Source organism: Manihot esculenta, chromosome 5 (genome assembly GCF_001659605.2).
Source record: "Manihot esculenta cultivar AM560-2 chromosome 5, M.esculenta_v8, whole genome shotgun sequence".
Taxonomy (NCBI): domain Eukaryota; kingdom Viridiplantae; phylum Streptophyta; class Magnoliopsida; order Malpighiales; family Euphorbiaceae; genus Manihot; species Manihot esculenta.
The window spans coordinates 14,417,371-14,488,423 of NC_035165.2; the positions used below are offsets into that span (position 1 = coordinate 14,417,371).

The following is a 71,053-nucleotide window of genomic DNA, read 5'->3' on the forward strand; positions in this document are numbered from 1 at the left end:
CCTTAGACTTTGTATCGACTACAGGCAGTTGAACAAAGTCACTACCAAGAACAAGTACCCTTTGCCAAGGATCGACGATCTATTCGACCAGCTAGCAGGAGCGGGTTATTTCTCCAAAATAGATCTGAGATCTGGGTACCATCAGCTGAGGATCAGAGATGAGGATCGGCTTTCAGGACCAGATATGGGCATTTTGAGTTCCTTGTAATGCCGTTCGGGTTAACTAACGCCCCTGCAGCATTCATGGACCTCATGAACAGAGTGTTTAGTCAGTACCTGGATCACTTTGTTATTGTCTTCATAGATGATATCTTGGTGTATTCCAGGAATGCAGAAGAGCATGCCCATCATCTGCGGTTAATTTTGCAGACCTTGAGGGAACATGGCTTGTATGCCAAGTTCTCTAAGTGTGAGTTCTGGCTGAGGAGCATTTCGTTCTTGGGGCATGTAGTGTCAGAGAATGGGATAGAGGTGGATCCCAAGAAGACAGAAACTATGGCTAACTGGCCTAGACCCACTTCAGTGACGGAGATCAGGAGTTTCTTGGGTTTGGCAGGTTACTACAGGAGGTTCGTTCAGGACTTCTCGACAATAGCAGCTCCTCTGACCAGACTAACTAGGAAGAATCAGAAGTTTCTGTGGACCGACCAGTGCGAAGAGAGTTTCGAAGAGCTTAAGAAGAGGTTGACTTCAGCACCAGTTTTAGCTCTGTCATCTAGTGATGAGGACTTTACAGTCTTTTGTGATGCGTCCCGTGTGGGACTGGGTTGTGTACTGATTCAGAATGAGAGGGTGATTGCTTATGCTTCTAGGCAGCTAAAGAAGCATGAGTTGAATTACCCCACACATGACCTTGAGATGGTAGCAGTAATCTTTGCACTCAAGATGTGGAGGCACTACCTCTATGGGGTAAAATGTGAGATCTTCATAGATCATAAAAGCCTGCAGTACATCCTAAGTCAAAGAGATTTGAACTTGAGACAGAGGAGATGGGTAGAGTTGCTGAGTGACTATGATTGCAAGATTCAGTATCATCCGGGTAAGGCGAATGTCGTGGCAGACGCCCTAAGCCGGAAGTCACTAGGCAGTCTATCCCACATCACGGCAGAGAGGAGACCAGTGGTGAAGGAGTTTTACAAGCTCATTGATGAAGGTCTACAGTTGGAGTTGTCTGGTACCGGTGCTTTAGTGGCCCAGATGAGAGTGACACCTGTGTTTCTGGAGCAAGTGGCTCAGAAACAGCATGAGGACCCAGAATTAGTGAAGATTGCCAGGACTGTTCAGTCAGGCAAGCACAATGAGTTCAGATTTGACAGTAAGGGGATCCTCCGCTATGGGAGTCGATTGTGTGTGTAATACCCGGCTAGACTCCGGTATCGGAATTCCTACCGTCCGGTGGAATTTCAGATGTCGGAGACCTCTAGAAGGGTAAAACCATGTTTACATGAAATGTTTTAATGTTTTTGATGATTTTAAGTAAAAGAGGAAATGAGTTTTAGAATAAAAACACCCTTGGAGGAAAACTCAGGTTCGGCCGCCGAAAACTCAAAGTTCGGCCGCCGAACATGCATGCACTTCGGGAGTGCTTTAGGCCCCCGAAGGCATAAGTGAGGAAAGTCCAGGTTCGGCCGCCGAACCTCAAGTTCGGCCGCCGAACATGGCATGCATGCGGAGGCACTTTCGGCCCCCGAACGTGGCCTGGCCAGCCACTATAAAAGGGTCCCCTAGCCGAAAACGGGAGAGCTTTTTCCCCATTTTCGGCCAAGGTGAGCCCTTCCGCCGTTCCTCACCATCCTTGAGTTCTTTCCTTTAAATCTTTCAAGATTTTCACAAGCTTTTACATTGTTTTGAAGATTTTCGAGTTTAAAGCAAGTTTTGGAGCTTTGAGGTTCAAGAACTCAAAATCTCCCACCTCCGAGTTTAGGACGTCTCTCTCTCGATCTTCAAGAGGTAAGAGCCGATCTTAAACTCATTTTATGTTTAAAGTAAGTTTTATGCAAGATCTATGGGGTAGAATGCATGTTTAGCTCATAGTTAGGTTTTTTTGAGTTAATGTTATGTTTTGAGCAATGTATGTTGGATTTGTGTTGTTGTTGTGTGTTGTAGTTGGGTTTAAGTTAGTTTGAAGCCCCTAGGAGCCAATGTATGTATATTTGCATGTTTTGGTTGAGCTAAATGCATGATTGGAAGTTTTGGAGGCAAATGTGCTTAAAGGAGCCAAGTTTCTGCCCTTTGGCAGAAACCAGGTTCGGCAGCCGAAGGAACTTTCGGCTGCCGAACATGGCTGGGGAGGCAGGCCTTTCGGCTGCCGAAGTTGCCCCCGAAAAGAGACTTTCGTCTCTGTCTAGGACTTTCGTCTCTGTCTGGGACTTTCGGCCGCCGAAGGTGCCGCCGAACCTGCCTGGGTTTCGGCTCTGGAGGGACTTTCGGCAGCCGAAGGTGCCGCCGAACCTGCCCTGTTCTGCCTTCCTTTGCATGTTTTTGCATGATTGTTTTGAGGTGTTTTAGGGGGTTTTTGGGGGATATTTTTAGAGTTATGTTCTAGTTGTTTGGTCCCTCATTTGAGTCCACCTGTGTAGGTTCGGACCCGAGGAACCGATGACCCCAGCAGTGAGTTCAGCTGCTTCTGAGTCAGTAGAGCTTCGGCCAGAGGTGAGTAGAATAAACCTTTATGTTTTTAAAGCAAATGAATTATATAGTTGAGCATGTTCATGCATCATGAATGCCATGTAATGAATTAGGTTGTTTGCATTAGAATTCACGAATATGTTGCATTGCATTTATGATGTTGATGTGGATTGGTTATTGGATGACCCTTTAGTCCTCATATGAGATGATGAGGTTATGGCATGATACGGTATGGAAGTCCAGGTTGTACCCATTCTACGTCCCTGGCACTATGTAAGAGAAAGTCCAGGTTGTACCCATTCTACGTCCCTGGCACATTGGTATGTTATGATATGTTATGTTAAGAGAAAGACCGGTTGTACCCATTCTACGTCCCGGCACTTTGGAATGTAGAGGACTATTGGTGACAATACCATCCGAGATGTGATTTGTTGTGATGTGTTGCATTACATGATGGCATGAGATTTAAATGTTTTTTTTCTATTATTCTGTTCACTGGGCTCTTGTAGCTCACCCCTTTTCCCTAATCCCCCAGGATTGCAGGTACGGGCTAGACAGAGAAGTCAGGAAGAGGAAAGTCTTATGTTTGTAATAGTTAGAAAGTGGACATGATAAATTGTAAGATAATGTAAAGTTTGAATAGTAATGTTATGTATAATGATATTGAGGATTAGAAGTTGTGCTTGACCCTATGGATGTTGTTATCCCTTGTTGATACATGATCTTAATGTCTATTGATGTTTATGTTTAACCAACTCAACTTATGATGTATCGCCCATTGGGGCATTGATGAGATCCCACTGAGGGGTCGAGTTTATGATTATGTATATGTTCAGTGCATGCACAGGTTGAGTTTGGTGTATGAGGAATGAATGAAAGAAAAGTTTTAATTTTTATGTATGATTGTTGATCATGTATGGGATTAAACAGGTTTACAGGTTTCATGTCAGGCTTGCTACGGGTCCCGGCGGCCTTAAGTCGACCCGGACCCTAGCGCCGGTAGCGGTCCGATTTTCGGGTCGTTACAGTGTGTACCAGATGACATAGGGCTAAAAGGAGACATTATGAGGGAGGCTCATAATGCAAGATACAGCGTTCACCCCGGAGCCACCAAGATGTATCAAGATTTGAAGAAAGCTTATTGGTGGCCAGCGATGAAGAAAGAAGTGGCACAGTTCGTGTCAGCCTGCGAGGTGTGTCAGAGGGTGAAGCTGGAACATCAGAAGCCGGCGGGAATGCTTAACCCGCTACCTATTCCAGAGTGGAAATGGGAGAATATAGCTATGGACTTCGTAGTGGGGTTACCGGCAGCGTCCAACAGATTGGACTCCATATGGGTGATTGTGGACAGACTCACCAAATCTGCTCACTTCATCCCTGTCAGGAGTGGCTACTATGTGGACAAGTTGGCACAGGTATATGTGGACGAGATCGTCAGGCTGCATGGGGTTCCTGTTTCGATAGTGTCGGATAGAGGGCCCCAGTTCACCTCCAGGTTTTGGCGGAGTCTGCAGAATGCCATGGGTACTAGATTGGATTTCAGTACTGCCTTCCACCCCTAGACGGACGGACAATCCGAAAGGACCATCCAGACTATCGAGGATATGCTTAGAATGTGTGTGCTGGACTTTGGCGGTTCTTGGAGGCAGCATCTACCTTTGGTGGAGTTTGCCTACAACAACAGCCATCATGCTAGCATCGGGATGGCTCCATATGAAGCTTTGTATGGAAGGAAGTGCAGGTCACCTGTTTGCTGGGAGGAAGTTGGAGAGAAGGCCTTGGCAGGGCCTGAGCTAGTAGAGATCACCAGCAGGGTGGTACCCATAATCAGAGAGAGAATCAAGACTGCTGCAAGCAGACAGAAGAGTTATGCAGACATCCGCAGAAGACAGGTAGAGTTTCAGGAGGGGGATCTGGTATTGCTCAAGGTGTCTCCAATGAAAGGAGTGGTTCGCTTTGGGAAGAAAGGTAAACTAGCCCCACGATACATCGGACCCTTTGAAATCTTGCAGAAGATTGGGAATGTGTCGTACAAGCTAGATTTGCCTGCTTCAATGGCAAGAATCCATCCGGTTTTCCATGTTTCAATGTTGAGGAAGTTTGTGTCAGATCCGGGTAAGGTTCTTAGTGAGCCTGATGTGGAGATCCAAGAGGATCTCACCTATGTTGAGCAGCCAGTGCGGATCATAGACACCCAGATCAGAAAGCTGAGAAACAAGGAAATACTGATGGTGAAAGTCCTATGGAACCACCACAATATGGAAGAGTGCACCTGGGAGACACGGGAGTCCATGCTCCAGCAATACCCTTATCTTTTCTGAGGTTAGTTCCCTGTGAGTTTTATGTGCTTTACATGTATGTTATGTGTATGCCATGCTATGTGTTAGTTGAGGAACATTCAGGGACGAATGTTCTTAAGGGGGGGGAGAATCTAATACCCGGCTAGACTCCGGTATCAGAATTCCTACCGTCCGGTGGAATCTCGGATGTCTGAGACCTCTAGAAGGGTAAAACTATGTTTTCATGAAATGTTTTAATGTTTTTGATGATTTTGAATGAAAAGAAAATGAGTTTTTGAATAAAAACAACCTTGGAGGAAAGCTCAGGTTCGGCCTCCGAACCTCAAGTTCGGCCGCCGAACATGCATGCGTTGCGGGTGTGCTTTAGGCCCCCGAAAGCATAAGTGAGGGAAGTCCAGGTTCGGCCGCCGAACCTCAAGTTCGGCTGCCGAACATGGCATGCATGCGGAGGCACATTCGGCCCTCGAACGTGGCCTAGACAGCCACTATAAAAGGGTCCTTTAGCCGAAAACGGGCGAGCTTTTCCCCATTTTCGGCCAAGGTGAGCTCTCCGCCGTCCCTCACCGATCTTTGATGTTTTTCCTCTAGATCTTTCAAGTTTTTCATTTGTTTTAACTTTGTTTTGAAGATTTGAGCTTGTGAGTAAAGTTTTGGAGCTTTGAGGTTCAAGAACTCAAATCTCTCCCAACTCCAAGTTTGGTCGCCTCTACTCTCGATCTTCAAGAGGTAAGAGTCGATCTCTAGCTTATATTATGTTTTAAGCAAGTTTTATGAAGTTCATGGGGGTAGAATGCATGTTTAGGTTTTAGTTATGTTTATGGGTATAAATGTATGTTCATGAACAATGTGGCTTGTAATGTGTGTTTGATGTGTTGTAGTTGGGGTTTAAGGTAGTTTGAGACCCCTAGGAGCTTGTATGCATGTTTTGGTTGAGCTAAATGCATGTTGGGTTGAGTTTGGAGGCATTTGTGCATGTTTGAACCAAGTTTCTGGCTTTGGGAGAAACCAGGTTCGGCAGCCGAAGGGACTTTCGGCCGCCGAACCCTCTTGTGGAGGCAGCCTTCGGCTGCCGAAGCTTGCCCCCGAAAGGAGACTTTCGTCTCTGTCTGGGAGTTTCGGCCGCCGAAAGTGCCACCGAACATGTATGAGTTTCGCCTCTGTCTGGAAGTTTCGGCCGCCGAAGGTGCCGCCGAACCTGCCTGACTTTCGGCTCTGGAGGGACTTTCGGCCGCCGAACCTGCCGCCGAAAGTGCCCTGTCCAGCCTTCCTTTGCATGTTCTTGCATGGATGTTTTGAGATGTTTTAGGGGGTTTTTGGGGGATGTTTTAGAGTTATGTTCTAGTATGTTGGTCCCTCATTTGAGTCCGCCTGTGTAGGTTCGGACCCGAGGAACCGAGGACCCCAGCAGTGAGTCAGCTGCTTCAGTCAGTGTCAGAGCTAGCCAGAGGTGAGTGGAATGACTCTTATGCTTTTAAATAAATAAATCAGTTTTGAGCATGTTCATGCATCACGGATGCCATGTGATATTCTAGGATGCTTGCATTAGAAATCACGAATATGTTGCATTGCATAATATATTGTTGATGTGGATGAATGTTGAATGATCCATTAGCCCTCATATGTTATGACATGATGATATGATATGGAAGTCCAGGTGTGGCCTGCACTACGCCCCTGGCACTATATAAGAGAAAGACCGGATGTGGCCTGTACTACGCCCCCAGCATCATGGATTATGTATGTTATGATATGTTATGTATAAGAGAAAGACCAGGTGTGGCCTGCACTACGCCCCTGGCATGATTGGATTATGTAGAGGGCTAAATGGTGACAAGTTCATCCTTGATATGATTAGTTGTGATGTGATGCATTTCATGTTATCATATGTTTTAAATGCTTTACTATTCTGCTCACTGGGCTCTAGTAGCTCACCCCTCTCCCAAACTCCCCAGGTTTGCAGGTACGGGTTAGACAGAGAAGTCAAGAAGAGTAATGAAGTCACATGTATGTAATAGTTAGAATGTGGACATGACAGATTGTATTATGATGTATAGATATATAATGTAACGATATTGAGGTTAGAAGTGTGCTTGACCATAGATTAATGTAATCCCTTTTTGAAACATGATCTTAATGTTATTGATGTCTATGTCTAGCCAACTCAACATGTATATCGCCCATTGGGGGTATTGATGAGATCCCACAGAGGGGTCAAGTTTATGATTATGTATATGTTCAGTGCATGCACAGGTTGAGTTTGGTGTATGATAGAATGTATGAAAGAAAAGTTTTAAATTTTTATGTATGTTGTTGATCATGTATGGGATTAAACAGGTTTACAGGTAACATGTTAGGCTTGCTACGGGTCCCGGCGGCCTTAAGCCGATCTGGATCCTAGCGCCGGTAGCGGTCCGATTTTCGGGTCGTTACAAAAGTCATATTTATGTAATAGCTAGTGGTGAACATGATGAATATTGAAATGTGTAATATTACACAGTTATGTAATGTAATGATGTTATTGCGGATTAGAGTTGTGCTTGACCCTAGTTTGTATGTTAATCCCTTTTGTTACATGATCTTTCAAATGTAACGGTTTAATGATGTTTTATGTAAACCAAACTTAATGTATGTATGTTACCCTATTGGAGCATTGATGAGGACTCCAGCGTGGGGTTGATGTTTATGATTATGAGTTGTGCATGCACAGGTTGAGTTTGGTGAATGAATGAGAAAGTTCAAAATTTTTATGTATATGTTGATCATGTATGGGATTAAACAGGTATACAGGATGTATGTTAAACTTGCTACGGGTCCCGACGGCCTTAAGCCGATCTGGATCCTAGCGCCGGTAGGGGTCCAATTTCCGGATCGTTACAATATATGCTAACAGTAATTTTATGTGAAAATCCGACATCTTCATAGGAGGGCAAATCTTGATGAAAGACCGGGCACCACAGTCGTTCGGGTCTTCCTTTTTATGAGTGGGACCGTGTATTGGTTTATCAGATCCTTACCATGTGGTCCTATCTTATGGTGACAATTCATTGCCTACTTTGAGCGACTGTTGTGTAACATCAGAAATCCATTTTAACAAAAATTCTCAGCCAATATTCACATGACTCTAAAGTATCATAAACTGAAAAATTTTAAAGTGGATCTAATCTATTATGGATTTAAGAGATATTAATGTGGATTCCATTTTCTTTTTCATGAAAAGACCCACTTATCCCTATTGAGGTTCAGGACATTCTCTAGTCCTGACGAGTTTACATGCATTTTCCAGCCCTATTGAGCTTTCAGGCATTCTCTAGCCCTGAAAAGCTTCTGGGTATTTTCAGCCCTATTGAGCTTCCGAGCACTCTCCAGCTCTGATGTGCTTCTGGACATTTTTTAATCCTATAAAGCTTCCTAGCATTCTCTAGCCCTGACCTGCTTTCAGGTATTTTTCAGTCTTGGTGTACTTCTAAGCATTTTCTTGCCCCGATTAGCCCTGACGAGTTTTTGGTCATTTTCCTCTTTGCGGACTTCACTCGCTCGCTTAGCAATCCATCCTGCCTTTGTTGATTGTCAAAAAGTTTTGCCCACCTATAATGGGCCTTCTTCCTTCTCAAAAAGTTTTTTATTTCCAAAAGTGATTATAAGAGAAGTGACAAATGCCTTGGAGACTTTATGTGAAATGGGACTAACACCTGGTTTGTCGGCCTAGCATATATCTGTCTTGTGTTCTGGCATCCAATTGCCTTAGAAACTTATTGTGAAATGGGGGTGACACCTGGTTGGTCGTCTTGGCCTATACTTGCCTTGTAGTTTGGCATAAGATGCCTTAGGAACTTTTTATGAAGCGGGGCTAGCACCCCATTGGTCGGCATAGCGTATTCCTGCCTTATGGCATAGGCATGAAATGCCTTACAAACATTTTGTGAAGCGAGGCTAACAATCAGTCGGTCGGCCTGTCATATTCTCGCCTTATGGCCTGGACATGAAATGCCTTGGAAACATCTTGTGAACCGGAGCTAATACCCGGCCGGTTGGCCTAGCATATTCTTGTCTTGTGGCCTGGCATGAGATGTTTTATTATACGGGACCGACATTCGGATGACCTTGTGGCCTTTTAGTAGAATCGACGCCCAGATGACCTGGTATGAGATTCCTTGTTATGCACAATCGATACCCGAATGGTCTTATGGCCTTTTAGTGAGACCAACGCTCGAATGGCCTGACATGAGATGCCTTGTTATGCGGGACCAACGCCCGGATGGCCTTGTAGCCTTTTAGTGGAATCGAAACCCAGATGGCTTAGCAGATTCCCACCTTGTTGCCTGGCATGAGATGCCTTATTATGTAGGACCAATGTCCAGATGGCCTTGTGGCCTTTTAATGGGATCGATGCTCTGATGGTCTGGCAGATTTTTGCTTTGTGGCCTTTATGAATGCTCTTTAATCTTTTTGAAGAAGGCAACTTCAATCGTTCCTTGTCATTGAAGAACATAACACATGAAAAATACATCGTTAACCGTTATTGATAAAATTTTCTTAAATATTCCCGGAGTGGGAAATGACTCAGCCATCTAATTTTGTCAGTTTATAAGACCCTAGACGACTAATCTTCAGGACCCTAAATAGTCTTTTTCAGTTTTCGCCCAACTTACCAGACTCGACATCTGTTATCTCCGTTCTTTTAAGGACTAAGTCTCCTACATTAAAGATACGTGACCTGGCTCTACTGTTGAATTGCATTTCTTCTGGACTTCTTAAGATCTCGGGGTGCTTCCATGCGCTTGACATTGATGACATCTTTAGACTAATTGTTCTGTATCGTGCATTATCATGAGCCAGTAGTATCCTTGTCTGAATGCTTTTCGGCCAATCGTCTGAGCTCTTTCGTGATTTCTACAATTACCTTTATGAATGTCAGATTTCTCGACCCTCATCTTTTATTACACATCGTAACTATGATTGAGTTGAGGATCTCCTGTACAACTGACTATTAATTAGTGCATATCTAGAGAATTTCTTTATTACATGTTTAGTCGACCATTTATCGGTCAGCAGATCATCATGTGTCAAAAACTTGTACACGGGTATCATCTATGATTCTTCTTCCTCTGTCGTCACCATTTTGGCCAAAAAATTGGCCTCTTCATTATCACCTTTAGACATCCGGAGAAGTTCACAGTTGCCCTTATTGGTAGTAACCTTAGCAGCAGCTCATGAATCGCCGATCATTTCGAGAGGGAGAAAAGAAAGTTTTCTTTTGCAGAGAAAAGGGATAAGAGACCAGTTTTAATCTAAATGCATGGAGAGATTCCGATGGAACTCCCGGCAGCATAACCAAATGATGCGACTGAAAAATATAGTTATGTTGTGATTAGTCCACCTACAAAAATGAGAATGTAAGATAGTTATCGCCTCCGGCAGTCACTCCGATACTCAAGTCAGTGAGTTGAAGAGAAGAGCGATCATAATGTAATTGCTTAGAACTTAAGAGTAGTTATATAAGAATTGCGTACTTTTATTTCCGTAATCACTAGTTTTATACTGTAAGAAAGAGTTAATAATAACATTTTCTGATAATCCGACAATGATATGGCCGGCTAATTGATAACAGATCTCACCAACTTCATTGGTCGAGAATCCTGTGATTACAGGCGTAATGGAGATTTACTGGATGATATATACTAACGGTAATTTTATGTGAAGATTCGACATCTTTATGGGAGGGCGAATCTTGATGAAAGATAGGGCACCACAGTCATCCGGGTCTTCCTTTTTACGGGTGGGACCGTGTATTGGTTTATCAGATCCTTATCATGTGGCCTTCTCTTATGGTGACAGCTTATTGCCTACTTTGAGCAATTGTTATGTAACATTATAAATCCATTTTAACGAAAATTCTCAGCCAATATTCACATGACTCTAAAGTATCATAAACTGAAAAATTTTAAAGTGGATCTAATTTATTATGGATTCAAGAGATATTAATGTGGATTCTATTTTTTTTTTTTCATTGAGAGACCCATTTATTTATGTTTTACAGATGCTTGATTCATGATCGACCGAGTCTAGACAAATATTTACCTCATACCTATGCTTGCACTTACATGTGCATTTCATTATATTCAATTTTAAAGAGAAAAAACTATGCTTGCACTTACATGTGCATTTCATTAAGTCTATGTTTATTTGATGAAAAATATTTTTCAATTTTTTTTAATGGAGTATTAAAAAAATTCTCAATAAAAAATATTTTTTTAATATAAAAAATTAAATTATTTTTAAGAAAATTAACTTTTTTTAATAAAAAATAAAGTTATTTTTTAAAACTTAAAAATCTTATTAATATTACTATATATAAGTTTATTGATATTAATTTTATTTTTTAAATAACAACTAAATCATAAAATATAAATTATTTTATTGATAAATGTTTTTCAAAGAAAATACTTTTCAAATAAAATGAATTTTCCACAAATAAATGAACCCCAAATAAAATATCTCAAAGGCTACTAGGTCATTATTTATAAGTAATCAAACAGCCAAATACCAAAGCACTCTAGAATCCGTTGATAACATTTTGGCTAATTTGCCCAACACCTTAGATATCTACTTATAATTAGTGATGTTAATAAAATGATGGATGAAAAATCTTTCATTGTCTTCGAGACTTTTCATTTTAGGATGGATTAATATTAAACAAATTAAATATATTTTAAATAATATATTAAAATATCGATAATAGATTCAAAAATATTAAGAACTAATTCTATTAGACTCTAAAATATAACAAAAGGTGATGTAAAATAGAGCAAGTATACCATCAAGACCTTACACTTTGACTCAGTGCATTAATTGCCTTCTTTATTATCAAGGAAATATGAAAGATGGATTTTGCAGAATAATCCTTATCTAAATTTAGTTCACAATAGACTCAAAATACAAATATATGAGTTTCATGTGAGTCCATTATTTACTGAAATCTTCAAATAAGTTAAGCGATTGTTTCATAATATAAAGTATTAGAATTTCTAAGTTTTTTTTTTAATTTAATATATCAAAAAGAAAATTCCAAATCAAACCAATGTGACATGACAGAACTATATATGCAAATATGAATTTTTGGGAAAATTTTTCTTTAAAAGCTTATTGCTGCCCTTTGTCCAAAATGATATTTATTTTTTTAGTAAAAACCAAAATAATTAATTATGGATTTTATGATTGAAATGCTCACAATTTTTTTTTTTTCTCACTAAACTTGTTTCAGCTATAGAAAATCTGCAATTTGTCCATGACGTCCAAGTGTTACTACATTTGATCAATTAATCAGGGATAATGAAATATTAAAGTATTGTTTATACATTTATATACAATAAATTTTAAATTATGTTGTCATTGTTTTGAAAATAGTGCAATTATTAATTCTAATCATTTTAATTTAATTTAAAAAAAGCTTAAGTATATAATTTAATTCTTCATCTTTACTTCAAAAGTCAGTTTGCACTATGGCATTTTCATCGTTAACTTTTTAATACCTGATTTTTATGAAAAAATAACTATTTAATTCCTGCAATTCGTATGTAATTTAGATTTACCTTAAAATTTTAAGAGTTAAATAATTATATTTTATGAAATTTAAAAATTGACTAGTTATAAAATTTAAATATTATATAATTAATAAAAACTAGGGTGTCAACTAAATTTTTATAAAAATTAAGAGTTAAATTATGTATTTGGCCTAAAAAACACTTAAGAGATTTCAATAGTTTGTATATTTTTAAATGATTTTACATTTTATTCACTATTATAAAATAAATTTGAGACAATAGTTGTACTTGTATATTATTATAGTATATATTTAAATTATAATTATAAATCAACGAATAATATTAGAAGTATTATATTTATTTCTATTATTATTGCATTATAAAATAACAATTTTACTTGTTATTTTTAGAACTTATGAAAATTATTAAAGTTATAATCTGATTGAATATTAAAAAATTTGATTTATTAAAATATATTATTATGTATAATAGTAATTAAATTTTATGTGCAATAATCTTAAATTGTCTGACTCATTAAGATAATAAGTTTTTTTTTTTTTTTTTTAAATGGTAAGATAATAAGTTTATAATCATTGTTAAATTATTATTCCCTAAACTCTAAAAATGTAAGAGTCACAAGTCTGTCCATTTTTACAGAAAATTTAATTGTTATAGTGATTATTTTAACATAACACAATAATCAAATTTAATGAATTTTTAAGGAAAAATAAAATTACAAGAATTTTCAAATATATTAGTATGTTAAATTTTAAAAAGTGTACTAAATAATTATTTCATTAATTTATCTGTTAAATATTATATAAAAATTTAAAATAATTTTAACATTAAAAAATTAAGTAATATAAATTTTTATAAAATTAAGAAATTAATTAATAAATCTTAAATAGCATTCAAACATTTAGTCTAGAAAGAGTTCAAGAGACCCAGAGGGAGAGAGAGAGATATAACCAATTCTACAAGATTTCCATTGTTTATATTTCTTTATTAGGAAGAACTAGACTTTTAAGGAAGTTCAATAGAAACTCCTTTCCGTTTACTTGTTTTCAAAACCTGCTACTCTCTTAACTATACTATTGCACCTCAACTCAACTCCTTTTCAACTTCACCCCTTATATATATATATATATATATATCATTTTGGACTTCATTTCTTTTTAAACCTCTAAGCAGCTCCATGAGAGCGGTGACTATGTCGTCTCTGTCATCATCTTCTTTATGCAAGAAGAAGAGCTTAAGCAGCTCTAGTGATTGTGATAATTCTGATCAGCTCAGGAGAGGCCCATGGACGCTCGAAGAAGACAATCTTCTCATTCATTACATTGCTTGTCATGGTGAAGGTCGTTGGAATTTGCTTGCAAAACGTGCAGGTAATTCAGAATAATTATTCAATTTTACCAGATAGTAACATTTACAAATATTTCTTAATCAAGTTATAAATTTCTTTTCCTTTTGGGGGGTTTAAAGGATTGAGAAGAACAGGCAAGAGTTGCAGACTCAGATGGCTGAATTATCTGAAACCAGATGTTAAGCGTGGAAATCTTTCTCCTCAAGAACAGCTCTTGATTCTTGATCTCCATTCTAAGTGGGGTAACAGGTAATTAATCACTTGTTTCTAAATCTTTTATAGTTGGAGCTCTGTGCACTGACAAATCAAGAACAGGTGGTCGAAAATTGCGCAGCATTTACCAGGAAGAACAGACAATGAGATCAAGAACTATTGGAGAACTCGAGTGCAAAAACAAGCAAGGCATCTGAAAGTAGATGCCAATAGCACAGCTTTTCAAGATATAATCAAACGGTTCTGGATACCAAGATTGCTTCAGAAAATAGAAGGATCAACTACTTCATCATCATCATCATCATCATCTACAATCTTATCTGAGAACCCAACAGTAGTTGCTCATCAGCCTGTGAATTATGCTGCTCAAAATTTTCAATACCCAATACCACCACCACCACCACAGGAAGTTCCCGGCAATCATCAGGGACGTCATGACCATAACTCAGACTCAGAGAATGGTTCAAATCCTTGCATATCTTCCACAGAATCAATAAACATCTCACAAATATCTCAAGTATCAGAATACCCAGCTAGTCTTTTTCATGGGATGGGCTCCTTTCCGAAAGATAGCTACTATGTTGATAACATGGAAGCCATGAGCCTGGCAAGTCTGTCAGTTCCTGCAGGAGTGGTTCAGAACTTGGGAGAAAGCAATTGGGGTGGCTATGATTTTGGAGATATGTGGAGCATGGATGAACTTATGGCAATTTAGGAGTTCACAGAAAATTGGGAGATTTTAGGATCTTTTTTTTTCTTTTAAAAAAAATTTGGGATGATCCAACAAAATTACTCAGTGGTTAAGTATCTGAAGTTGTTAATTTAGGGTTAATTTTGTGTTTGTGTGACAAGCAATTGTTCATATTTCTACCCAGAAATATACAGTAACTGTGAATTGCAGGTTTCAATATAAGTTTGTTGTCTAAATTGGACATATTGTCCAAAATCAATCTTACTTAAGACACAGTACTTAGGATAATTTTCTTAATTATGTTTCCTTTTTGTCTTTATTGAAAGTGTCAGAGAAGTGGGGATGGTGGAGAAGTGTTGATGCATAAATCATTTAATTATTGAACGAACGTTGTTTTGAGATAGCTTAGAAGATGAAACTGTAGTTAATATTTTTGACTAATTTTAGCATATCCTTTGAAAGCCGCTAGTATAGAATAAAAATCTTATTGGAGTTTTAATTTTCTTAAAATTAAAATAAAACCCAACAAAGATGAGGCAATTCTAGGAAACAAAATGTCACACGTTTTTAAGCTTCCATGAAGACTTACAAGTATGAAAAGAATCCACCAACCATCAAAGGATGACTTTGTGTTGTGATTGATGCTTGTGAAATTCTTTGTCCTTATCTTTTAATAATTTTTATTTTTATTTTTTAAGTGTTTTTGAACTTTGAACTCTCAGCCCAACCCCCTACGCTCCACCACTTCTGCCTTGATTTATGACATTGTCTCAACTTGGCCAAGCTCTTATTATAACACATGTTGAATAATTAGGGCATTAAAGAAGAATAAAGTAGGTTAACTAATAATTTGACTAGAAGATTAGTAATTGCAAATGCAACGATGAAGCCACCTCTAATGAATTGACAAATTCTTTTCTAATAAATGAATCCAATTTTGCAACAGAGATTGGAAAAAAATAATACCCATGACCAATATCTACAAATTAGTTGACTGGTCAGGCCTTAGGCAACTCATCACCACCACCACCATATAAATATTCATAACTATATTCCAACCATACTATGCAAATTCTCTAGATCAAATTTGACCATCACTCAATTCCAACATAAATATTATCTTATTTTATTTTATATAATTAAATTAATTTTTAAAATATTGCTATTTATCCAACATGCCTAACTATAATTATAAATAACTATAGCGGCTCATATTCATAGTTAAATGGATTTGTTGTTATATCACTCTAATTATTTATATTTTAATTAAAAAATTTATTAAATATAATCATTTTTTTATTTAAAATAATATCCCTCTTTTTTGATAAAATTGTATTAATATAACCAGTAGTTTTATTTTGAAAAAAAATAACTTTCACCTTACCATTAAACCTTTTATATTTTTATTATAAATTTGAAGTATGAAATTAATAAAGATTATGAGTAAATTAAAATTATAAAACCATAACAATTAAATATAAATTATAAATCAAAAAGTAAAACATTAGGTACACTTATAATTTTTTTTGTTTTTTATAAATTTATATATTTATTTATATTTTTTATTATTATTTTATATTTAACTAATAATTCAATATTTATTTTATATTCAATATTTTTATTTTATATTATTATATAAATAACTAACTAATTGCTTACAATGTGAAACATTTTCTGAGTCATCAAAAATAAATCAAATGTGATTTGCCAATGAAAGTAACGATGACAGGAAATGTCATTGTCACGATGATGAATCGTAAGGAGATTGAATTCCCTCTCTCACATTGTGTCCAGCTCAGCTCCTGGAGGAACACGATGGACGTAGGTGGGACGACGAGATGGCTCCCCCATGTGAAGCGTCAAGTCTCTCTGGAAGTCTCTAAGTCTCCTACATGAGCATGAGACTGGGCTTTCCTCGATTTAATCACACAAAACGTTGGTTTCCAGATTCATTCCACTTTGCTTTTTTGCTTTTTGTTTTTGTCCACATGTGTGAATTTTGTCATCTTCGTTGAATTTTTCCGTACAATGAGTTATAAAATATGAATAATCCAAATGAATACTATTTATTTATAGAAAATTATTTATATTTAAAAATATTTATAATAAAATAATTTATTTTTTATTATTTAATTTTAATTTAAAAATAAAATCTATTAATAAATTTATCAAAAATTATTTTAAAAAAAAATGTTTTTATGGCAAATAGTTAACAAACTAGAATCATGCTCAAAAATATTGGAATTTATATAGAAAATCAATGGATTTATTTTTTTTTTTTTTGAAATAGAAATTGAAGATTGGAATAGTAGAATATGAAATCTAATTTATTCAGATATACTTATCATATACTTAGTACATCGATAACATACATCGAAGGATCTATTCTTTTAACTCATAATCAATGAGCTCTTTTATATTCTTCATTCTAATATTAACTTATGAATCTAAGTAATCTAACCTTCATTCGAACAATTCAAAAATCGAATTTAACTTTTTTTCCCAATTTGAATGGGATGTATCTGAATATTGGATTACTTTTGCTTATGGGATTTCAACAAACTACAAAGTACAAATGAGCAATAGCTCGTTTTGTGTAAATGTAAAGAAGTTGAAACCAATTCCATTTGCAAGCATTTCCTCTGTAAAATGAGATGCCATTTGTTAAAAGCTGCAAATTGCAATGACATCTTCTCCAATCTCAGCGTGATTAAACAAGTTGAAGCAGAATTCCTAATCCTGTTTTCAGGGGAAAAAATGTATCACAGGAGGGATAACAAAGATTTTTTTTTTTTTTTTCTGAAAGAAGAGGAACGAGACTAAATTATATAACATATGAACATATAACATATGAACAAGCACCGGCTAGACATTTCCTTCATTTACTAAGGCTCCATTTGTTTCATGAAATTTTGTTCTTTTACCTTTTTTTTGCATTCAAGAAACCTAGTGATGACCGCTGGATTTTCCCACCCCGGTTTGAGGCCTGGCCCATTATCAAAACCCCTTACTTGAAGGCCCTTAAGCCTCCCAAATTAATCAGATCCAACCCGCTTGGCCCTAAGACCAGACTCCCCCTAAAGCCTCTCAATCGGGCCAGCCCAGTCCTTTAGGCCCTAAGATCAGACCTCCCCTGGGTTTCAGTCCTAATCTCATCAACCGGCCCAGTTCAGAGGAAAAAAGGTAGCCAGCCCATTCGCGTAGTGGGTCCATCTGCATGCGTGCCAGGGGAGAATTAAATGGCCGTTGTGCATGGAGCAGAGATCTAATATTCTCGTACGTCCGTATCCGTATGGCAGAGACAGGTGGCCCAATGGCAGTGAGACCGTTACACGTCATTGACAAACCAGAAAAAAGAATAAAAGGAGAGGAGCACCTTCCTCTCAGACCAAGTTCACTCAACCCTTGTAAAACCCTATTTTTCTAGATCTCAGATCATCAATTGGTGCCGTCTGTGAGAAACAAAGGAGATCTTTTTATTGCCGGAGTTCCACTCTTACAAAATCCACTGAGATCCACAATGGCTAACCATAACGAAAACAACATTGTTAACACCCCTAATGACCTGAGCTCCGCCTAGGAGGGGCAACAGTTCTCTTTCTCCAGCCCCATAACTCCTAACAACCAACCGCCAATCCCCTTCAATCCCTCGCCGAGTTTGGCAGGGAATGTATCCGGAGCCACCTTGTCCAACCAGGACCTCCAAACCATGGCCCTTTAACTACAAAATACGGCTCACTGGCTGGGGCAGATGATGCAGCAGATGGGCCTCAGCACCCCAGTGAATGCGTTGCCTGTGGTAGAAGAGCCTCAAACCGATGAACCCCAGTCTACCTTTAACCACCCCCAAACAAACAGCAGAGAAACCGGAGAAAGGGGGAGAAGAGCCAGGGGAGAAGAAGAACCAGAAGCCAGAGTTCATGGAAGAAGGGTGAGGGAGTTGATAGAGAACGATGAGGCGGAGAGTTACTCAGCCAGAACAACAACAAGAAGGACGGAAGATGAGGAGCAGAAAGAGGAGTATCGTCTGGAGAAGAGGCCCAGACAAGAAGAAGAGAATATAGATCAGAAACTGCAGAAACTGAGAGAACAGCTCCTAGCCGAGTTGGGGGCGAAGGACCATAACCAAGCCCTTTTGCCCACCTCTTCACCTTTCTCGAAATGGGTGCAACAGGAGACCGTCCCCAAGAAGTTTATGATGCCACCCATGGTGGCCTATGACAGAACTGGAAACCCGAGGGAGCACGTCCTCAACTATAAAACCTTCATGGAGCTGCAAACTCTATCAGATGCCTTGATGTGCAAGGTATTCCCCACGACGCTTTCGAGGTCAGCACGAGCATGGTTTAACAGCTTAGAGGCTGGAAGTATCAGAAGTTTCGGATATTTGGCCAGTATCTTCATCAGCCGGTTCATTGCCGGAGTACCAACGGACAGAAAGACGAGCTACTTGGAGACAGTCAGGCAGAGGAGGAACGAATCTTTGAGGGAGTATGTCGCTTGTTTCAATACGGAGGATCTACAAATCCCTGAGCTGGACGAGGGCAGAGCGGTGGAGGCCATGCAGAAGGGAACGACCTCCCCAGAGTTCTTTGGCTCATTGAGCAGAAAACTGCCGACCTCACTGGCAGAGCTGATGAAGAGGGCGGAGAAATACATAAGGCAGGACGATGCCTTAGTAACAAGCAGATTCGCCAAAAAGGCGATGAACAGGGGAAAAGCCTCAGAAGAAAGGAGGCCGGAAAGGCAGGAGAAAAAGCAAGGCAAGAGGCCTGAAGCCTACAGACAATCTTGGGACCGAAGGGACCAGAGGCCGTTCCCCCCTCGGATTCCAGAATAAAGACCGCTCCCCTCGCGAGTTCCAGAGAACCTAACTCCACTCAACGCCTCTAAAGCCGAGGTGCTCATGGCAGTTCAGGACAAGGAGTTCCTCCAGTGGCCCAAGCCTATGAGAGCAGAAGCAAGCCAGCGAGATCCTGACAAATACTGTCAGTATCATCGTACTCACGGCCATGACACCAACAATTGCTACCAGCTGATCAACAAGATAGAGAGGCTCATAAAACGGGACATCTTAGGAACTTTGTGAAAAAACCGGAGGGAGAGAGGCCTCAGCAGAACCCTGCGACAGAACGACCTCGGAGGACGGGAGCAGGACCAGTGAATGATGGTTCCAGTGGAACCATCAACATGATCGTCAGAGGAATTGGAGGTCGGATGAGCCGGAAAGGAAGAAAAAAAGGCCGGGATGGGGAAGGTAGCAATGCTAAAGTCATGAAGGTATCAGAACATTCCCCAATGGTTATTTCTTTCTCCCCAGAAGATGCTCAGGGCGTGCAGATGCCACATGACGACGCCCTGGTTATTGAAGTCGTCATCCACAACTACCGGGTTAGGAAGATCTTAGTGGACGATGGAAGTAAGGTGAATTTATTGCCGTACAGCGTCTTCCAGCAGATGAGAATTCCAGAGGAACAGTTGGTTCGGGACCAGGTGACTCGCGGTTGTTGAAGCCGGTCAAAAATAACCTTTCTGGTTATCAACAATTTACAACTGCAGATAGTGGTGAAAGGATCGAATCCACAGAGAATTGAATACTTATCTATTTTTCCCAACAAGATCAAGAGAATCAACTGAAAGCACAACTGAAAACAAGTATCTGAAAGCAGAATAGAAGTAAAGTGCAATAAAGTAAAAAAGGGGGGGTTTTGAGATTAATTTGACTAACAACTATTGAAAGCAATTAAATCAACAAGTAATTAAAATAAAAGAGGAAATCAATATGAGAAAAGTCCAGTTGAAGAGATGGATCCACTTTGGTTGCTTGGATTGATCATTGAAACTTATGTTCTCTTGATTGATTCAATAGATTAGTTATGGAGGTGGAAAATGCTTCTCACCACCATATCTCTCCTTATGATTAAATCAATTAGGGAACGTCCTCTAATCAATTACTAATTAATAAATTGCCAAGGAACGTCCTTGGGCCTTAGGCATCAAAACAATTGTCAATTGCATGAAAAAAGAGAGAGATCCAATCCTAGCTACTCAAACGCATGAGATGTTGCTAGATCATACAATTCCTTAGTTTTTACACCAAGTGTTCTTAGGTCAGAATATTTACAGCAATTACGGACTAAAAAATATCCCAACTAACAATTAATTAACTTTTCAATCAAGAATCAAGTAGCCAATTTGATCAAAACAACAAATCAATCTTAGATTTAAGCACACAATTGTATGAATATTGAACTAATCAAAGACAAATAGTTATGTTCAGATCTCACAATCCATAAAACAACCTTAGTTTCAACCAATCTTCAACTAGAATTAAGGGTTTCAGCCACTCATGGCTAAACCAAAACAGAAAATTAAAGAAAAGAAGAAGGAGGAGGAACCGGCGGTGGAGGAGAAGGCTTGGGCGGATCGGCAGCCGAACCTTGGAGTGGTGGTGTGATCAAATCTGCTTCTTCTTGTCTTCATAAGGCCTTTAAATATGTCTTGAGAGGCTGCCTAGGGTTTCTTGGGTGTCCATATATCTTTTAGAGGCTGCCCAAAGTGCCCTTGGTCCAATATGTGCCTTCGTGCATGTGTGAAGGCAAAAACGTGGAGCATGTATCAAATTGCAAGGGATGGGCTCTTTGGTCTTTTCATTGCTGCCCAAAGTCTTCAAGATGCTGCCCAAGTGTGTACAAGTCGCTGCCCAAGTTGCCTCTTCACTTCCCTTTGCCGCCCATTCACCATTAAGGAAGGTGAAGCCTCCTTTTTCCAATTGAATTTTGAATGTGCAAGGCATGAAGTGGGAAACATATGATCTTTGGATTTGGCTTCCTTAATAAGCTGGATCTTGAAATCCAAAATCTGAATATGAATCTTGGAGATTTGAATTTCAAAATACTTTCCTCATTTGGCTCTCCATATATGGCAGCTTGAGATATGCCTTCTTGAATAAGGAAAATGCTACTTGGAGATTTGAAATTTGAATTTCAAATTGCCTTGACTGAATATTCTTTCCATATTTACCACTTTCCTTATTTAGAACTTTCCTTATTTAGCTTGACTTGATTTCAACTTGGCAGGCTTACTCCCTTTTGCTCCAAATAAGGCAGTTTTAGGGGGATTTTCTCCAAATTGTCCTTTTTCACCATTTTCTGCAAAATAATGCCAAGAGCACTAAATTAAGCAGAAATCATGTAAATAATCATCAATAATATCAAGATAAAAAGACTAAAATATGCTCTATCACCAGGCCCCAGTCAAAGGGATCGGAGGAGTCCCAGTGCCTGTGGAAGGAAAGGTGAAGCTGGCTCTCACCTTCGGAGAAGCACCCAGAACTCGAACTCACTATGCGGTGTTCTTGGTAGTAAAACTCCCCCTGAGCTACAATGCAATATTGGGAAGACCTATGCTGTTTGACTTTGAGGCTGTGACCAGCATAAGGTACTTGGCCATGAAATTCCCAACAGAAACAGGAGTGGGAGTAGTCAGAGGAATTCAGGAAGAGGCGAGAGCGGTGTACCTGGCCACGATATCAGAGCCGAGCTCGACAAAGGAAAAGTTTGATTCAGAAGTCCTAGAGGTCCGAGACGAGAAAAAAGAGGCCAGAACAGAGCCAGTAGGAAAACTGGAAACTTTTCCCTTATCAGAAGCAGAGACAGATAAAGTCTTCAGTCTTAACGCCGGCCTGACTAGAGAGCAGAAAACTGAAGTAATGGCCCTAATCTGAGGTCATGCGTCAAGCTTCGCCTGGAAGCCGTTTGACATGCCTGGGATAGACCCAGAGGTGATGATCCACAAGTTGAACGTCCTCCCAGAAGCTAGGCTGGTGAAGCAGAAGAAGAGGGTGGTGGGAAGAGAGAAGCAGCAGGCCACCAGGGAAGAAGTGCAAAAGCTAGAAGAGGCAGAGTTTATCAGGGAAGTGATGTACCCCCAATGGCTAGCATATTCTGTATTAGTCAAAAAAGCCAATGGCAAATATAGGATGTGTATAAACTTCACTGACCTGAATCAGGTATGTCCCAGAGATTGTTATCTTCTCCCTGATATTAATAAAATGGTCGACTCCATGGCCGGTTTTGATTATATGTCGTCTTTGGATGCAATGTCCGGTTACCGCCAAATTCCAATGGACAGGTCGGATGAAGAGAAGACCTCGTTTATAACAGAAGATGGAATCTATTGTTACAGGGCCATGCCTTTCGGGCTAAAGAATGCTGGGGCGACATACCAGAGGCTAATGAATAAAATCTTCAAAGATCAGATCGGCAGGAATGTCAAAGTATATGTGGATGATATGGTGGTGAAGAGTCCGACCTTTCAACAACACTTAACAGACTTGAGGGAGGTGTTTGAAGTATTGGAGCAATATAGAATGAGGCTGAACCTGGCTAAATGTGCTTTCTTCATCAGGGGAGGAAAGTTCCTAGAGTACATTGTGAGTGGAAAAGACATCGAGCCCAATCCCGAGAAGGTGAAAGCCATCCTGAATATGCTCGAGCCGACTTGTGTAATGGACGTCCAGAGACTTACTGGAAGAATAGTGGCGCTCAATCGCTTCATGTCAAGATCGGCAGAGAGATGCTTGCCATTTTTTAAGAAATTGAGGAAAGTTTCGAATTTTGAATGGACTGAAGACTGTCGAGAGGCTTTCAAAGAGCTCAAAAGCTATCTTAGCTCGCCTCATGTACTCAGTAGTCCGTTGGAAGGAGAAGAGCTTCTGATCTATTTATCAGCCTCAGAGCAAACTGTCAGTGCCGTGTTGGTAAGAGCGGAAGGAGGAGAGCAGAAGCCTGTTTTCTATGTCAGCAAGGTGCTCAAAGATGCCGAGGTGAGATACCTGAACATTGAAAAAACAGCATATGCTCTGTTGCTGACAGTCAGAAAATTCAGAGTCTACTTAGAAAGCCACCAGGGAGTAGTAATGACATACCAGCCGTTGAAGAAGATTCTCCACAGGCCGGAAACTTCAGGTCGGATGCTCGCTTGGTCCATCGAGATTAGCCCTTACTGCTTAGAATATCAGTCTCGGACCACCATAAAATCTCAAGCCCTGGCTGACTTCATAGCAGAGTGCTCTTTCAACGAAAAACAGGCAAAACCGGGTGAGTCATCTGCATAAGCATGGGAGGGCGAGAGAGAGGGGCGGCCCTCACAAGAGTTCAGCTGGAAGTTGTATGTGGATGGGGCATCCGGGGCTAGGGGCAGCGGGGGTTTCAAAGTCTGTTATGCTCTGCGCCTGGAATTCAAAGCCTCTAACAATGTAGCAGAATATGAAGCCCTGATAAACGGGATGCTAATCACAATGGAGGTGGGGTGACCGATCTCGAAATAAATAGCGACTCACAGCTGGTGATCAATCAGATAATAGAGGTGTATCAAGCAAGAGACCAAACCATGCAGAGCTATTTGGCGAAGGTAAAAGCCATAGAGGCCGAGCTCGTCGAACAGGGGATTATAGTACGATACCAGAGCATTCCCCGGGAGGACAATGAGGAGGCAGACCTGCTTAGCCGATTGTCTCAAGAGGAGCTGAAACAACTCCCTGACGAGGTATACATACAATACATTAGCATACCTGCTTTTGACAAAACGGCCACTGTAATGCAGGTTGAGCAAGGCCAAAGCTGGATGACCCCATACCTGGAATACTTTGAAAAGTGAAAACTCCCTGAAGACAAGGATGAAGCAAAGAAAATAGCTGCTCGAGCTGCCAATTATCAAGCAGTAAGGGGGACCTTATACAGAAGAGGGAAGTCTACTCCATGGCTTCGATGCGTGAGTCCGAGAGAGGCTGCAAAAGTGATGGAAGAAATACACCGAGGAACATGTGGGGCCCATGAGGGAGCAGGGACATTGGCAAACAAAATTTTTAAACAAGGCTACTACTGGCCCACTGTCAAGAAAGAAGCTGAGAAATTCGTCCGAAGATGTGACATATGCCAAAGATTCGCTAATGCCATCAACGTTCCAGCTACACCTCAATCTAGCATATCCAGCCCGTGGCCGTTCTCACAGTGGGGCATAGATATTCTAGGACCTTTTCCTAAGACTTCGGGGCAGAAGAAGTTTGTAGTGGTAGCCGTGGAGTACTTCTCAAAATGGCCAGAGGTAGAGGCAATCCCCACAGTTACAGCCAGAAAGATGATAGACTTTGTCTGGGGCAACATCATATGCAGATTCGAGATACGAAGAGTGCTCATATCAGATAATGGCAAGCAGTTCGACTGCAGAACCTTTAAAGAGTTCACAACGAACATGGGTATATGGCATAAATTCTCCTCGGTGGCCCACCCTCAGACCAACGGTCAAATAGAGGCCACCAATAGAGCTATCCTCCAGGGATTGAAGAAGCGACTGGATGGAGTAAAGGCAAACTGGGCAGAGGAACTCAACAGCATCCTGTAGGCACTCCGAACTACTCCCAGGACGTCCACCAAAGAGACACCTTTTGCACTCGCGTTTGGCACTGAGGCAGTAGCTCCAATCGAGCTACAAGTCCCTACACATCGAGTCCAGTTCAATGACGAGAACGCCATCAGTGATAAACTGAGAAGTAACTTGGATGCCTTGGAAGAAGTCAGGGAGGAAGCCCAAGTCCGTACAGCCGCTTATCAACAAAGAGCGGCTCGTTATTACAATCAAAGGGTCAGGGAAAGAAGCCTGAATGTAGGAGATCTGGTCCTAAGAAATCTGGAAGCTACTGGAAAGAGAGCGGCAGTAGGAAAGCTGGCGCCGACCTGGGAGGGTCCTTTCAAAATAATAAAAGTAGTCAAACCAGGAGTATATCGAATCGAGGACATGCAAGGAAACCCTAAGCCTCATGTTTGGAATATCCAACATTTGAAAAGGTACTTCCCTTAAAATGTTACCAAATGTAAGAGGCTTGATTGTATTTTAAAGCATGGGAATAAAGTAAATGTTGTTATCGTCAAATTTTTTATTTGCCATAACCTACATTGCTTCCATTGAAAGAAACAGAAAAAGAAAAATAAAACAGGCACAAAGGCGCAAGACCTCAGTGAGGTAGGTGACCGGCCTCCCCAAGTGCCCCCGGCACCACAAAACTGGCTAAGATGACGAAGCGACAGTAAGGCCACAGTGCCTGAATCTTGCACAAGACATCAGTGAGGTAGGTGACCGGGCTCTCCAAGTGCTCCCGGCACCACCAAACCGGCTGAGAAGATCAAACGATAGTAAGGTCACAATGCCTGAATCTTGCGCAAGACCTTAGTGAGGTAGGTGATCGGGCTCCCCAAGTGCCCCCGGCACCACAAAACCGGCTGAGATGATGAAGCGACAGTAAGGCCACAGTGTCTGAATCTTGCGCAAGACCTCAGTGAGGTAGGTGACCGGGCTCCCCAAGTGCCCCCGGCACCACCAAACCGGCTGAGAAGACGAAGCGACAGTAAGGCCACAGTGCCTGAATTTTGCGCAAGACCTCAGTGAGGTAGGTGATCGGGCTCCCCAAGTGCCCCCGGCACCACAAAACCGACTGAGATGACGAAGCGACAGTAAGGCCACAATACATGAATCTTGCGCAAGACCTCAGTGAGGTAGATGACCGGGCTCCCCAAGAAACCGACTAAGATGACGAAGCGACAGTAAGGCCACAGTGCATGAATCTTGCACAAGACCTCAGTGAGGTAGGTGACCGGGCTCCCCAAGTGCCCCCAACACCACAAAACCGGCTGAGAAGACGAAGCGACAGTAAGGCCACAGTGCCTGAATCTTGCGCAAGACCTCAGTGAGGTAGGTGACCGGACTCCCCAAGTGCCCCCGGCACCACAAAACCGGCTGAGATGACGAAGTGACAGTAAGGCCACAATGCCTAAATCTTGCGCAAGACCTCAGTGAGGTAGGTGACCGAGCTCCCCAAGCGCCCCCGGCACCACAAAACCGGCTGAGATGACGAAGCAATCTTGCGCAAGACCCCAGTGAGGTAGGGGACCGGGCTTCCCAAGCGCCCCCGACACCACAAAACCGGCTGAGATGACAAAGCGACAATAAGGCCACAGTGCCTGAATCTTGCGCAAGACCTCAGTGAGGTAGGTGACCGGACTCCCCAAGCGCCCCCAGCACCACAAAACCAGCTGAGATGACGAAGCGACAGTAAGTCCACAGTGCCTGAATCTTGCACAAGACCTCAGTGAGGTAAGTGACCGGGCTCCCCAAGTGCCCCCGGTACCACAAAACCGGCTGAGATGACGAAGTGACAGTAAGGCCACAGTGCCTGAATCTTGCACAAGACCTCAGTGAGGTAGGTAACCGGGATCCCCAAGTGCCCTTGGCACCACCAAACCGGCTGAGAAAATCAAGCGACAGTAAGGCCACAGTGCCTGAATCTTGCGCAAGACCTCAGTGAGGTAGGTGACCGGGCTCCCCAAGTGCCCCCGGCACCAAACCGGCTGAGAAGATGAAGCGACAGTAAGGCCACAGTGCCTGAATCTTGCACAAGACCTCAGTGAGGTAGGTGACCGGGCTCCCCAAGTGCCCCCGGCACCACCAAACCGACTGAGAAGACGAAGCGACAACAAGCCCACAGTGCCTGAATATTGCACAAGACCTCAGTGAGGTAGGTGACCGGGCTCCCCAAGTGCCCCCGGCACCACAAAACCGACTGAGATGATGAAGCGACAGTAAGGCCACAGTGCCTGAATCTTGTGCAAGACCTCAGTGAGGTAGGTGACCGGGCTCCCCAACCGCCCCCAGCACCACAAAACCGGCTGAGATGACGAAGCGACAGTAAGGCCACAATGCCTGAATCTTGCACAAGACCTCAGTGAGGTAGGTGACCGGGCTCCCTAAGCGCCTCCGGCACCACAAAACCGGTTGAGATGACGAAGCGACAGTAAAGCCACAGTGCCTGAATCTTGCGCAAGACCTCAGTGAGGTAGGTGACCGGGCTCCCCAAGCGCCCTCGGCACCACCAAACCGGCTGAGATGACGAAGCGACAGTAAGGCCACAGTGCCTGAAGCTTGTGCAAGACCTCAGTGAGGTAGGTGACCGGGCTCCCCAAGTGCCCCCGGCATCACCAAACCGGCTGAGAAGATCAAGCGACAGAAAGACCACAGTGCCTGAATCTTGCGCAAGACCTCAGTGAGGTAGGTGACCGGGCTCCCAAAGTGCCCTCGGCACCACCAAACCGGTTGAGAAGACGAAGCGACAGTAAGGTCATAGAGTCCGAATCTTGCGCAAGACCTCAGTGAGGCAGGTGACCGGGCTCCCCAAAGCGACCCCGGCACCACAAATGGTGAAAACCACAGAGGCCAAAAGTGTCCGACCTAAGACATGCAAATCTGAACTCGAAAAACCAAGCAAGAAAGAGAACCGAGCTCAGGAAGCTCAAGGACCAACTTAATGTTACAAATTCCCTCTAGCCCAAGGAGCAAATCAAAAGCATGGACTGACGAGTAAAACCATAGCCTCGATCCCACTCAACGCAGGACGAAGAGCAAAGCATGGGAGTTAGGCTCGTCACATTAAAAGGTACATGATCTAACTTATTGTTATTATGTAAAGGCTATACGCCCAAGCTTATATTAACGAAGTAATGAAAGAAAAATGAGGATGTCCTTGCAAGAATCATAAAAACTCGTGAGTTGGAAGTTTAGCCAACTGTTAAAAATTAAGCTCAGGGTGGAGACCTAATATGATTGAACCCTGCGGGAGATTAAGTAAATGTGTGGCTTAAAGGTTTTTATCTTCAAGGCAAATCCAGCTTGGAAAAGGCTCACAGATAGGAAAAATAGATTAAGTCTTTGATAGATTAAGCAACTCAGCTCAAATGGGAAAGACAAATAAGAACAAGAAGTAACTCAAACACAAAACACAGGCAAAAGACAGATTTTATTAAAGTAAAAGAAAAATTACAAATACTGTTCAATCCTCTGAGACTACTAGAGGAAAAATTGTTCTTAAAGGACTTACATTCTTGGGAGCATCATTATTTACATCATTATGTACACTACTGCCTACAAAAGGCACAATTTCTCCTCCTTGGGGTCCAGCATCGCTCTCCTCAGGCTCATCTTTCTCCCCCAGCTCGGCATCTTCTTTATGAGACCCAGTTGCAGTGTGAGGAACTCCTTTGGGCAAGGGTTTGTCGTCCTCCCCGTAAAGCATCTCCTCGCCATCGGAGTCTTCCTCAGCAGCTCGAAGTTCAGCTAGCGGGGTGGAAGGGGCATACCTGGCTTCCCTCAAGCCTCGATTGAAATCGGAGACGAACATGCGGAAGCCTTTGTGCCATATTGCATTATTCATCTCGTTAGAGGCTTTAAATTCCGCAAGTCGCTCCTCGCAGGCCTCAGCTATCTTAACCTTCAACTCAGAAGAGTCCTTATAGCTTTGGAGACGAGCTTCACAGGCCTGTTCAATCTCCTTTTTTAGCTCTGTCGACTCCTTGTACTCCCTCAGCCGTTCCTCACACTCCAACTGGACTCTGTCCTCAGCGTGCTTGGCATCCTCGAGCAAGGCTGAACACCTTTTTTTAAGAGTCTCGAATTCCAGGCAGAGATGCTGGTTTTGAAGTCTAGATGCCTCTGCTGCCAGAGCCAGGTCTTTTTCATTATCAGCACGCTTGGTCAGTTCTTGCTCAAGGACCACAACCCGAGCTAGGGCTTCTTCTCTCTAAGCCCGCACGACATCAAAATTTGCCTTCAATGACTCGTGCTGGTGCCGGGCCTCATTCCTTTGGCTCACGGCCTCATCCCTCTCCTTTCGAGCTTCTTCTAAGGAGGACAACTGCTCTAAGGCCTCATCACGACGGACCTCCGCAGCAGCTGCCCTTTTATCAGCCCCCTCCAGAGCCTCCTTGGTATGGGCCAGCTCCTCCCGAAGGGTCTTCAAATGCTCCTGAGCTGCAGCAAGGTAACCCCGGGCATCGCTGGTCGAAGTCAGATTCTCTTCAAGGCGCACCTCCTCGATTCGACGGTCCACTGTGCTCCGAGTGGACTCGTCGCGGGCGTCCACCTTCATAAAGAGGCCCATCAGCTAGCATGGAAAGAAAAATATTAGAATGACAGACAACAGAAGTCAAAAGAAAGAATCCAAAAGTAAGAAGAACAGCTCACCATCAGAAGCATCTCCCTAATTGTGTCTCCGAGCTCCTCCCGAGTCTGAGACCGGAATGCTACTTGCTCTCGTGTAGAACTCGCCAAAAGGCCAGTGAGAGCAAGCAGACGAGGATCCGAAGCTTCTGTGGTCCCGCCAAACATCCGCTCCCGCAAGATCTCTACAACAACGCTCGCTGGAGATTGGTGAGTGATATCCTCCGCGTTCAAAATATCGTTGTCGGGGGCAGATAGTAGAGGCACCACAGAAGTTTTCTCCTTCTCAAGAGGAGGCAGAGCTGGAGCTAGTCTCTTGGAGGTCCGGTACTTCTTAGAAGCAGGAGTCGGGGCAGAAACTTTAGAAGGAGGAGAACGCTTGCTCCCGGCCCCCTTCACAACGCCCTCAGAGACGGCATCATTAACTGGCCCGGACTCCCCCTCCTCGGTAACGGGGGCGACCTCAACAGAAGCCTCCTGGACACTTTCACCAGCGAGGATAATCTCCATCCCCCCTTCAGGAACCCTCTCATCGGTTGTAGAGGTCTCGAGCCTCTCCTCGGAAACATCCCCAAAAGGCAAAGCAAAATCTGCCCTCACCAGTTCGGTGCCTTTAGCCGTCTTGGCAGTAACCTTTGGAGCCTTCTCTGTCCCCGCAATAGAGGTCCGTGGGGACCTGGGGGCTTGAGCAGATTAGGGAGCCGAACTTGACCCGCTACGGCGGGGAGGTCTAGAGGTCCTAACACCTCGGGAGCTTGGCCTAGAAGCTCGAGAAGGAACTTGAGCTGGAGCACCAGGCCGGCCAGCCGACCTGGAGGAAATGACTTCAGCCACCCTCTGGGTAGTCTCTCCCACCGATCGCCCAGCTCGGAGGGCATCTAGAGCAGCGTTCATGCTCTCCCGTGATAGAGTAAAGTTCTTAGGAGCTTTAATCTTCTCCATTTTTGATTGAGAAGCTGCAAAAACATCACATCAACACAAGTTAAGCATCCCTCAAGAAAGGTTAAAAGAGGAGAAACAAAGCAATTAAACAAAATATTATACTCGCGTCCTTGATGTCCCGAAGATTGGACACAAACATACATTTTTCGACATCATATTTCCTTTCAACGGAAATCAGTCGAAGGTACCCGACCTGCTCAGTAAGGCTTAGCTGGGGCAGGTCATTGCAGCCTAAAGGGACATCCTCCCAGGAGAGATCCACCTCCAATGATAGCCCGGAGTCCTTCTTCAGCTCGACCACTGCGAACCCCTCCATCCAGCCTTTTATCGAGTCCTTGTGACCCGTAAAGATAGACAGCCCTCCGCGATGGGCAAAATAATAAAAACTTTGGCTTGCCCTGACTAGCCTAAAGAAAATGGCGAACAGACGCGCTGTGAGTGTGAACCCCCAGCTCAGGCAGATTGACTCAAAGGAACACATGAACAAAACCGAATTTGGGGTTAGCATCCGAGGGGTTATCTCGAAGTATCGGAAGACCTCGATGAAGAAGGGAGAGAAGGGAAAGCTTAAACCGTATTCCCTTTGTTTGGCAAAGAAGACCAAGCTGAGGTCCTTCTGCGGGTCGATTAAACTAGAGGGAGGAGGATCGGGAAGAACAATCCTCTCATTCTGGTAAGAAGCCCGAATGGGAAAAAGGGGAGTATCCAGGTATTCCCTAGAAAAGAAGTTTTTAAGGGTGGATGGAGTGATGCTAGACTCTAGGTTAAGGACATCAGGGAGCTTTGAGCCTTCCATGGAAGAATGAAGAGCGTACCTGGAAAGCAGTTAGAGCAGAAGGACGGAGCAAGCAAAACGCACAGAGAACAGAGGAGAGCAAAAGTTTTGAGAAGACTGAGAGAATTTGAAAATTTGAAACAGCAATGACATGAAGAGGTGTTCTGAGGAAAACTGTCCTTGGGCGGCACGGTCATTATGATTCTTGATATTTACCCCCTCATCATTCGTACAATAACTGATGAGAAGGTAAAGAGGCAATTGATGACCGCTGGATTTCACCACCCCGGTTTGAGGTCTGGCCCATGATCAAAGCCCCTCACTTGAAGGCCCTTAAGCCTCCCAAATGAATCAGATTCAGCCCGCTTGGCCCTAAGACCGGACTCCCCCTAAAGCCTCTCAATCGGGCCGGCCCAGTCCTTTCGGCCCTAAGATCAGACCTCCCCTGGGCTTCAGTCCTAATCTCACCAACCGGCCCAGTCCGAAGGAAAAAATGTAGCCAACCCATTCGCTCAGTGGGTCCATCTGCATGCGTGCCAGGGAGGAATTAAATGGCCGTTGTGCATGGAGCTGAGATATGATATTCTCGTACGTCCGTATCCGTATGGCAGAGACAGGTGGCCCAATGGCAGTGAGGCCGTTACACGTCACTGACAGATCAGGAAAAAGAATAAAAGGAGAGGAGCACCTTCCTCTCAGACCAAGTTCACTCAACCATTGTAAAACCCTATTTTTCTGGATTTCAGATCATCACCTAGCAAATCAATAAATAGAATATCTTCCAGACAAAAAGGAAAAAATGACTAAACCATTTGTGAACTTTGAGAATCTTATAAACACTATTGGACTTTTTATGCATGAATCTTGTAACGCTCTATTTTTTAATATTGCAACTAAATTATGTAAAATAAGTTATTTTCTAAGAAATATTTTCTATATTCAGTTTATTTTCCGTAAAACAAATGGAGCCTAATTTCTATTAGTTTTGTGTTTCAGTACAAAGAACACGGATCATTACTAGATTACATTCTACCCTAAACCCAACTCTAGCTCTTGTTATTACTATGGAATAAGGTTTTGACAATATCATAAGTTGCAATTATAGCTTATTGACCTAGAAAAGTTGTAAGAAAATGACAGAAAAAAGATCAGAATGAACCTCAAGACAATATCACTATGCCAAGGTACACGGCCCCACAAAGAAACAAGAATGATATTAAACCCCTGCAAGGTGAGTTCATAATAAGAATTGTACGACGAAAACTAAAAAATTGCAGATTTTTTTTTCTTTATCAAATAAAAGGGAGGAACTTCAAGAAGAAATCAAATATTTGAAACCATCTTTGTGATAAGATGCTCACCAAATGATGCCCCAGCCCATGCCATTGCATGGGCAAGGGCAAACTTCTGCAAATTTCTCAGCATCACTAGAATGAACTCTACGGGATATCAGATCATCATAGATATCTAGACAATCAAAGATATATCAGCAAGCTCCATATTTCCAGAAAAAAAAATAAGCTGCCAACCAAATTTGATCTGTTGTTATACATGCATACCATAAACTGAAAACAAGCTGTTCATTACACCTGCAATGATAAACAGTGATTACATTACTATAATCATCTTTGAAGAAATTAAAGTGAACTTCGAGGGACAACATGAAGACAAAGATTACAGAATTGCATTTACCAATGAATAGAATAGTGTACTGAAGAATACGAACTTTTGTTGTTTCTTGCAGGACCCAAACCACCCCAAGGAAAACAACAAACCCTGATGGCTCAACATGTAAATACCGTTAAGATAACCAGTGTATATTGCAACTTGCACATACCACAGCACCCAGATTTATTCAGGTTACTGAAAAACATACCAATACAAAGTCCTCGAAGAGTCCACTGTATAAACAATAGATATGATTAAACATCTATAAAACCAAGAACCTTATCTGACTTGCTCTCACAGCACAGAAAATAAATATTTAGAATCACTTTATTGTCTTTGATTGCTTTTTTTCTACCAGTGTATGTCCATCTGGGATTCTTGTGTCTGAGGAACTTGTGAATTCAATTTGCATAAAAACTAAATCTGACATAAATGTTTTCCATATGAATTCTAAATACATTTGGAAGTTAATAAAGCATGAGATTCTAGATGCCTGAAACAACTTACATTTTTAGCCACCAACAGTACAACAAGTAGAGCAGCAACAAAACATCCTGCTGCAATTCTTGATGTAAGAAGATTTGTGGATGCAAGTATTAAAACCATTCCCCAAAAGGAGGAACCGAGATCTGGAGTTGGAAAACAGGAGAATTAACTACCAAGAACCAACAATAGTTCAAGCATAAAGGACTGAATCAGAATCTAAATTTCTAAATCTTATATATGAAATTGCATATCTAGAGAAGCCATAATTGTACTACAGACTCTCCCACCATAAAAATAAAATGACGGTGATGAAGAAAGGAAAAAAGAAGTTACATCCAGCAGGCAAGATCAACCAGTATATGCCACCACGAGTTTGAGTGGTTCCACCTTCATCTGCATGAACCTGAATTCCTTCCACCTGAAGTTGAGACACATCTGAACATGTATTAAATTGGATACAAGGTGTTTCAAAGTTAGATAATCACATAATCATTTCAAAATTTAACTTCTGCTGAATGCACTGCTAGACTTGTCTCTACTGCAAGAGAGAGCTGTGAAATGAAGAACTTGATTCCAGATAAGTGAAGTGTATTTGATACATCAAACAATTTATAATCCTAAACATGGTCATAACAACATATGAAAAAAGTAGGTATAGAAATTAGCAAGGTCTACCAAAAATAGAAATTAGCAAGGTCTACCAAAAAGAGAAAGAAGATTGTCTCTCCTGTTCACTGCTCAGTGCGACCACATTATCAACTTTTCCTAGCAATGGAGCTAGTTGTAATGCCTATTTGGCACTTGGGTTGAAACTGAATCTGCTTTTTTTAGTTTTTCTGAAACAGGCACAATTCTAGATACCACTACTAAATGCAATTTGAAATTGTGTTTCAGCTGTTTTGCACTTTCTATGTAAGCTTCTACTTAGCTTGAGATCAAAATTTGGTTGAAGATGTGCTTTTTAATTACTAAAAATTGGAAAGGACAGAAAACATTGAGCAAAAGATGCAGAAGAATGATAGAACAATATTCTGCAGGAAATATAATAAAGACTTTTAACGCAATTAAGATTCCATATGGTTTGAGATCAATCTGTCAAAGATACCATTTTTCCCCACCAAACTCCATTGCTAACAACTTCTAAGGGATCTTCCTTACACTTGGTGTGAAAAGTAATTCATGGCAGATGCCATCCTTGTCACCCTGTTCCTACTCCCTGTTGTAAAGCCACCGAGTCATTACAAAATCTCTCACAAGTCTTCCACTTAACTAATTTAAGACTATACCAGGGACTGAAGGCACTGCATTGCCTTACATGGTTGAGAACAAAAACCAAGCTATGCACAGATTACACGTCTGTTATCTAATTCATGAATGCTGATAATTTTTATGAGAGAGACTTGTTATTATCAGAAGAGCATTGATAAGAATGGCATTTCAAGAATATTTAGAAACAAGCATAGGTATAGATATACATCAACAACAAGAACTACAAAATTTTGATAAAAAGTACAAGGAGATAGTAAAACAGCTTCTCACATGACCACATGTTAATTTACAAGCAATAGCATGGCTGGCCTCGTGAAGGAATACCGTCACAAGCTTGAATGGTTTCAGAAGTACTGTTCTCCATAACTACAAAGATTAAAAAGATAACTTCATTTGTATTAATTATAGAATAATCCAGGAGAATATGAGAAAAATCTACTTCTCAGTGGAAGAAACTATAACCATATATTAAAATCATATCATTAAAGTCACTAATCTTTGAAGATTGAAGTTCTGGTTCAGAGATTCAGCTTCCACTATCTTCATTGAAACAATTCAGTGGGGAAGGAAGAATAAACAGTGGAACTAGCAGAAACTGAATGCCTTAACAGAAACCCATTTGGAATTTATTCAATAAATGCTACAGATTATAGAAGATTATTTCCAAACACATTGCAATCTAAGAAAGTGAAACTGTAGCAGAGATTTTAGATAAAAGGGGACCACCCCACTTCGAAAAGACGATCATACCCAGATCAAAACTAACATTGCCACTCCACCATAAGTATGAAAAGGCAAAGATCTAACAGCATTCACTTTCACTTCCTCGCATCTAAATCAAATAGGTTTCGCTAGCTTATCAAAATGAAACCCAAGAAAAAAAGTAGGGAAGAAAAGAGAGAGAGAGAGAGAGAGAGAGAGAGAGAGAGAGGGAGAGGGAGAGAGATACCGCAAGAATAACAACTGCGCAGACAGAGACAGTGACAAGAAACACTACTTGCTGATGGTTACAGCAATTCTTCAACTCCCAATTTGGCCTCATATCTCTGTGCTCTGTCTAAAGTTCCGTTATCCCACAAAACCCAGAATCTTAACTTGATCTATTCTTGGTGCTGATGTATATATACATATATATATATATATATTTAAGTCCAGTTGTCCCCCTACATAGAAGGAGGAATGGAGTGGGACTTATTGACTGCTGGAGAATCTCATAAGCTAGAGTTAATTGTTTTGCTTTTCTCCTTCATTTGACTGTTTGTGAGCAGTGACCTCCAAGCTCCAAATCTAGTGGGAAATTTATTATGTTAATGATTCGCTGGAATTAATCAAGTTAATTAAGAATATTTTGATGACAATTTATATTTTTGTAAAACAAATGGTTATTAGTAGTATTGTAAAATAAGATTAATTTTTTTTTAAATAGAAATCAGAAAATTTTGAGAAATAAAATTTAAGATTTTTTAAATTTATTTAAATTCATGTGCCATCAAATCGAGTATTTGAGTGCTGTAAAATAAAATTAATTTAATGAAAAGTATATGAAATAGAAAAATAAAATGAAAGTAACTAGTTTGATATGTTTGGATATTTAGATTTAAAATTAAGAATTTGAATTTAGTTTTAATAAATTATGAATTTTAAATTAGACTAACTATTTATTATGATATTTTTCAAATTCATATTTAAATATAATTCTTTTAATGTTTAATATATATTAATTAAATAGAATATGTATTTTATCAAATATAAATCTGATATTTCAACTTCTCCTGTCTAAACACAAGTAAATAAATTTAAGATTATTTTTTTTAGTTAATTGAATCCATTTATGTATATAATAGTTATTAGGGAAAATATTAAATTAAATAAAATAATAATTTTACTTACGAATAATTAAATTAGCAACCTTCGAATTTTTGTTGCTTCGCATATTCAACCCGATTTTCCTAAATCTAACTCGGATTCATTTTCATGACTCAAACTTATTTAAGTTTCAACTACAATTAAGAAAACAGACATTAATATTGACAGTAAAATATTTATTATATTAAAAAAAATATCTATAAAAATTTTAAATTTTATATTTTTTACCATTATATTTTTAACTTTTTTTTAATAAAAATACTCTATATTAATAATTTTTTTTATATAATTTTACACTCTACTTATATTTTTATTTAAAACACGCGTAAAAAATCAGTTCAGAATAGAAATCTATGCTTCCAGAATAACAAATAAAAATCCTAAATAGAATTATTTCATCTATTTGCATTTATATTACTTACCCTGAATTGGCTTGAAATTTTAATTATAAGATATATATTTTTTTTATTTTTACGTCTATCCTTATGTTTAAATATTATTTTAATTAAAGTATTTTTTTATTTATTAAGAGATTTTTTATACAAAAAAATAAATGAAGAGTATAATTATAAAAATATTGTTAGTATAAAATATTTTTATAAAAAAATTAAGAGTATAATTATAAAAAAATATATAAGTTGAGATTTTTTTGGATATTAACTCTTATATTAATCAAATAAATAGCCATTTTTTCCTTTAGTTCATTTATATTTGGAACATATATTAAAAGCCTAATCCTCTAAAAAATCTAAACCTTTGTTTCTTTTTATAATCAAATTCAGAACTTTCAATTTTAATATAACAATCCGACTTTTCAAAATGTTAAGAAATTGAATCTAAAACTAAGTGAAATGTGCCCCATCCACTTAATAGTCTTTTTAGTATAAATGAGTGTCAAGTAATACTTAATCTTCAATTAAATTGAAAAATTACTTCCTTAATTAATTAAAATATCTCTATATTTATTAATTAGATAATTATCTAGTACATTCTCAAATATAATTTTATACTTTAATTTATAACAAAAGAGTCTTATAATTAGTAAAGTGAAGTTTTTTCATTAATATATTATAATTTAATAATATTTATAAATAAATACTTTTGCCGCTTTGAAAATAAAAAAATTATTATCTTCAGACAGCCCAAGCTTTGCAACGTCAAGCTCAATGTTCTGTAACTTCTCATATGCTTCATTCATTTTCATTTTCATATAGTGAGTGTTGTTTTGAGGATCCTTTACTAGCGTATGCAGCAATTAGGGATGTAAATGGGTAGGGTACCCGCGAAATTGAGAATATTCAAAATCGAACCCAATTATATATAAAATTTTCGAATCCGTCCCAAATCCGACCGGAGAGAAGGTGATATCTGATTGGACGTCAGTGAAGTGGAGGAGAGAGGCCGATTGGGAATTGGGAATTATAGGAAGCGAAGCAGGGAGAGAGGGTAGTGAAAATTAAAAAAAAAATAAATTATGGATCAGGGTTAGGGTTAGGGTTAGTTTTGTTATATACTCATCTGGTTCGGATAATGGATATCCGATAGTCTAATTCCGAACCCTATCCGAATCCGAAACGGATAAAATTTTTCAAATCCGAATCTGCCTAAATTCGTTTTGTAAAAACCCAAATCCGTTTTAATAGGGTTTGGACAGATCGGATACCCGTGAAAATCCGCCCGCCTGAAATCCCTAACAGCAATGTTCTTTTGATTCATTTTCAAACTGCGTTCAGGCTTGAATTTAAACTGCCTCCTGTGATATCATCATTGCTGAAAGTTTATAAAATGGATGTATGTCTTCTCAATATATATTGCACATCACATTCTCTCCATATCCTAATGCTGCATATCCGTAAAAATTTTAATTGGATTGATTTCTTTTCTATTGTATTTTTTATTCAGAGGAATGAATTCAATTTTTTTCAATTTAAAAAATTATTATTTAAAAAAATAAAATTCTTTTCTAATTTTATAAAAATTTATTTAAATTTTTTTCTAATAAAATAAATCATACTAAACAAGAGATTAGAATTGTGTCATGAGTAATTTTTATTTACAGTCACTAAACTATAGAGATGTACTATTATGTCATTAAATTTTATATTCGTTCATAAAAATAATTCATCTTTTAATTTTGTACGGAATCTCTAATGAAAACCCTACTTAGCATGTCTTATATGGCTTTTAATTTTTTTATTAAAAAAATAGAAAGAAGTCCCTCAACTTCAGCCAATGTCTAAATAAGCATATTTTTTTAAAAAATTATCAAATTACCCAAATCTTTTTTATTTAAGACAAAATTAATCCATTTTTCTAGGAAATAAAAAATAATATATTTTTATATTTTTATTAATAAAGATAATAAATTATATTTTAGAAATTAATATTATTTTTAAATACTAAAGTTATTTTTTTAACCAAAATAATAATAATAATAAAAGAATACAAGAACGAGATACCGAAAATATGAACGCAGTAAATTTTGTTGGGTTTGAACATCAATATAGAAAATGAGTTACATATTTTTAGGTTGATGCTATTCTTGCATTTGCATTGCGGAGTTTAAGATGATTTTAAATTTAAGTTTTACTAAAAAATATTTTTAACTAAATTTGTATTGTTGTCATTTTACGAAGATGAAAATTTTAAGTTCTAAACATTTCTGTTTTCGGTCACTGATGTTCTTTTTTTTAATTTTATTAATTATTTATTATAACTCACTACAATAAATTTTAAAGTTAGTATAAAAAAATTTACAGAAATGATGGCCAAATTCCAAACGCTCCAACCTTGGTGAAACATAAGTTAAAAAGATTGGATCTAAGTCCAGGAGAATTCAATGCGCGACTCTAAATCTCATATGGAATCAGGGTCAATATGAATAAACCGGACTGAACATGAATCTGTCCTTAGAATCTTTACTCCGAATACCTATTTTTTCTCATGGTAAAATAGACCCCATAATACTCGGATCGTGTTCAGTGGCGCAAAGGGAATTAAACAATCGCCTGACGAAAGAGAAAAAGGCGTCGTACGTTCATACATACTGTCAACATGATTGTGGCAGAAGGGTAAGGGTACAGGACGACGGTTACATATCACTGAAAGACAAAAGAGAAAGGAATAAAAGGATACACAAGGAAAATAAAAGCCAAACTTACAAAAATATACTCTAAGTCCATATCCATTCTTGGATCTCAAACATCAATTGACACCGTCTGTGGGAACGAAAGAGATCTTTTCATCACCGGAGTTCTTATTTCTATTCACCCACTGAGATCCACATGGTCAATCACGGCAAAAACCATACTGGAATCACCCCAAATGATCTAAGCTTGACTTAAGAAGGTCTGTAGTTCTCATTCTCTAGCCCAACAACCCTAATAAATCAGCTACCCATGTTGCTTAATCCTTCATCAATCTCAACTGGGACCATGCGCCGAACTTCCTCATCTAACCAAGAATTACAAAGCATGGCTCTCCAGTTGCAAAACACTGCCCACTGGCTAAGCCGGCTGTTACAGCAGAGAGGGCTCAGTACCCCGTTGAGCAGACCACCCGTAGCCAAAGGGCTCAATCTAAATGAGCCTCAACCCACATCGAACTATCAAATCCCCCAACAAAGCAGCAGGAGAATAGAAGATGGAGACGGGGAAGCAAGTCGAAGAAACGAGCCAGCAGCCCGAGCAAAAGGCAGGTCGTGAGGGAGCTCATTGAAAATAATGGGGTAGAGAGCTACTCTTTTGAGCCTATAGAAAGGTCAGAAAATAAAGAGCTAAAAAGAAGTTATCGCATGAAAAAGAGGCCTAGAAGGGAAGACACTCACGTAGATTAGAAGTTAGAAAGGTTGAAGGAGCAACTATTGATGGAGCTGGGGGTTCGAGATAACAACAGTCCCCTACTACCAACCTTATCATCATTTGTACAATAGATTTAGTAGGAGACAATATTAATGAAATTCATGATGCCAAATTTGGCAACCTATGACGGGACGGGAAACCCCCAAGAGCATATCTTGAACTATAAGACATTTATGGAGTTACAGACTCATTCGGACGCCTTGATGTACAAGGTCTTTCCGATCACCCTAACAGGACCAGTTCAGGTGTGGTTCAATAGCCTAGAGTCGAGGAGCATCAGGAATTTTATAGACTTGGCCAACGTATTTATTAGCAGATTCATTGATGGGGTTCCTGTGGAGAGAAAGGCGAGCTACTTAGAGACCGTCAGACAAAGAAGGAATGAATCCCTGAGAGAATATATTGCTAGGTTTAACTCAAAAGCTTTGTAGATACCCAAGCTGGATAAGGGAGGGGTAGTTAAGGCCATGTAGAAAGGCACAACCTCTCTGGAATTCTTTGGGTCGCTGTGCAGAAAGCCACCCACCACCTTATCAGAGTTAATGAAAAGAGCTAAAAAGTACATAAGGCAGTATGACGCCTTAACAACCAGTAGGTTTGCCCAGGATGACAGAGACAGAGGAAGGGCATGGGATGACAGAAGGCAAGATAAGCTGGAGAGAAGGCAGGACCGGGGCCCCGAGGCACTGAACAAGCACCGATGGGAAAGAAAGGAGCAGAGACCTTATCAGCCCCGATTCCCTGCCGAAGTCACTCCTCTAAATGTGTCTAGAGACAAGGTGCTCATAACAGTCCAGGATAAAGATTTCGTGCAATGGCCTAAGCCCATGAGAGCGGAGGCAAGCAAAAGGGATCCGGACAAATACTGCCAGTACCATAGAACACATGACCATGAAATGAATGACTACTATCAACTAATAAATGAGATAGAGAGGCTGATTAAGAGAGGCCATCTCAGAAATTTTGTGAAGAATCTTGAAGAGCAAAGACCGCAGCAAGGAACAACTAGGGAAAGGCTTAGGAGGCAGATTGGAGCACCAATAAATGACGGCTCCAATAGAACAATTAATATGATTGTAGGAGAGATTGGAGGCCATATGAGCCGATGGGGGAAGAAGAGAAGAAGAAATGAAAATGAAAGCAGCGTAGAGGTGATGCAAGTTGCTGAGCACACCCCAATGGCTATCTCCTTCTCCTCAGAAGATGCGCAGGGGGTACAAATGCCCCATGACGATGCCCTAGTCATCGAGGCAGTTATCCACAACTTCAGGGTTCGCAAGGTGCTAGTTGATGATGGCAGCAAGGCGAACCTGTTGCCCTTCCGAGTCTTCTAATAGATGAAAATACCTAAAGAACAGCTCGTCAGAGACCAAGCCCCAGTCAAAGGGAAAGGAGGCACCCCGATAGCAGTGGAAGGCAAGGTGAAAGTGGCCCTCACCCTAGGAGATCCACCCATGTCACAGACTCACTATGTAGTGTTCATGGTGATGAAGTTACTCTTGAGCTACAATGCAATTCTGGGAAGGCCGATGCTGATGATTTTGAAGTCGTGACAAGAATTCAGTACTTGACCATGAAGTTCCCAACTGATGCGGGCGTCGGAGTTGTTCGAGGAAGACAGGAAGAAGTCAAAGTTGCATACCTGGCTATAGTAGAGGAACAGTGTGTATAGTCAGAGGAAATGAACCTTGAAGTTATGGAGGTTAGAGATGAGAAAAAGGAGGCTAAGACTGAACCTGTTGACAAGCTGGAGACCTTCCCACTGTCCGGAGAATAAAGCGACAAGGTCTTTAGCATCAACTTGGGCCTAGAAGAAAGCCAAAAAGAAGCTGCAATAGCCTTAATCCGGGGGCATGCCTCAAGCTTTGCACGAAAACCCTCAAATATGCCGAGGATCAAGTCTGAGGTGATGACCCACAAGCTGAACATCTTCCCTGATGCCAAGCCCGTGAAACAAAAGAAAAGAGTCTTCAATAAAGAGAAACAACAGGCCACAAGAGAGGAAGTTGAGAAATCATCACTAGTAGCTCGAAGGCCTTGGTTGTAGCCTGAAGGAAACATGCGGAAGGCCTCCCTATATATCCTCTCCCTCAGCTTCGTGGAGTCCTTGTAGTCCTGCAACCCTGGCATCCCTCAGCAAGGAAGCACACCTCTCCTTTAGGGCAGAAATCTCTTGGTGGAGTTGCTCCTGCTGAAGTCGAGACTCCTCCGCCCCTAAAGTCATGCCTTTTAGGTCATCGATATACTTGTTAAGCTCCTGCTGAAGGGCAGTAGCATGAGCCAGAGCCTCGTCATGTTGAGCCCAAGCCTCATCACGTTGACGGTGAGTCTCCTTCAGAGCAGACAAGTGTGCGAGGGCTTCATTTCTTTGAGATTCTATTGTAGAAGCCCACTGAGATGACCTGGCAACCTCCTTTTGTAGCTCCCTGAGTTGCTTAGTGAGGTCTTCAATTTGCCCTTTGAACTCGATGATATGCCCATGAGCCTCACCTGTAGCAATCAGATTTTCATCCCGGCATGCCCCCTCATTACGTCGGTCCATTGAGCTCTGGGGAGATCGATTTCGGGCATTGATCTCCATGAACATGTCAAAGGATTGGCACAGAAAAGAAGAAATAAAGTTAGAAAAACCAGAAACTCAAAAATACTTCTTGCCATAAACTCAAAAACACTATCAAGAAGGACAAATAACTTACCATGAGGAACATCTCCCTCAGACCGTCCCCAAGGGCCTCCATAGAGCGCGAGCTGAAGGTTGCCTACTATTTGGTGGCGCAAGCCAGATGGCTAATAAGGACCAGAAAGCGGGGGTCAGAACCATCTGGGACCCCCCAAACATCCTACCACATAGCATCTCAGCTATGGAGGCTGGTGTCGATTCAATAGTCACCTCAGCAGTATTCAATAGCTCATTTTTCAGGGTAGAAGACAAGTTCTCCGCTACCTTTTTCCCCTTATCAACGAGAGGAGAAGGGGCTACCCTAGAGGGTTCTGAAGTCTTAGTGCGTTTAGTAGCCCTACCCTTGATGGCAATGGCGCCCACAGCTCTGATGGGATGGACGTCCAAGAGAGTAGACCTGGTGTCCTCTTCCTAGCTGTTCTTCACTGACTCGCAGACTAGGATAGGCTCCTTGGGAACCTCCTTTCGAGCAGGGGGAGCCTCAGAAGAAATCAGTGCCTTGGGAGGGACCAATGTCCTGGAGGCCGAAGAATGAGGACTCCCTGACACTAGCACCAAAGCCAATGAGGGTATGGGAGCGCGACCAAAGGGGCGAGCTGATGATACGGGAGTTGCAGCCTGAAAAACCTCCCGGGTCATATCAGCGACAGACTTGATGGCCTTGAAAGCGCCAAAGTCTCCTTCATGCTCTCCCTAGATAGGGTGAAGTTCTTAGAGAGCTTAATAATATCCATTGGTACGTCGCAAGCTGAAAAGGAAAGATCAGTTCAATTAGAGCTCAAAATAACAAAAGGAGAACATAAAGGGAAAAAATCAAAAGTTACCAGTTTCCTAGCAATACCAAAAGTTAGACATGTATATGCACTTCTCAACGTTATATTTTTTCCTTACAGAGGTTAGTCGAAGAAGGCAGATTTGATCTACTTGGGTTAACCTAGAGAACTCATTACAGCCCTAAGGAATCTTCCTCCAGGAGAGGTCAATGTCCCAGTTAATCCCCAAGCTCTCCTTCAGCTCGATGACAATAAACTGTTCTGTCCAAACCTTAATGGAATACTTATATCCCGTAAATATTGACAATCCAGCTCAGGGACCAAAATAGTAGAACTCGTAGTTAGATCTAATGAAACGAAAGAAGGTACAGAACAATTCGAGGGAAGAGGCAAAACTACAACACAAACAAATAGACTCAAAACAGAACATAAACAAGATGGAGTTGGGAGATAACATTCGAGGGGTCACTCTAAAGTGGCGAAAGACCTCAATGAAAAAGAGAGTAAACAGAAAAGTAAGACTGAACTCATGTTGTTTTACAAAAAAGAATTAATTACGCCCTTACTGAGCATCTACCAGGCATACCGGCAATGAACTAAGGAGAACTATTTGCTCGTTACGCAAGGGAGCCCTAATTTTGAAAATAGCGGTGTCAATGAAGTCGCAGGAAAAATAGTGGGAGAAAGAAGGAGTGATAGAAGACGCCAGACCGACCACCTCAGGAATCCTAGTAGAAGCCATGAGAGGAGTAAGATGTACCTCGGATTGGAAAACCGGAGATTGTAAAGAAGAGAAAGAGCAAGATAGTAGAAGCAACGCAAGAGGCAGAGCAACGAGCGAAAGCAAAAGTACAAGTTTGAAATGGGAAAAAGCAGAGAAAGGATGTTTTGACAGAACCTTTTTAGAGCCGCGCAGTAACAATTGGGATCTTGAAATTTACTCCTCATAAATCATGAAATAATTAATGAGCGGGTAAAGGGGCACTTAATGATGATGGGTCCAAGTACTCAGGCCTTAGAGAAGCCTAAGCTAGAAAGATTGGGCCCAAGCTCTAGGAGAGCCCAATGCGCGACTCTAAACCTCATATGGGATCAGGACCAGTCTAGACAAATCGGGCTGGACATGAATCTATTCTTAGAATTTTTTTTTTTAAAAACAAAGAAAATAAAAAGAATACATAAGAAAAATAGAAGTCAAACTTATAAAAATATACTCTGAATCGAGACTTATTCTTAAATCTCAAACATCAATTTTACTAAAAAATAGTTTTTAACTAAATTTGTACTGTTGTCATTTTACGAAGACAAAAATTTTAAGTTCTAAACATTTCTGTTTTCGGTTACTGATGTTCTTCTTTTCTTAATTTTATTAATTATTTATTTTAATTCAATACAATAAATTTTAAAATTAATTAAAAAAATTTAAAAAACATTAATTTCATTAATATAAAGAATAAAATATAGTATTAACATAAATAATTATTACTATTATACATAAAAAGATACCAAAAAAAATTATTAGTGAAAAAAATTTTAATAATAATATTTATTATTATTAATAAAAAATTTTTAACAGTAACTATAATATTATTATAATATATCTATAGTCATAATTTTATAATAATAAAATGCTGCAACTATATATTATTACTATAAATTTACGATAAACAAAATTTACTGCTAATTCTATCATAATTTTTAGTAGTATTTATAAATAATTTTATAATATTTAAAATTATCGTTTGCTGATGCGGTCTCAGTCTGAGTGACGCATCACGTCGAAGTGTTTCTCCTTCTGGAGAACAAATCCCAACTAATGAAAAAAGATTCAGTTTATTCTTATAAATTACATTTTAATTTTTAAATTTTAAGATAATTAATATATTGATATTTATATTTTTAAAATTAAATATTTAAATTTTTATATAATTATTTTGTTTAAATTAAATATCTTTTTATTTATTAATTTCGTTAATTAATTATTCAAAAGATGAATAAGTATTTTAATTATTTAAAATATTTTTATGAGTTTTTGAATTTTTTTAATATAAATGAAAATTTTATAGTGTAAATTATATTTTAATTTTTAAATTTTAATATAATTAACGAATCAATTTTTATATTTTTAAAATTAAATTTTTAAATTTTTCTATATTTTAATCTATCTAAAATTATATTTTTCTCTTCATTATAGATATTAATTTAATGAATGATTAAATTTCTTTTCAAAGTATAATTTTATTTTTAAAATATTTTTTATAAAAGTTTATTAATATATTTAAAAATTATTTGATATCACTTAAAAATAATTAAATTTATAAATATTTTTTGAAATTGTAAATATTTTTTGAAAGTTTTAAAGTCGTAAGTATTGAAATATTTTAATTAATGAAAATTGAATAATAAAAAATATTAAAAATTAATTAAACAAAATATTATAAATAAAAGTTAATGTAAATTTAAGTATTTTTTTAAATAAAAAATAAAATTAAAATATTTAAATTATAATATATGAAAATTAGTCATAAAAGGATTTAAGTGTATAATTTTAAAAATATAAATATTGATTCATTAATTATATTAAAATTTAAGAACTCAAATATAATATGTTCATTTAAAAAAATAATAAAAATATTTTTATAATTTTAATGATAAAAATAAATAGAAAAAATTTTAATTTAAATTAACTGATTATAAAAAAAAATTAAATATTTAATTTTAAAAATATATAGATTTATTCATTAATTATATTAAAATTTAAAAATTAAAATGTAATTTATTCATCAGAAAATTATGAAAAAAAAAATCTTTGTGCTTTAGAAACTCCAAACATAACCCATTAGTATGCATATATTAAGAAAATCAATATTGCAAATAAGAATTAAATTTTATGCAGTTTTTTAGATAAGATTTAATCTTTTAATTTTTTTAGACTGACGTAGAAATATATGGTTTAATAAATAATGATTTTATCAATTTATGAAATATAAATAAAATTATTATTATTATTATTAAAAAGAAATATTGTAGAGAATATTGTAGTTAATTTATGAAAACTATTAGTGTAACGACCCGAAAATCGGACCGCCACCGGCGCTAGGATTCAGGTCGACTTAAGGTCGCCGGAACCCGTAGCAAGCATGCTATACTCTCTGGGTACCTGTAAAATCTCATACATGGTCATACAATTTCTGTAAAATCATAAAACTGTACTCTGTACCAAAGCTCAACCTGTGCATGCACTGTTTCTGTAACCCCTGACTAGAGTTCTCATCTATGCTCCAGACGGGTTAAACTCATAGAACGTTAAGCCTGGTTTTTACAGTCATCAAAACATTTACATCAAAATAAACAGACCAAGTATACTAAAAGGATTTACAGTACAAATAGGGCAAGCACACTACGGAACTCTATACATCGCTTTATAAATATTACATGTCCACACTATGCTGTTACAAAACTCTTTATGCCTTCACTAGACTCCCCCTTGCACTCTGATCCTGCAAAACTGGGGTTAAGGGAGTGGGATGAGCTACGATAGCCCAGTGAGTAGAACAATAACATAGATTATTAAACATGCTCTCGTGAAATGCATCACATCACAAATAATTCACATCATCTCAGGTGAACATGTCACCAATAGTCCCGACATCCTAAACTCGTGCCAGGCCGTAGAATGGGGTCCTGATCTTCCTGTTATCACATCATCTCATAACTTACTATATACCGTGCCAGGGCGTAGACTGGGCACCTGGTCTTCTACTCGTGCCAGGCCGTAGAATGGGGTCCTGGTCTTTCTCAGAGACTATTGGATCATCCACTATCACCCACACAACACAAATAGAAAATGCAATGCAACATATTCGTGATTTCTAATGCACTCAACCTATTGCATAGTCATGGTGCATGAAACATGCTAAAAGCATTTGAGTTCTCAATTAAAAGATTAAGTTTAGTTCCACTCACCTCTAGCTATCTCAGAACTGACTCTGCAAACTCTGAAGTAGTGCTCACTGCTGCTTTCTTCGGTTTCTCTGGTCCGTTCCTACACAGGTGGACTCAAATGAGGGATCAAACTAACTCAAAGACATCTCTACAATACGCCCCAAAAACCCCCTCAAACATCCTAAAACATTCATGTAAACCAGGCAAAAGGAGGCTGGACAGGGCACTTTCGGCGGCAGGTTCTGTGGCCGAAAGTCCCTTCCAGAGCCGCAACTCAAGCACTTTCGGCGGCACTTCGGCTGCCGAAAGTCCTCCCCAGAGATGAAAGTCCCTAACCTTCGGCGGCACCTTCGGCGGCCGAAACCCCCTCCAGAGCCGAAAGTCCAAACTTTCGGGGGCAAGCATAGGCAAGCTTAGGCAGCCGAAGCCACCTTCTCAGCATGTTCGGCGGCCGAACCTTCCTTCGGCGGCCGAAGCTGGGTTCTCCAGTATGGCAGAACCTTGCTCTGCCTCACGCCAAATCTTTCCAAACTCACCCAAACACACAAACCACAACTTCTCAACATACATATACTCAAGTATATGCACAAAGGGGTCCAAAACTACCTTAAAACCCCAACAAACAACACAACACAACATATATACATGCTTTCATCAACAAAACACCAAAAACAACCATTTTTAACCTAATCATGCATCTCTACCCACAAACTCCATAAAACCTTCATAAAACATGAAAGAAGCTCAGTGTAACGACCCGAAAATCGGACCGCTATCGGCGCTAGGACCCAGGTTGGCTTAAGGCCGCCGGGACCCGTAGCAAGCCTGACATACAACCTGTAGACCTGTTTAATCCCATACATGATCAAGAAAAACATAAAAATTAAAACTTTTCTTTCATACATCCTCTCATACACCAAACTCAACCTGTGCATGCACTGAACATAGTCATAATCATAAGCATTGACCCCTCTGTGGGATCTCATCAATGCCCCAATGGGCGATATAACATATGTTGAGTTGATTTACATAAACATCATAAAACATCTAAGATCATGTATTAAAAGGGATAACAACATTCTATGGTCAAGCACATCTCTATCCTCCATAAGCCTCATTACATTACATGCCTATACTGTACTTTTACATAACATCATAATCATTTATCATGTCCACACTAGCTATTACAGAGACAGGACTTTATTACTCTTGCTGACCTCCTGGTCTACCCTGTACCTGCAAGCCTGGGGGTTAAGGGAGAGGGGTGAGCTACTAGAGCCCAGTGAGCAGAATAATAAAACATTTAAAACATATGATAACATGGAATGCATCACATCACAGCTAATCACATCAAGGATGAACTTGTCACCAATAGCCCCCTACATATCCAATAGTGCCAGAACGTAGAATGGGTCCTGGTCTTTCTCTTACATAGTGCCAGTGAACATAGAATGGGTCCCACTGGTCTTACATTCTGTACCGTACATATCACATCGTCACATCATAGATCGAGGACTATGGATCATCCAACGTTCATCCACATCAACAACAATAAAGTATGCAATGCAACATATTCGTGAATTCTAATGCAAACAACCTAGTACATCTCATGGCATTAATGATGCGTGAATCATGCTAAAATGTCCATTATTTGCTTTAAAATGTAATGAGTTATTCCACTCACCTCTGGATAGCTCTGACCAGACACTGGAGCAGCTGACTCACTGCTGGGGTTCTCGGTTCCTCGGGTCCAAACCTACACAGGTGGACTCAAGTGAGGGACCAAACATACATGAACATAACTCTAAACTACTCCCCAAAAACCCCCTAGAACATCATGAAACAACCATAGAAAAACATGCAAAGGAAGGCTGGACAGGGCACTTTCGGCGGCAGGTTCGGCGGCCGAAAGTCCCTCAAGAGCCGAAAGTCAGGCAGGTTCGGCGGCACCTTCGGCGGTCGAAACTCCCAGACAGAGGCGAAACTCATGCATGTTCGGCGGAATTTTCGGCGATCGAAACTGCCCTCCAGAGACGAAAGTCCTCTTTCGGGGGCAGGCTTCGGCAGCCGAAAGGCTTGCCTCCCAGGCAGGTTCGGCGGCCGAAAGTCCTTCGGCTGCCGAACCTGGTTTCTGCCAAAGAGCAGAAACTTGGTTCCTCATGCACATTTGCCTCCCAAAATCCATCCAACATGCATTTCCTAATCTACAACATACATACTCAAGCATACAAGTTTCTAGGGGCTTCAAACTAGCCTAAACCCCAACTACAACACATCAACATAACCACATTGCTAAAAAATATAACATAAACCCATAAACCTAACCATGAGCTAAACATGCATTCTACCCCATAGATCTACTTAAAACTTACTTAAAACATGCCATAAGCTCAAGATCGGCCCTTACCTCTTGAAGATCGAGAGGAGAACGACCCTAGCTCGGAAAATGGGAGAGAGAGAGTTCCTTGAACCTCCAAGCTCCAAAACTTGCTCAAATGCTCAAGATCTTCAAAACAAGGGTAAAACTAATGAAAATCGAGAAAGATTTGAAGGAAGGAACTCAGATCCCCCTCCTGAAACTCTACTTGCCTTCTGCAGATGTCTGCATAACTCTTCTGTCTGCTTGCAGCAGTCTTGATCCTTTCTCTGATTATGGGTACCACCCTACTGGTGATCTCTACTAGATCAGGCCCTGCCAAGGCCTTTTCTCCAACCTCTTCCCAGCAAACAGGTGATCTGCACTTCCTCCCATACAAAGCCTCATATGGAGCCATCCCGATGCTAGCATGATGGCTGTTATTGTAGGCAAACTCCACCAAGGGTAGATGCTGCCTCCAAGAACCGCCAAAATCCAGCACACACATTCTAAGCATATCCTCTATCGTCTGGATGGTCCTTTCTGATTGTCCGTCCGTCTGTGGATGGAAAGCAGTGCTAAAATCCAACCTGGTACCCATGGCATTCTGCAGACTCCGCCAGAACCTGGAGGTGAACTGGGGCCCTCGATCAAACACTATTGAAACAGGAACCCCATGCAGCCTGACGATCTCATCAACATACACCTGCGCTAACTTGTCCACAGAATAGCCACTCCTGACAGGGATGAAGTGAGCAGATTTGGTGAGTCTGTCCACAATCACCCATATGGAGTCTAATCTATTGGACGTCGCCGGTAATCCCACTACAAAGTCCATAGCTATATTCTCCCATTTCCACTCTGGAATAGGTAGCGGGTTAAGCATTCCAGCCGGCTTCTGATGTTCCAGCTTTACCCTCTGACACACTTCGCAGGTCGACACAAACTGTGCCACTTCTTTCTTCATAGCTGGCCACCAATAAACCTTCTTCAGGTCTTGATACATCTTGGTGGCTCCGGGGTGAACGCTGTATCTTGCATTATGAGCCTCTCTCATAATGTCTCCTTTTAGCCCTATGTCATCTGGTACACACAATCTGCTCCCATAGCGGAGGATTCCCTTGCTGTCAAATCTGAACTCGTTATCCTTGCCTGACTGAACAGTCCTGGCAATCTTCACTAACTCTGGGTCCTCATGCTGTTTCTGAGCCACCTGCTCCAGAAACACGGGTGCCACTCTCATCTGGGCTACCAAAGCACCTATACTAGACAACTCCAACAGTAAACCTTCATTCATGAGCTCGAAGAACTCCCTCACTACTGGCCTCCTCTCTGCTGAAATATGGGACAAACTGCCAAGTGATTTCCGGCTTAAAGCGTCTACCACAACATTCGCCTTACCCGGATTGTACTGGATCTTGTAATCATAGTCACTAAGCAGTTCTACCCATCTCCTCTGCCTCAGATTCAGATCCCTCTGACTCAAGATGTACTGCAGGCTCTTATGATCGGTGAAGATCTCACATTTAACCCCATAGAGGTAATGCCTCCACATCTTGAGTGCAAAGATCACTGCTGCCATCTCCAGGTCATGTGTAGGGTAATTCGACTCGTGCTTCTTCAGCTACCTAGAAGCATAAGCAATCACCCTTTCATTCTGCATTAGCACACAACCCAGTCCCACACGGGACGCATCACAATACACTGAGAAGTCTTCGTTATTAGATGGCAGGGCTAACACTGGTGCTGAAGTCAACCTCTTCTTGAGCTCCTCAAAGCTCTCTTCACACTGGTCGGTCCACACAAACCTCTGGTTCTTCCTGGTCAATCTGGTCAGAGGAGCTGCAATCTTTGAGAAGTCCTGGACGAACCTCCTGTAGTAACCTGCCAAACCTAAGAAACTTCTAATCTCTGTCACTGAAGTGGGTCTAGGCCAGTTAGCCACAGCTTCTACCTTCTTAGGGTCCACCTCTATTCCATTTTCTGACACTACATGCCCCGAGAATGAAATGCTCCTCAGCCAGAACTCACACTTAGAGAACTTGGCATACAAGCCATGTTCTCTCAAGGTCTGCAGAACCAACCTCAGATGATGGGCATGCTCCTCTGCGTTCCTGGAATACACCAAGATATCATCTATGAAGATAATAACAAAGTGATCCAGGTATTGGCTAAACACTCTGTTCATGAGATCCATGAATGCTGCAGGGGCGTTGGTTAACCCGAACGGCATCACAAGGAACTCAAAATGCCCATATCTGGTCCTGAAAGCTGTCTTTGACACATCTTCCTTCCTTATCCTTAGCTGATGGTACCCCGATCTCAGATCTATTTTGGAGAAACAACCCGCTCCTGCTAGCTGGTCGAATAGATCGTCGATCCTTGGCAGAAGGTACCTATTCTTGGTAGAGGGTACCTATTCTTGGTAGTGACTTTGTTCAACTGCCTGTAGTCGATACAAAGTCTAAGGGATCCATCCTTCTTCCTCACAAATAAGACTGGAGCACCCCAAGGTGAGGTACTCGGTCTGACGAAGCCCTTTTCTACCAGCTCTTGTAACTGCTCTTTCAATTCCTTCAACTCGGCTGGAGCCATCCTGTAGGGAGGGATAGAGATCGGTCTAGTTTCAGGCATCAATTCTATCTCGAACTCTATCTCCCTAGCAGGTAGTAAACCTGGAAGCTCGTCTGGAAAAACATCCTGAAATTCTCTGACAACTGGCACCGAGGCTGGCTCCCTGACCTGACTATCTAACTCTCTCACATGAGCCAAATACCCCTGACATCCCTTCCTAAGCAACCTACGAGCCTGAAGAGCTGATATCAGACCTCTAGGTGTACCCGTCTTGTCTCCTCTGAAGACGACCTCTGACCCGTTCTGATCTCTGAACCTGACTACCTTGTCTTTGTAATCCAAGGTAGCACCATGGGTAGATAGCCAATCCATCCCTAGAATGACGTCAAAGTCTGTCAAATCTAGAACCACAAGGTCGGCGGAGAGGCATCTTCCCTCGACAAAAACTGGACTGTACTGGCAGACTGACTCTGCCACTGACGGGTCACACTTGGGTCCACTGACCCATAGGGGACACTCTAACCCAGAGACTATCAGACCCAACCTCTCAACGGCTCTCGGAGCAATAAAAGAATGAGATGCACCCGGGTCCATTAATGCATACACATCAGAACACCCAATGATGAGATTACCTGACACCACGGTGTTGGATGTGTTAGCCTCCTGCTGAGTCATGGTGAAGATCCTGGCTGGAGCTGACGGACCTTCACCTCGGGAACCAGAAGAAGAGGCTGCCCCTCTCCCTCTACCTCTGCCACTGCCCTAAGTTGTGGCTGGAGCTACTGGCTGTGCCACACTACCAGAAGCTGTCTGCTGGGGCTGGCCCATAAAAGGTGCTCTAGGACACTCCCGAGCCAAGTGTCCCTCCTGTCCACATCTGAAACATGCATTAGTCCCAGCCCGACACACTCCCTTGTGTGGCTTCCCACACCTTAGACATTCTGTACCATCTGAGCCTGAGCTCGAGCCACCGCCTAATCCCAGACCGGACTTCAACTTACTCAAAAACTTGTTCTTCTTCGGCTTCTTGGTGGTGTTATTCCACCTCTTGCTACCTGAGCTCTAAGAAGAGAGACCTGGCCCTCCTCTGCCTGGGGTCTTAACCCCTGAAAACTGGGTCACTGACTGCTTCACTGACCCCTCAACTATAGCACTAGCCTCCATCCTTCGCGCCATATCCACCACAGTGTGGAAACTTTCCCTCTCAACTGATTGAATCAAAGAGGAGTACCTAGAATGCAGTTTCATAACATATCTCTTGGCTTTCTTCGAATCTGTATCTAGAGCTTGCTCTGAAAAAGGCAATAGCTCCAAGAATTTATCTGTGTACTCCTCTATACTCATGTGTTCTGTCTGCCTCAGCTGCTCAAACTCAATCATCTTCAGTTCTCTAGAACTGTCTAGAAAAGCCCATCCAGCAAACTCATTTGCAAATTCCTCCCATGTCATGCCGTCTAGTCTCGGGTCCACATAACATTTGAACCATTCCCGTGCCTTTTTGCACTTTAAGGTGAACCCTGCCATCTGAATGGCCCTGCTGTCATCTGCCCCTAGCTCATCAGTTATTGTCTTCACTACTCTCAGGTACTCAAAGGGATCATCCCCTGACTTGTATTTGGGAGCATCCAACTTAAGGTAATCCGTCATCTTTACTTTGCTCCCACCGGCTGAGCTAGGTCTAGAAGGTTGAGTAACTGGGGCTGCTGTTTCTGTAGGTGGTGGAGGTGGGGGTGCAGTATTCCCCGAGGTGGGGTTTGCCGGGTTAGGATAGAAGGGTGAGGGTGGATAAGCTGGGTACTGCGTGTAAGGTGGATAGAAAGGTGGATAAGGCATGTAGGTAGGGTAGGGGTTAAAGCTGGAGTAATTCGATGTGCCTCCCATCGGATACCCTGAACCCTGTGGGAAGGGTGGATAATGGGGTGGAAAACCATACCCCGAGGCCTGAGCACCTCCCTGTGACTCCCCTGTCCCTTCTTCCACCATGCTGACATCCAGATTCCCATCCCTTCTCTGGTCCTCTTCCATAACCTCCCTCACATCTGAAGAACTTCCTCCTCTATCAGTCCCCCTTCTGCTAGCATCAAAAGACCTTCTAGGGTCCCTTGACACTCTTTCTCTGTTTGATCTACATGACATTGCCCTAGGCAATGCAGGAGGACGGGCGCTCGTGCCCTCATCCTCAGGTGGTACTGTAGTCAATCTTGCAGATCGACGGGTTCCTCTCATCTTGTTTTCTGAAAAACAGTACACATCACACAGACATTAGCATCATATGGTTCATGTGGAAACACATGAACCCTCATCACATATATATCATTCATATCATAGCATCAATGCACATGTATATAATCATGGCATTTCACATCATCATACCAGACAGGACTCAACATCCTATCCTAGTGGACATGATCTTCCTATTGTGCTTGACCTTCTAGAACATCTATGAGCCCGACACTCTAGGTCCGATCCTATGAACCTAGGGCTCTGATACCATTCTGTAACGACCCGAAAATCGGACTGCTACCGGCGCTAGGACCCAGGTTGGCTTAAGGCCGCCAGGACCCGTAGCAAGCCTGACATACAACCTGTAGACCTGTTTAATCCCATACATGATCAAGAAAAACATAAAAATTAAAACTTTTCTTTCATACACCAAACTCAACCTGTGCATGCACTGAACATAGTCATAATCATAAGCATTGACCCCTCTGTGGGATCTCATCAATGCCCCAATGGGCGATATAACATATGTTGAGTTGGTTTACATAAACATCATAAAACATCTAAGATCATGTATTAAAAGGGATAACAACATTCTATGGTCAAGCACATCTCTATCCTCTATAAGCCTCATTACATTACACGCCTATACTGTACTTTTACATAACATCATAATCATTTATCATGTCCACATTAGCTATTACAGAGACAGGACTTCATTACTCTTGCTGACCTCCTGGTCTACCCTGTACCTGCAAGCCTGGGGGTTAAGGGAGAGGGGTGAGCTACTAGAGCCCAGTGAGCAGAATAATAAAACATTTAAAACATATGATAACATGGAATGCATCACATCACAGCTAATCACATCAAGGATGAACTTGTCACCAATAGCCCCCTACATATCCAATAGTGCCAGAACGTAGAATGGGTCCTAGTCTTTCTCTTACATAGTGCCAGTGAACGTAGAATGGGTCCCACTGGTCTTACATTCCGTACCGTACATATCACATCGTCACATCATAGATCGAGGACTATGGATCATCCAACGTTCATCCACATCAACAACAATAAAGTATGCAATGCAACATATTCGTGAATTCTAATGCAAACAACCTAGTACATCTCATTGCATTAATGATGCGTGAATCATGCTAAAATGTCCATTATTTGCTTTAAAACGTAATGAGTTATTCCACTCACCTCTGGATAGCTCTGACCAGACACTGGAGCAGCTGACTCACTGCTGGGGTTCTCGGGTCCGAACCTACACAGGTGGACTCAAGTGAGGGACCAAACATACATAAACATAACTCTAAACTACTCCCCAAAAATCCCCTAGAACATCATGAAACAACCATAGAAAAACATGCAAAGGAAGGCTGGACAGGGCACTTTCGGCGGCAGGTTCGGCGGCCGAAAGTCCCTCCAGAGCCGAAAGTCAGGCAGGTTCGGCGGCACCTTCGGCGGCCGAAACTCCCAGACAGAGGCGAAACTCATGCATGTTCGGCGGCACTTTCGGCGGCCGAAACTGCCCTCCAGAGACGAAAGTCCTCTTTCGGGGGCAGGCTTCGGCAGCCGAAAGGCTTGCCTCCCAGGCAGGTTCGGCGGCCGAAAGTCCTTCGGCTGCCGAACCTGGTTTCTGCCAAAGGGCAGAAACTTGGTTCCTCATGCACATTTGCCTCCCAAAATCCATCCAACATGCATTTCCTAATCTACAACATACATACTCAAGCATACAAGTTTCTAGGGGCTTCAAACTAGCCTAAACCCCAACTACAACACATCAACATAACCACATTGCTCAAAAACATAACATAAACCCATAAACCTAACCATGAGCTAAACATGCATTCTACCCCATAGATCTACTTAAAACTTACTTAAAACATGCCATAAGCTCAAGATCGGCCCTTACCTCTTGAAGATCGAGAGGAGAACGACCCTAGCTAGGAAAATGGGAGAGAGAGAGTTCCTTGAACCTCCAAGCTCCAAAACTTGCTCAAATGCTCAAAATCTTCAAAACAAGGGTAAAACTAATGAAAATCGAGAAAGATTTGAAGGAAGGAACTCAAAACCGGCGAGGGATGGCGGAGAGCTCACCTTGACCGAAAATGGGGAGAAAAGCTCGCCCGTTTTCGGCTAAGGAACCCCTTTATAGGTGGCTGGCCAGGCCACGTTCGGGAGCCGAAAGTGCCTCCGCATGCATGCCATGTTCGGCGGCCGAACATAAGGTTCGGCGGCCGAACCTGGTTTCCCTCACTTATGCTTTCGGGGGCCTAAGGCACACCCGAAACGCATGCATGTTCGGCGGCCGAACTTGAGGTTCGGCGGCCGAACCTGAGTTTTCCTCCAAGGTTGTTTTCATGCGAAAACTCATTTCCTTTTTACTTAAAACCATGAAATACATCAAAACATTTTATGAAAACATGTTTCTACCCTACTAGAGACTTCCGACATCCGGGATTCCACCGGACGGTAGGAATTCCGATACCGGAGTCTAGCTGGGTATTACACTCAGGATCTTCACTTACCTCTTGAAAACAAGAAGATGAATGATCCCAACGTGGAGATATGGAGCAACTCTCTTCCAAAGTCTCCAAACTTCAAATCTTAGATTTTTAGCTCAAAAGCTTCAAAACAACAATAAAAACTCTCAAAACTTTGCAAGATTTGATGAAAATATGAAGAAGATCCAAGGAAGATATGGTTTCACCTCTGTTTGTGAAAAGAAAAGTAAATTCTTATCCTTTCACCGACTGAGGGCCTTTTATAGGTGGCTGGCCAGACCACCTTCGGCGGCCTAACGTGATCCCGAATGCCATGCATGTTCGGCGGCCGAACTTCACCTTCGGCGGCCGAACCTGGCTTTCCTTCCTTGGTTCTTTTCTTGCAAAAACTCTTTTTCTTTTCACTTTAAAACTATAAAACATCCTAAAAGACTTTAGAAAAAACATAAATCTGACCCTTCTAGAGGATACCGACATCCTAGATTCCACCGGAAAGTAGAATTCTGATGTCGGACTCTAGTCGGGTATTACATTCTCTCCCCTTAAGAACATTCGTCCCCAAATGTTCCTCAAACAAAAAAACACATAAAAGGAGGAAAACTAACCTCAAAACAGATATGGATATTGCTGGAGCATAGACTCCCGTGTCTCCCAGGTGCACTCTTCTAGATTATGGTGGTTCCACAGGACTTTCACCATTAGAATCTCCTTGTTCCTTGGCTGCCTGATCTGCGTGTCTAGGATCCGCACTGGCTACTCTACATAGGTGAGATCTCCAAGGATCTCCACATCAGGCTCACTAAGAACCTTACTCGGATCTGACACGAACTTCCGTAGCATAGAAACATGGAACACCGGGTGAATCCTTTCCATAGAAGCAGGTAAATCCAGTTTGTACGATACATTTCCGATCTTCTGCAAGATCTCAAAGGGTCCAATGTATCGTGGAGCTAGTTTACCTTTTCTCCCAAAACGAACCACTCCCTTCATTGGAGACACCTTCAGCAATACTATATCCCCCTCCTGAAACTCTATCTGCTTCCGGCGGATATCTGCATAGCTTTTCTATCTGCTCTGAGCAGTTCTGATTCTCTCTCTGATAATGGGCACCACTCTACTGGTAATCTCTTCGGCGGCCAAACCTGGCTTTCCTTCCTTGGTTCTTTTCTTGCAAAAACTCTTTTCCTTTTCACTTTAAAACTATAAAACATCCTAAAAGACTTTAGAAAAAACATAAATCCGACCCTTCTAGAGGATACCGACATCCTAGATTCCACCGGAAAGTAGAATTCTGATGCCGGACTCTAGTCGGGTATTACATTCTCCCCCCCTTAAGAACATTCGTCCCCAAATGTTCCTCAAACAAAAAAACACATAAAAGGAGGAAAACTAACCTCAAAACAGATATGGATATTGCTGGAGCATAGACTCCCGTGTCTCCCAGGTGCACTCTTCTAGATTATGGTGGTTCCACAGGACTTTCACCATTAGAATCTCCTTGTTCCTTGGCTGCCTGATCTGCGTGTCTAGGATCTGCACTGGCTACTCTACATAGGTGAGATCTCCAAGGATCTCCACATCAGGCTCACTAAGAACCTTACTCGGATCTGACACGAACTTCCGTAGCATAGAAACATGGAACACCGGGTGAATCCTTTCCATAGAAGCAGGTAAATTCAGTTTGTACGATACATTTCCGATCTTCTGCAAGATCTCAAAGGGTCCAATGTATCGTGGAGCTAGTTTACCTTTTCTCCCAAAACGAACCACTCCCTTCATTGGAGACACCTTCAGCAATACTATATCCCCCTCCTGAAACTCTATCTGCTTTCGGCGGATATCTGCATAGCTTTTCTATCTGCTCTGAGCAGTTCTGATTCTCTCTCTGATAATGGGCACCACTCTACTGGTAATCTCTTCGGCGGCCAAACCTGGCTTTCCTTCCTTGGTTCTTTTCTTGCAAAAACTCTTTTCCTTTTCACTTTAAAACTATAAAACATCCTAAAAGACTTTAGAAAAAACATAAATCCGACCCTTCTAGAGGATACCGACATCCTAGATTCCACCGGAAAGTAGAATTCTGATGCCGGACTCTAGTCGGGTATTACATTCTCCCCCCCTTAAGAACATTCGTCCCCAAATGTTCCTCAAACAAAAAAACACATAAAAGGAGGAAAACTAACCTCAAAACAGATATGGATATTGCTGGAGCATAGACTCCCGTGTCTCCCAGGTGCACTCTTCTAGATTATGGTGGTTCCACAGGACTTTCACCATTAGAATCTCCTTGTTCCTTGGCTGCCTGATCTGCGTGTCTAGGATCCGCACTGGCTGCTCTACATAGGTGAGATCTCCAAGGATCTCCACATCAGGCTCACTAAGAACCTTACTCAAATCTGACACGAACTTCCGTAGCATAGAAACATGAAACACCGGGTGAATCCTTTCCATAGAAGCAGGTAAATTCAGTTTGTACGATACATTTCCGATCTTCTGCAAGATCTCAAAGGGTCCAATGTATCGTAGAGCTAGTTTACCTTTTCTCCCAAAACGAACCACTCCCTTCATTGGAGACACCTTCAGCAATACTATATCCCCCTCCTGAAACTCTATCTGCTTCCGGCGGATATCTGCATAACTTTTCTGTCTGCTCTGAGCAGTTCTGATTCTCTCTCTGATAATGGGCACCACTCTACTGGTAATCTCTTCGGCGGCCGAACCTGGCTTTCCTTCCTTGGTTCTTTTCTTGCAAAAACTCTTTTCCTTTTCACTTTAAAACTATAAAACATCCTAAAAGACTTTAGAAAAAACATAAATCCGACCCTTCTAGAGGATACCGACATCCTAGATTCCACCGGAAAGTAGAATTCTGATGTCGGACTCTAGTCGGGTATTACATTCTCCCCCCTTAAGAACATTCGTCCCCAAATGTTCCTCAAACAAAAAAACACATAAAAGGAGGAAAACTAACCTCAAAACATATATGGATATTGCTGGAGTATAGACTCCCGTGTCTCCCAGGTGCACTCTTCTAGATTATGGTGGTTCCACAGGACTTTCACCATTAGAATCTCCTTGTTCCTTGGCTGCCTGATCTGCGTGTCTAGGATCCGCACTGGCTGCTCTACATAGGTGAGATCTCCAAGGATCTCCACATCAGGCTAACTAAGAACCTTACTCGGATCTGACACGAACTTCCGTAGCATAGAAACATGGAACACTGGGTGAATCCTTTCTATAGAAGCAGGTAAATCCAGTTTGTACGATACATTTCCGATCTTCTGCAAGATCTCAAAGGGTCCAATGTATCGTGGAGCTAGTTTACCTTTTCTCCCAAAACGAACCACTCCCTTCATTGGAGACACCTTCAGCAATACTATATCCCCCTCCTGAAACTCTATCTACTTCCGGCGGATATCTGCATAGCTTTTCTGTCTGCTCTGAGCAGTTCTGATTCTCTCTCTGATAATGGGCACCACTCTACTGGTAATCTCTTCGGCGGCCGAACCTGGCTTTCCTTCCTTGGTTCTTTTCTTGCAAAAACTCTTTTCCTTTTCACTTTAAAACTATAAAACATCCTAAAAGACTTTAGAAAAAACATAAATCCGACCCTTCTAGAGGATACCGACATCCTAGATTCCACCGGAAAGTAGAATTCCGATGCCGGACTCTAATCGGGTATTACAATTAGATAATATATGTAATTATATTATTATATAATATAATTTATTATATGCAATAAATATAAGATATATATAAATTAAATATAAAATTTAAAATTGAGACAAAATGATCATGAACTTATATATTTCAAATTGAAAGTACACAATCTGATACAAAATGATCTGAGCGGTTGACTCAAAGCTCATGAAATTGTTTAATCTAACTGATTATTTATTTCATAATTATTTTAAACATAAAATTTAGCATTTTGATGTAATTAAATTTATAATATTTAAATATTAAAAAATAAATCAATAAAATTTAACTTTTAATTAATGACTATTAAAATCGCTAAAATTGAATAAACAAACTTTAATACAGAGGAATTACGGGGTGATATTGTTGCATAACTACTTGGCAAAATAAATTAATAAGAATAAAATAAACATAATAATTAAAATTTATAAATAGATTAGTGGATTCAAAAAATATAATAACTAATTTTATTGTAGCATGTAAACATATTACATGATACAATCATTTTACTTTATAATTTTTTTTTAATATGGTTAATTATTTTAATTTAAAAAATTTTTTAAAAAAATTAATATTACAAAAAAAATTCCTGCATAACTTACCCGTAACCACGTAAAATTTTAGAACTATTGAACTCAATTTGATTTGTCTCAACATCACAATCGAAGAAAGAATTAGATTACAATGTCGTTGCCTTCTTTTCTCCATTATTTAACTTTCCATCATTTCGATCATCTATCTTCCAACTCGACGGCGTCAAGAATGAGTTATCATTTATAAAATACGCTTTGAACGCGAGTTATCCACGATCGATTCATTCACCAGACTTGGACAATGTAGCCTAAGTTGATATTTCTATATTGCTGCTGCATATTGTGGCAGACATACACTTAGGCATATATCGAATCCATTGAAACTAATTTTTGCAGGAATTGTTGAAGATGAAAATTTTCATCACTTTTACTCAATATTTTTTTTTCTTAAAATGTAGATATTGTTTACTGAGATCGATAAGAATTGTATACAATAAAGATTCAAACTTGTTTTTATGAGATTTGGTTGTTGAGCTATAGATTTGGATTACAAGTTATATATATATATATAAATCAAAAATTCAAACCAATACAGAGTTTGGTTAGAAGATGTTCTCCACTGTGTATTAGGAATTCAAGTCCGTATAGGATTAAATAAAGAATGGTGGACTGTCCTGACTCCAAGAAAATTAGAAAAACAAAAACTAAGTATGTTTTGTATTTGTTATGCTATAACTAATATTTATTATATATAATAAATTTAGTATTATATGGTATTTATTCAAAAAATACTAAAAATTAAATCTAATTCTTAAAATTTCTTAAATAATAAAATAAAAATAATTTTCCAATCACATATAAAATTATGTAAAACATTTGTTTGAGCTTTACAAGCTTAAAAAAAAAAAAATAAAACCATTGGTTATCATGAAAATTAATAGAAAAAATATACTTTTACTTTTAAATTTTAGTATAATTAATAAATCAATTTCTATATTTTTAAAACTAAACATTTAAATTCTTCTATAATCAATATATTTAAATTAGAGGTTTCTCCATTTATTTTTACCTTTAAAATTATAAACATACCTTTATTACCTTTTTTAAATAAACATACTATACTTAAATTCTTGAATTTTAATATAATGGATCAATCTCTATATTTTTAAAATCGCTATATTTTTAAAATTGTACACTTAAATCTCTCTATGACCGATCCGTTCTTATCTATTTTATTTAAACATTTTGATTCTCCATTTTTTATTTGAAAAAAAAAATTTAATTCCATTAACTTTTATCTATAATATCTTATTTAACTAATTTTTAACACTTTTTATTTTTCAAATTTTTATTAATTAAAATATTTCAATACTTTCAACTTTAAAATTTTTAAAAAATAGTTTCAATTTCGGTTATTTTTAAATGACATCAAATAATTTTTAAATAGATTATAAATTTTTATAAAGAATATTTTAAAAATAGAAAAAATTTGATCATTCACTAGTTTTAAATTAATGTCTATAATAAATAAAAATTAAAAATTTAAAGATTTAATTTTTAAACTATAAGAACTCGTCCGTTAATTATTGTTAAAATTTAGAAATCAAAATATAATTTACACAATATAAAATTCTCACCTATATTAAAAAATATTTAAATATTCAAAAGATATTTTAAATATTTAAAATGTTTATCCTTCCTTAGACCGATTGACGAACGAAATTAAAAATTGCAAAATAGTTATATTTGAATTTAAGTATTCAATTTTAAAAATATAAAATTAATCTATTAATTACATTAAAATTTAAAAATTAAAATATAATTTACCCATTCTATATTTTCATTTTACAAATACGATTATTAGGATGGGAACATGAGTTTAATCTTCTTTTTCAATTTGTCGAATGCTATGATGCAGAAAATGGATGATAGGTATAAGAGAGATTTTTTTTTTTTTTTTAAAGTTTGAACTTGTGAGTTAATTGGAGCCAATTGATATGTAATTATAAAAAAGTAATATATATATATATATATAAAACCACCTTAATGTGCTAAAATACATTAACCGATTGCCGTCTCGTCTGGGCAAATGTTCACTGGCATAGCATAATATTTAATTCAATAAAATAAAGAACGAATTACTTACATAATGCTTATAAAGCTACCAACTGAGGCTGTCCAACACCCTGGGAGAAAGACGATGAAAAAGCCGCTAATCACCCTTTTCAGTTATAAATGGGGACTACCTACCTTCACCCATAGAAGAAATTGACATGGAATTTCTAGAATATTCCTCCACTAAACTATTGCCTGCTGAAGATTTGGCAATGCCAGTGCTCGTACTGCTAGCATTGGTATTAGTATTAGTATTAGTTTTAGTGAAAGCAGAAGTTGAACTAGTCGTCCAACGTCCTCGACGGCCTTGAATTCCAGGTTTACCGGGTTTAGGCAAAGTAAATGAGTCGCTCAAAAGCATTAGGTGAACTGAGTTCATATCAGGCCTATCTGCCACGCTTTGTTGACAGCATAACAATCCCAGTTGAATGCACATTGCTGCCTCATCTCGATTGAACTTCGCAAGGCTTTGGTCAACTAAATCCAATGTCTTCCCTCCTTCATACAGCCTCCATGTCTGCTTCAAAAAGCAAAACAAATTAAAACAATTAAACAGTGAGGGGTGGGGGGGGGCTTGCTCAAACGCAACACTTACTAATTAAGCTTGACGTTGATATTCTAAATTTGGTGACCTTAAGTGCACACTTATAGTTCTGATGTATTTCTATCATAATTTAATGATAATCTAATCTAAACAAAATTCTAATTAAATTCTATTATGAATTAAGAGTAATGATCATATAAAGAGGGTGACATAATGCACGAAGCAATCCATATACTATATAAAAAGAAATCATAATATATTTATAAGCTAAACAATAAAAAAGATACAGTTTCACTCTTTGTATTACAATAATAGGATAATAAAATCTGAGGTAACTAGTGCTATTATTGCACATGGCAATCAACCGTTACCTTGGGGGAGTATTAGAATATTGGGGAACACCAGAATAGGAATTGAAGATATAAAGCATCATGCACGAAGATTACAGTAATTTAGTTTTGTTTATGGTATATGAAATTTCTTTTTATTGTTATTTTTTGAACTTTAATCTTAGGTTAGATTATTTTAGGAAGGGTTTAATGGTTCTTCCATGTTAAGATTAAAGTTAAAATTTGAGTTCTAAACCTGTTTGTCTAAATAATGCAATTGGGAAAGAATCACGAATTGGCTGAATTCCTAGTTCCAACTTGGATAGTTTGCTTTTAACAGAACCAATGAGATGGACTTAGTTTGGCAAGAGAAAGCTAACACCAAAACGAATTCTGGGAAAAAAAAATTCTAAATTGGCAAACTTACATAGCTCAAGATGTCTGCCTTTTCACCACCAAGTTGGCTGTCATGATTTTTTCTCCCACTTACAATCTCCAAAACCAAAACTCCATAGCTAAAGACGTCACTCTTCACAGACAAATATCCATGCATTGCATATTCGGGGGCCATGTAACCACTGCATTAAAAAAATGTTTAATTTGTTGCACTCAGCTCAGTAAGAAAATTTCTTAGGAAGATTACCCTAAAAAAATATATACACATATGAGAATGTGAAAAAGTTTACTCACTGAGTACCGGAAATCCTAAATGTATTCAGATGTGTGTCTTCACCGGGAAAAAGCCTTGCCAAGCCAAAATCAGAAATCTTTGGATTCAAATGTTCATCCAACAAAATATTACTAGCTTTGATGTCTCTATGAATGATCCTTTCAGGGGCTTCTTCGTGCAGGTAGAGAAGACCCCTTGCCACTCCTGTAACTATTCTAAACCGAGTTGTCCAATCAAGAGATGAAGAATTCTGTTTACCTGAAAATGTCAACTCTTCAATGGTTAGTCTGATATTTACAAAACTCAAGCTTTTTTTTCATTTCAATTCTCGTATTGAAATATTAACAATAAGAAGGATATCTTACCAAAAAGAAAATAATCAAGGCTTTTGTTTGGCAGATACTCATAAACAAGCATCTTCTCAGTTCCCTCTACACAACATCCCAACAAAGTGACCAAGTTCTTGTGCTGAAGTTTTAGCAACAGTTTCACCTCATTAGTGAATTCTCGCAGTCCTTGTCTTGAATTTAATGAAAGCTTCTTCACAGCAACTTCTTGACCATTTGGTATTAATCCCTTTGAACAAGAAGCAAATATTCAATTATAATTTTGAGGCAGAAATCACACAGAAACACCCAACCACAGTAGAAGGATTAATGTGCACTGTTACTCATCTCATTACAAAGAATTGGCTTGCGGTATCAGAAAACAAAGGCATACACGACATATAATTCATGAAATACAAACTAAGGAACGATTCCAAATTAGTCTTAGATTCCCTAAATGTATACAAGTATAAATGATACTGTTGATATGCCTCCAACACATAATTCACGACGATCAATGCCAAGTCTGGTGTGAAAGCAACAACAGTTTATGCAAAATAAAAGGAAGAATACAGAAAGAGAGCGTGTCAAAGCAATTTTGTCAATTCCTTTTTCTAATTTGGGTGATTACTGAATTTTTGTATTTTGGAAACAACCATTTTTTGCAGCAACTTTCTCCTTTAAGAACTATATTTTAAAACTAGAAAAGAAAAACCAAATGACTAAAAACAAATCCATACCAGGCTCATGACTAAAGTATACGTTATGAGTCCAGTATTGCTCCTTGAGTTGCTGTTGCAAAATCAATTGTTCAAAACGATGGTAAACAAAATAATCCAAATTCAAAATTTAAGGTTCAATATGGAGGAGTGAGTATAATCCCATGCAACAATAAAAATTGATATTTTTAATTCTTCATATGTAAATCTCACGAGGCAAAGAAGATTGTTATTAAAAAAAAAAAAGAAACCATAGTTAACTAAATAACTAAATTTTGTTTTTTTTTTTTAAATGAGAATTGAGAGAGTAAAACACGAGACCTCACATTTTTACTCCAATACCTTTACCACTTTACCACCAGGCTTGTGGGTGCAAATTTTGTTATTGTAAGTTCACTTTATCATGGATTTATTCAAAAGAATAAATCATCTGTCATAAAAAAATACATGTATAAAGAATAAACAATGCTAATTTCATTCATATGTACATTTTCGCAAATAGAATTTTAAAATTTAGTAAAATTAGAAACAATTTTGAAAATAGGACCTTTACATCAAAAGGAGTCCACTAAATTGGGAAAAAAAAAATTGTCTTTTTAATTTCAAAATGCCTTAAATTAAATTTGACATATTTTAATCAATCAGCTGATTCTTCAAACAATTGCAAAACAGTCTAATATGAGTTCCATAAAGAACAATTCCTGTGGCTTTGCCGCATCATCCAACAAGAAATAATAAAATAAAGGGTAAGGATACAGATAGCTTGAGCTCATTCAAGAATGAGCTAGATTAGATATCTGCATATCCATTCTTAAATATAATCCCTTATATTTTGCAATAATCTATTTTATTTTATTTTTTAAAATGAAAGAATTTATATTTTTTAACTTAAAAAAATTATTTTAAAAGAATTGAAATCAATGCATAATTTGTTCGAATACTTTTTTCCTTATTTGTTTACAATATAAACGGAGGAGTTTTACTGCTATTCCTCTATATGACAATGGTATTAAACGCAAAAGGTTAATTCCGTAATTCTTCCTCTAACCAGGCAAGGAGAACATGAAGAAGAAGAAGAAGAAGAAGAAGAAGAAGAAGGAGAAGAAAAAGAAGCATTCGACCGTACACGGAAACGGGAGATAATAATTTAATACTTTTGTTCCAAAATTTGAGTATACGTACCCTGTAAACGGGACCGAATCCACCATGACCAAGCTGATTCAAGTTGGAGAAAAAATTGGTAGCGACTTGAAGCGTACGGAGATCGAAGAAGAGGTCATGAATTTCGAAGTCGTCATCGGCGCCATCGGAAGCAGTGGATTTGCGTTTTCTGTCAAGGCAAGAACAGAGAATGGAGAAAAGGCCCATCAATGCATGGGCTTTATGCTATTCCGCCGTCTTGATGACGAGAGAGTAAGAACAGAAGGAGATGAAGGGACTTCTTGGTCCTTGTTTAGCAGTACAGGAGCAGAAGAGAGAGAGACATAGAAACGGAATGGAGGAGAAATCTTTAGACTAATTATTTTCGTGGAGAAGGAAGTTGACTGTCAACGCTATTATAGCTACTAGCTGGTTTGAATTTTCTTGTTTAAATTTTAATTAACATAAATAAATACCTCAAATCCACTTTCTGAGCCAAAAAGAGCTTTGATTACACTTTTAGAGAAAAAAAAATACGCCTGATTTTATTCATATATTCATTATTAATTATTATTATTATTATAATATCACTTTCACTTTCGTCGGTCTTTCAAAATTTTATATCGATTTCAAATAAATATGTGTGAAAAAATCCTTTAAAAAATGTCATAGTTTTGAGTTTTATTTTTTAAAAAAATTAATATTATGTCCATATAAATATTGTAAGTACCAATACTGTTTATTCTTCCTCTTGACAAAAGAAAATACTGTTTTTTCATGCACTAAAAAACAAACAATACTGTTTATTCCTTTAGTAGAAGCTCTCCATATTTTTGTCTTTATCTACACTATTCATATAGGTTCCGTGTTTATATTAATATTTTTATTTTTTATTATTTAATAATTACTTATTTATATAAGAGTTGGAAGGTTTTGAAAAGCTATCAACCCATAACATTTTAATAGTTGATAATAGTTAATTATATTTTTTAAATGATTTATTTTTTTATAAATTAACAATCCATCCTATAATAATAAATACTTGTTTATTATCATTTTTTCATCATTTACTTGCTTTTTATTATTTATTATTTTATATTTAACAACTAATTCAATAATTATTTTTTTATTGAAGTATTTTACTTTAAACCATTATATAAATGGCTAACATTAACCACTGTTACTAAAATAGTTAATCACCATTAAAAGAATTAGTATATGCAATAGCACTATAAAGAATAATAAATGACACTTTGTTTTTTTATGTGCAATTAAGAATAGACATGTTTAATGTTATAAAAATAGTTTTTTTAAATAAATTATAAAAAATAAAAAATAACGTGAAAATTATAAAAAAAAATTTAGGGTGCCAAACTTTAATATAAACCTAAAAATTTTTAAATGGTCTTTGTGTTGTTTTTTTTTTTTTTTAATTTTTTTTTTGGTGAGTTTCTTTCGAATCTGAAGTTGTGGTGGTTTATTAAAATGGTCTGCATTTTGTGTGATCGCAATCACTTGATATCGATGAGATAGATACCAGTGGATTGTTGATACTGAAGTTTGGTTCCTTAGTCTACTCCATGGCTATATAGACTAGCTACAATCATCATGGGATATTTTGTGGCTGTCAGCAATGGTCCTCTTTGCATGAGGCCGCAATTGTGCTCCTTCCTCAATTCTGTTGATTGAGTATTGTGATTCGGGATTAATATGGGCTTATTGATAATCGTTATTTTGCGTTTTGTTGTCAATATTTTTTTTTCTCTGCATACAAAAAGGTTTACAATTGTTGCCCTGATCTAGTTATTTTCAAGGACATGGGTTTGCTATCGACCTTCAATATGGCTTTTTATTTGTTGTGTTGTTTAATGTCGGTGGAGATGTTATTTTCAACTGGTTAGTGGATTGGACTTTTATTGGTCATGGATCTTTTTGGAATGAACCATCCATTTTTGTTTATTCTATTTGATTCTAATTTGTGTTTTTAATCCACTGGACTTTACTAAAATATAATACAACCGCATTGGCCAGAAGAAAATGAAAATAAAATTTTTTTATTATTTATTATAAATCATTATATAAATTATTATGATTGGGATAGCCTTAATAATTCACTTTGGATTAATTATTAAAATTTTTAAGTAATTTGATTTCAAATATCAATAAAAATTATTTGTTGTCAAAAAATTATATAAATATATTAGAAAAGGGATGAAGTATAAATATTATACCATTTATGTGGAAAAAATGGGTGAGAAAAAACCCACTTCATTGAATAAGGGAGAGAATGGTCGTTCCCTGCCCTTACACGTGAAGATAGGAGAAACAACAGCATAATCACAGATAAAAGGAAAAGAAGAAAATAAACTCTCTCTACAAAAAAATTAATTCAAACATTTGCTCGAATTAATATTTCATTTTGATCCCCTACCTGGTGGCTGGCGCTTTGTTCTAATGATTTAAATACTGTAAGTATTGTCAAAAATGAAAAGATAATATTTTTATATATTAAAAAAAATTGATAGCATTATTTCTTTTAATTATAAAGAATTAAGAACGTATTATAATAAATTAATTTAAATATAATTCATTTATACATTTAAATAAATATTCATTTAAATTTAAATACAATATTTGATTTTAAATAATTAAAACTATATGTAACCAATAATATTATTATAATTATGTATAGTTCGAGTTTTGTATTCTTTTTTCTTAATAAAATTTTTAATCACTATAATGTAATGAAATTGTATATTTTTCAACAGACATGATTTTCCCTCTCCCTCTCTATGTATATGCACGTATTTCATAAAGAATATGTGAAGGAAGGATTTAAATTTAGAGAAAAGTATTAAAAAAAAAAGTGTCCAGTGATTTTATCAATTTACCTTTATAATTTTCTATGAACATATTTTGGTAAATTTAATTAGCTTTAATCTCTTAAGACTCAAGTAGGGGTGAGCAGTATTCGGTTCAAATTGAAAAAATCGATCGAACCGAATCGATTTGAAAATTTAATTCGGTTTTTTATACATTTCGGTTCGGTTTGATTTTTAATTTCAAAAATTTCAGTTATTTCGGTTCGATTCGGTTTTGATCAGAAAAAAATCGAAAAAACCGAACCGAACCGATTAGCGATAATAATATATTTTTTCAATAATATAGAGAAATTAAATCATATTAAAATTAAAATATTTTAATTAAATTTTAAATTATTAAAAATCGAAACCGATCAAATCGAACCGAATCAAACCGAATCAGACCGGTTCG

General features: G+C 39.2%; 5 protein-coding genes across 7 annotated transcripts; 2 read left to right on the forward strand and 3 right to left on the reverse strand.

The window, feature by feature from the left end:
* Positions 1-13,519: 13,519 nt before the first annotated feature.
* Positions 13,520-14,961, forward strand: LOC110614704 (transcription factor MYB62). Its single transcript, XM_021756330.2, has 3 exons — positions 13,520-13,857; positions 13,955-14,084; positions 14,151-14,961. Exons 1-3 carry the CDS (start codon positions 13,665-13,667, stop codon positions 14,761-14,763), a joined length of 936 nt encoding a protein of 311 aa, XP_021612022.1. The 5' UTR covers positions 13,520-13,664; the 3' UTR covers positions 14,764-14,961.
* Positions 14,962-17,245: 2,284 nt separating this feature from the next.
* Positions 17,246-36,188, reverse strand: LOC110614774. 2 transcript variants are annotated; one of them, XM_021756432.2, is made up of 10 exons: positions 35,874-36,188; positions 35,195-35,290; positions 33,989-34,073; positions 33,677-33,798; positions 33,378-33,402; positions 33,194-33,277; positions 33,061-33,090; positions 32,863-32,968; positions 32,661-32,725; positions 17,246-17,472 (listed from the first exon to the last, which is right to left on the reverse strand). In XM_021756432.2, the coding sequence occupies exons 1-9, from the start codon at positions 35,964-35,966 to the stop codon at positions 32,662-32,664; spliced, it is 705 nt and encodes a 234-aa protein (XP_021612124.1). In that variant the 5' UTR covers positions 35,967-36,188; the 3' UTR covers positions 17,246-17,472; position 32,661. The 2 variants fall into 2 exon arrangements, with proteins under 2 accessions (XP_021612124.1, XP_021612123.1); XM_021756431.2 differs by having other exon boundaries at positions 17,246-17,478; positions 35,874-36,187.
* LOC110615361 (uncharacterized abhydrolase domain-containing protein DDB_G0269086-like) lies at positions 28,619-32,009 on the reverse strand. The gene is made up of 6 exons (XM_021757203.1): positions 31,942-32,009; positions 31,300-31,541; positions 30,531-30,740; positions 29,809-30,431; positions 29,438-29,728; positions 28,619-29,365 (listed from the first exon to the last, which is right to left on the reverse strand). The coding sequence occupies exons 1-6, from the start codon at positions 32,007-32,009 to the stop codon at positions 28,619-28,621; spliced, it is 2,181 nt and encodes a 726-aa protein (XP_021612895.1).
* Positions 36,189-40,754: 4,566 nt separating the features above from the next.
* Positions 40,755-42,322, forward strand: LOC110615362. Its single transcript, XM_021757204.1, has 3 exons — positions 40,755-41,059; positions 41,165-41,930; positions 42,017-42,322. Exons 1-3 carry the CDS (start codon positions 40,755-40,757, stop codon positions 42,320-42,322), a joined length of 1,377 nt encoding a protein of 458 aa, XP_021612896.1.
* A 21,613-nt stretch (positions 42,323-63,935) lies between these two features.
* LOC110614609 (cysteine-rich receptor-like protein kinase 10) lies at positions 63,936-68,180 on the reverse strand. Of its 2 annotated transcripts, XM_021756181.2 has the most exons (6): positions 67,823-68,180; positions 66,662-66,713; positions 65,961-66,171; positions 65,616-65,853; positions 65,353-65,503; positions 63,936-64,569 (listed from the first exon to the last, which is right to left on the reverse strand). In XM_021756181.2, the coding sequence occupies exons 1-6, from the start codon at positions 67,846-67,848 to the stop codon at positions 64,180-64,182; spliced, it is 1,068 nt and encodes a 355-aa protein (XP_021611873.1). In that variant the 5' UTR covers positions 67,849-68,180; the 3' UTR covers positions 63,936-64,179. The 2 variants fall into 2 exon arrangements, with proteins under 2 accessions (XP_021611873.1, XP_021611872.1); XM_021756180.2 differs by lacking the exon at positions 66,662-66,713.
* Between the last annotated feature and the right edge of the window lie 2,873 nt (positions 68,181-71,053).

What these genes read in the sequence shown, in the direction of transcription:
- LOC110614609 (XM_021756180.2), bottom strand. Translation starts at nt 68,008, where the DNA reads ATGGGCCTTTTCTCCATTCTCTGTTCTTGCCTTGACAGAAAACGCAAA. An exon ending in TTTAGGATTTCCGGTACTCA is followed by an intron (nt 65,504 to 65,615) that starts GTGAGTAAACTT and finishes TTTTTAATGCAG; the next exon opens with TGGTTACATGGCCCCCGAAT. An exon ending in AGGCAGACATCTTGAGCTAT is followed by an intron (nt 64,570 to 65,352) that starts GTAAGTTTGCCA and finishes TTTTTGAAGCAG; the next exon opens with ACATGGAGGCTGTATGAAGG.
- LOC110614774 (XM_021756432.2), bottom strand. Translation starts at nt 35,966, where the DNA reads ATGAGGCCAAATTGGGAGTTGAAGAATTGCTGTAACCATCAGCAAGTA. An exon ending in GCGCAGTTGTTATTCTTGCG is followed by an intron (nt 35,291 to 35,873) that starts GTATCTCTCTCC and finishes TAATCTTTGTAG; the next exon opens with TTATGGAGAACAGTACTTCT. An exon ending in GTAAATTAACATGTGGTCAT is followed by an intron (nt 34,074 to 35,194) that starts GTGAGAAGCTGT and finishes TCTCAACTTCAG; the next exon opens with GTGGAAGGAATTCAGGTTCA.
- LOC110614704 (XM_021756330.2), top strand. Translation starts at nt 13,665, where the DNA reads ATGAGAGCGGTGACTATGTCGTCTCTGTCATCATCTTCTTTATGCAAG. An exon ending in TTTGCTTGCAAAACGTGCAG is followed by an intron (nt 13,858 to 13,954) that starts GTAATTCAGAAT and finishes GGGGGTTTAAAG; the next exon opens with GATTGAGAAGAACAGGCAAG. An exon ending in CATTCTAAGTGGGGTAACAG is followed by an intron (nt 14,085 to 14,150) that starts GTAATTAATCAC and finishes AATCAAGAACAG; the next exon opens with GTGGTCGAAAATTGCGCAGC.
- LOC110615361 (XM_021757203.1), bottom strand. Translation starts at nt 32,009, where the DNA reads ATGGGTTGGCTACATTTTTTCCTTCGGACTGGGCCGGTTGGTGAGATT. An exon ending in AGGACTGAAGCCCAGGGGAG is followed by an intron (nt 31,542 to 31,941) that starts GTCTGATCTTAG and finishes ACTGCTTTCCAG; the next exon opens with GTACGCTCTTCATTCTTCCA. An exon ending in TGCCAAACAAAGGGAATACG is followed by an intron (nt 30,741 to 31,299) that starts GTTTAAGCTTTC and finishes ATGTTTTTGCAG; the next exon opens with CTTCTCAATCAAAAATGGAG.
- LOC110615362 (XM_021757204.1), top strand. Translation starts at nt 40,755, where the DNA reads ATGCCAAATTTGGCAACCTATGACGGGACGGGAAACCCCCAAGAGCAT. An exon ending in CTGAGAGAATATATTGCTAG is followed by an intron (nt 41,060 to 41,164) that starts GTTTAACTCAAA and finishes GTCGCTGTGCAG; the next exon opens with AAAGCCACCCACCACCTTAT. An exon ending in ACAACTTCAGGGTTCGCAAG is followed by an intron (nt 41,931 to 42,016) that starts GTGCTAGTTGAT and finishes ACAGCTCGTCAG; the next exon opens with AGACCAAGCCCCAGTCAAAG.